General features: G+C 42.8%; 6 protein-coding genes and 2 non-coding genes across 14 annotated transcripts; 5 read left to right on the top strand and 3 right to left on the bottom strand.

Annotated features, from left to right (window-relative positions):
• The first annotated feature begins 3,421 nt into the window (after window positions 1–3,421).
• trnag-ucc (transfer RNA glycine (anticodon UCC)) lies at window positions 3,422–3,493 on the top strand. Its single transcript has one exon. It is a non-coding gene; the product is annotated as a tRNA-Gly (tRNA).
• A 385-nt stretch (window positions 3,494–3,878) lies between these two features.
• On the top strand, window positions 3,879–5,846 carry polr2d (RNA polymerase II subunit D). The gene is made up of 4 exons (XM_026332339.2): window positions 3,879–4,198; window positions 4,712–4,892; window positions 4,997–5,092; window positions 5,376–5,846. The coding sequence occupies exons 1-4, from the start codon at window positions 4,120–4,122 to the stop codon at window positions 5,452–5,454; spliced, it is 435 nt and encodes a 144-aa protein (XP_026188124.1). The 5' UTR covers window positions 3,879–4,119; the 3' UTR covers window positions 5,455–5,846.
• Window positions 5,847–6,448: 602 nt separating this feature from the next.
• On the bottom strand, window positions 6,449–9,197 carry LOC113143024 (dual specificity protein phosphatase 14). 3 transcript variants are annotated; one of them, XM_026328451.1, is made up of 4 exons: window positions 9,142–9,195; window positions 7,865–7,925; window positions 7,134–7,447; window positions 6,450–6,879 (listed from the first exon to the last, which is right to left on the bottom strand). In XM_026328451.1, exons 3-4 carry the CDS (start codon window positions 7,439–7,441, stop codon window positions 6,672–6,674), a joined length of 516 nt encoding a protein of 171 aa, XP_026184236.1. In that variant the 5' UTR covers window positions 7,442–7,447; window positions 7,865–7,925; window positions 9,142–9,195; the 3' UTR covers window positions 6,450–6,671. The 3 variants fall into 3 exon arrangements, with proteins under 3 accessions (XP_026184253.1, XP_026184236.1, XP_026184246.1); XM_026328468.2 differs by lacking the exons at window positions 7,865–7,925; window positions 9,142–9,195 and adding an exon at window positions 7,693–7,827 and having other exon boundaries at window positions 6,449–6,879; XM_026328461.1 differs by lacking the exon at window positions 7,865–7,925 and having other exon boundaries at window positions 6,451–6,879; window positions 9,142–9,197.
• Window positions 8,216–8,298, bottom strand: trnal-cag (transfer RNA leucine (anticodon CAG)). The gene has a single exon. It is a non-coding gene; the product is annotated as a tRNA-Leu (tRNA).
• Window positions 8,475–12,357, top strand: LOC113143015 (uncharacterized). Its single transcript, XM_026328437.1, has 5 exons — window positions 8,475–8,590; window positions 9,388–10,032; window positions 10,140–10,216; window positions 10,441–10,695; window positions 10,896–12,357. Exons 2-5 carry the CDS (start codon window positions 9,420–9,422, stop codon window positions 11,151–11,153), a joined length of 1,203 nt encoding a protein of 400 aa, XP_026184222.1. The 5' UTR covers window positions 8,475–8,590; window positions 9,388–9,419; the 3' UTR covers window positions 11,154–12,357.
• A 1,036-nt stretch (window positions 12,358–13,393) lies between these two features.
• Window positions 13,394–24,440, bottom strand: abcf3 (ATP-binding cassette, sub-family F (GCN20), member 3). Its single transcript, XM_026328424.1, has 21 exons — window positions 24,352–24,440; window positions 20,962–21,109; window positions 20,297–20,373; window positions 20,143–20,198; window positions 19,783–19,880; window positions 19,448–19,570; window positions 18,384–18,650; window positions 17,954–18,034; window positions 17,300–17,359; window positions 17,079–17,135; window positions 16,966–16,988; window positions 16,219–16,274; window positions 15,932–16,132; window positions 15,751–15,827; window positions 15,628–15,672; window positions 15,200–15,332; window positions 14,946–15,034; window positions 14,572–14,663; window positions 14,345–14,477; window positions 14,168–14,255; window positions 13,394–13,940 (listed from the first exon to the last, which is right to left on the bottom strand). Exons 1-21 carry the CDS (start codon window positions 24,422–24,424, stop codon window positions 13,782–13,784), a joined length of 2,136 nt encoding a protein of 711 aa, XP_026184209.1. The 5' UTR covers window positions 24,425–24,440; the 3' UTR covers window positions 13,394–13,781.
• A 3,079-nt stretch (window positions 24,441–27,519) lies between these two features.
• On the top strand, window positions 27,520–59,192 carry lrch3 (leucine-rich repeats and calponin homology (CH) domain containing 3). Of its 4 annotated transcripts, none has more exons than XM_026316400.2 (20): window positions 27,520–27,812; window positions 31,414–31,558; window positions 32,008–32,134; window positions 39,535–39,640; window positions 39,751–39,887; window positions 40,016–40,125; window positions 40,692–40,785; window positions 41,123–41,225; window positions 41,878–42,017; window positions 42,097–42,152; window positions 42,405–42,450; window positions 42,619–42,750; window positions 43,270–43,314; window positions 44,319–44,372; window positions 47,238–47,268; window positions 47,341–47,442; window positions 47,529–47,617; window positions 47,817–47,954; window positions 48,039–48,116; window positions 57,212–59,192. In XM_026316400.2, the coding sequence occupies exons 1-20, from the start codon at window positions 27,557–27,559 to the stop codon at window positions 57,356–57,358; spliced, it is 2,136 nt and encodes a 711-aa protein (XP_026172185.1). In that variant the 5' UTR covers window positions 27,520–27,556; the 3' UTR covers window positions 57,359–59,192. The 4 variants fall into 4 exon arrangements, with proteins under 4 accessions (XP_026172185.1, XP_026172176.1, XP_026172202.1 ...); XM_026316391.2 differs by having other exon boundaries at window positions 47,235–47,268; XM_026316417.2 differs by lacking the exon at window positions 44,319–44,372.
• Window positions 59,193–63,335: 4,143 nt separating this feature from the next.
• Window positions 63,336–67,399, top strand: rpl35a (ribosomal protein L35a). 2 transcript variants are annotated; one of them, XM_026316438.1, is made up of 5 exons: window positions 63,336–63,411; window positions 64,474–64,510; window positions 64,626–64,778; window positions 65,789–65,933; window positions 67,311–67,399. In XM_026316438.1, exons 2-5 carry the CDS (start codon window positions 64,500–64,502, stop codon window positions 67,332–67,334), a joined length of 333 nt encoding a protein of 110 aa, XP_026172223.1. In that variant the 5' UTR covers window positions 63,336–63,411; window positions 64,474–64,499; the 3' UTR covers window positions 67,335–67,399. The 2 variants fall into 2 exon arrangements, with proteins under 2 accessions (XP_026172223.1, XP_026172214.1); XM_026316429.1 differs by lacking the exon at window positions 63,336–63,411 and adding an exon at window positions 64,355–64,379.
• Window positions 67,400–69,655: the final 2,256 nt, after the last annotated feature.

Raw genomic sequence — 69,655 nt, 5'->3', positions numbered from 1 at the left:
GGTTTGAGAGGCCACGCAGTCATAGGTAAAGAGGGTGTACAGCCGTGGGTTTAGGACACATCCTTGTGGGGTCCCTGTGCTCACAGTTCTGATGCCTGATGTCCGGTTTCCTACTCTGACTGACTGAGGTCTGTCTGTCAGGAAGTTCAGCACCCAGTTACAAAGTTCTTTGTTTGATACCCCAGTCATTGGACTTATTACTAGTGGAGAGGAAACATCTTACAGAACAGAAGTAGCAGGTCCAATAGCCTGGTGTCGGGAAAATAATCTCTCCTTAAACACAGATAAGATTGATCCTACGAGAAAGAGGATGAGCAGCACACTCAAATTTACATCGATGAGACAGAGATACAGAGGGCGAAAACCTTCAAATTTCTCGGAACCTACATCAGTGAGGACTTCACTTGGTCTCACAACACTCAGCAGCTCCTGAAAAGATCCCAGCAGTGACTGTACTTCTTAAGAAGGCTGAGGAAATTTGGTATGTCAATCGAGAATCTCAGCAACTTCTACAGATGTACAGTTGAAAGTGTTATCACCAGCTCAATTACAGTGTGGCAAGAAGCTGCACTGTTCAGGACAGGAAAACTCTCTAGCGTGTCATTAAAAACTGCAGTTCATCTGCAGAGCGGGCTTCCCATCACTCCAAGACATTTACAATACTAGGATCATCAGGGGGGCCTATAACATCATCAGGGACAATACACACCCACAACACAACTTCTTCACACTTCCGCCAAAGACACTACAGGAGTGTGATATCAAGAACAAGAAGACTTACAAACCGCTTCTATTCACAAGCCATTAGACTCCTGAACACCACTCAACATCATTACCTCACACCCCATTATGCCCCACTGACAGCTGCCACACAACACACTGAGCACCTTATTTAAGTTTTAATCTGCATATACTGTGTTTTATCATTATCTTTATTTATTTTTATTCTTTTTGTAAGGGAGACGTGCAAAGTAAGAATTTCATTGTATGGTCTAAATCGAGTTTTCACTGTGCATGACAATAACCCTCTTGAATATGTGATACATGGAAAGTCAGGAAGAGCAATTCTCTGAAGTTCGTCTGTTAACCCAGGTGAACCACATGCGGGTCTAGCGTTACCACCGCTAGGCATAAGTTTAAGATATCTGGCTAAGGCACTAGTCTCACTTGGTTGTACAAATATATAGTTTTTATAGGTTTTTTTATACAAGTATATAGTTTTTTCATATTTATCTTTTCTGTTTTGGTTGGTCTTCTGACACTCAATGGTCCAAGAATATAGCTACTGTATACATATATATATATATATATATATATATATATATATATATATATATATATATATATATATATATATATATATATATATATACACACACACACACACACATACAGCGTTATATAGATACTGTATTTGTACCGCACAGTGTACATATATGACGCAGCACAACGTAGTTAGCTAGCGGCTACTACTTTAGCTAACACAACCTACCTTCTTCACAGTTGAGGTGAGTACAGGAAAACCGCTGTCCACGCACTAATTTCACCCAGACTCCTCTGCAGTACACTCACGGAAAAGTCAAGGTTTTTAAGAATTTCTGTTCATATTTTATGTTTTTATTGTTCACAATATTTGTTTTATTGTTTATTATATTTACCCATCACGCAAACTTAAGCTGATTTAAAAACCTAGTTAACCAAGTTCTCTAGATGTCCAAAGAGCGGGAGTTACTATGGAGATATCACGTGGCCAATGAGAAGCCAGACAGCCAATCACAGGTATTTGCTGTCCAATGGCGTGAGTTGGCGTTATGTATATACGTCATAGGTGTTGCTAGGCAGATTCTGTGTAGAGGACAAGAAAGAGAAAACTTTGAATTACGTTACTTGTTTTAATAGTTTATTTCTTATGAACTCCTTAATAAACACGTCAGCTAACTATTAAGAGAATATATTACAATTTAATGAGTAAGTTAAGGGATAAGTCAAGTTAAAGTCAAGTTAAAGATGATGTGAGGGTGGGTAAGAAGGTAGCATCTGGTCTAAACTAAAAAGGTTTCAGCTGTAGAACATGTGATATGACATTTGATATACATTAAACAAAGATGGTGCTGAATATAATTTCACAGAAATTAATTTGACGCGATGTTGTGCTTCAGTATTCAGTTCTCCTTCATATATTGATAAGAGGAAAGGATTTGTGTTTAAAGCTTATTAGACTACAAAGCACAGCACAGTGGTCCATAATCCAGAAAGGATTGTGCAGCTCATCAGTCTAACTGTTTTGTCTTTTTACAATAAGTTTTTTATCAACAGACATGAAAAAGCTGATCTTTATGAATGCTGGATTAAGTGTGAATAGTTATTTATGTTTGAACACTGGAATATTTTGGAAGAACTTCCACAAGTAGCTCACATTTTCATCCATCCATCCATCCATCCATCATCTATACCCCCTTATTCCTAACCAGGGTCACAGGGCTCTGCTGGAGCCTATCCCGTCCCTCTTTGGGTGAAAGGCAGTGGTACACCCTGGAGAGGCCACCAGTCCAACACAGTATCTCACAATTTGTTCTTATTAATAGGACTGATATGATTAATATTGTAAACATAATATCCACAACATAAATATCAAACACTACACCTGTGGTCAGTGTCCCTTAAATGATAAATACAAAACATATCAATCATTATAGGCAAGGCCAAGGATTGGAGTTAATACAAGGGCTGTCAAAATTAACACGTTAATAATGCGTTAACGTAAATTCATTTTATTAATTTTATTATTTCCTGTTTGACCGTGGCCTAGCCTGTAGTAGATCGTAAATGCAGCCATAGGCAGTAAAGAGTGCAGCAGCAAACAGACATGGAGAAAGAGAAAGGAAAAACATATCTACCGTCTTTAAAACATGTCTATGTTCTTTATGCTGTATGTTTAGAGTAGTTTCACTAATAATAAACATACATTTGCATAAAGCATCCATGTTTGTCCATGCCCATGTTAATTGGAGTATTAAAAACCTTGAAAGTATTAATTTGAGGTACATTTAGAACAGATAAAAATGTGTGATTAAGTTGGGATTAATCACGAGTTAACTCATGACAATCATGATTAATCTCAATTAAATATTTCAATCGATTGACATCCCTACTTAATACATGAGAAAACAGACTTATCATAAAAAAGGCCTTGTGTAAATGGACTGTAACTCGACTGTAATGTTAATCAAACCCACAGTGAAAACTTGTTGGATTGAGCTGGTATACATGTTGAGAAACTGATACCCGATGCCTACATTTACTTCACTTTACCTCCGTCCGTACGTGCCATAATATGAACATAAATAAGATTTATCCATTATCAAACCGAATGTCTCTGATTTTGCCTCCTGATGTTGCTGTGGCCTTTCTCTGAATAGGCGCGTTGGTGGTATAGTGGTTAGCATAGCTGCCTTCCAAGCAGTTGACCCGGGTTCGATTCCCGGCCAACGCAGACAATTTTTTTCTATAGTAATTCGAAAATATTATGCTTTGTTAATGCAACATCACTTTTTACTTTACTTTCATATTACCTCTATTATGTTTGTGTAATTTGTGTATAGTGAACCTATGCATGGTTTTGCTGGTTACACGTGTGGAAAGATTTCAGAGGCAGGTCTGAGGACTCCGGTTTCAGGTACCTGGTCGTAATATTATGACTGATTTCCAGAGGCGGTGATACTGAAGGACTGTTGTAAACTGAAGGCAGAGCTGAAACATTTTTAATATGGCAGAGCTGAAACATTTTAATATGGCATGACATTTTAATCATCCACCGTGTGTTTCTTCAGCTCCAACATGCCAAATCACTAACTGTCCACCAGGGGGCGCTGCGGGTCGCGGCTGTTAATTTGAAAACCAACCACAGAATGGAAGTGTTTCTATGTAAACCCGGAAGTAGCCGTTGTCTTGTTGTTTGCCAGAGAGTCACCGAACTGAAATCTGTGTTAGTGTGACAGTCTCTGACCTGCACGGTCCATCTTCAGGGTGCCGGGACCCACTGGGTCTGAGTTTAACCCGCGGACCGGCGGCTGGAACTCGCGGTTAGCTGTTAGCCATTAGCTGGTGTTGTTTTCCGTCATGGCGGCTGTAGGCGGTGCGGCCGCTCCGCATGTCGGTGATGTGGAAGAGGACGCTTCCCAGCTGATGTTCCCTAAAGGTCGGTTCTGTTTCCTCTGCCGCTTGTTGAAACAGGTGGATGTGAAAGTTCAGGAACAGTAAAACTATAGATATTGTCCTTCTTTAAAACCTTTTCTGCTCAGACATGGGCCAGCTCTAAGACTACTACACCTAGACTTTACATCTGGACTGGATTATTAAAAAGAGGATGGAAAGTGTTTAAATCTCAGTTTCAGATTTTTAAAAGACTAAAGGGTAAATGCAACTTTTTTTCTTTCTAGCCTGCAACACACCAGGGTTTGTTTTTATTAAACACAAATGTTTCACCAAGTTTTTAAGACTCTTAAAACGGGACTTGGAGTCTGATTAATCAAATCCTGGTTTGATTTTTCTAAATGTGGATTTTAATGTGAACCAGGTCTGATGTGGCCTGGATGAGGAAAAGTAATCACCTTTTCTTTTTTTCAGGCTCAGGCGTGATGTATGAAACTCAACTGACAGATTCTGTCTTTGATTTGAGATTTGCTAAAACATTTTTGTCCTGTTGTGTCAGAGTTTGAGAACGCGGAGACTCTGCTGAACTCAGAGGTCCACATGCTTCTGGAACACAGGAAGCAGCAGAACGAGAGTGCAGAGGACGAGCAGGAACTGTCCGAAGTCTTCATGAAGACCCTGAACTATACGGCTCGATTCAGCCGCTTCAAGAACAGGGAGACCATCACCGCTGTCCGCAGGTAACGCTTTACTGCTCACCTGTCTGCAGGTCTTCTGTGCTCCTCCATCATATCAGTCTTTGGTCTGATCTGGATCGGATGCCCTCCACGTGTCTCTGTTTCAGTCTCCTCCTGCAGAAGAAGCTCCATAAGTTTGAGTTGGCCAGTTTAGCAAATCTGTGTCCTGAAGCTGCTGAAGAGGCCAAAGCCCTGATCCCTAGGTGAGTCTAATCTAGATCACGCCCAGACCACTTCACACCCACAGAGAAACCATATCTGAGCTGGACTAAGCACAACATTTCTCAGTGAAGAACAAACTGAAAGGCAGCTGCTGCTGATTCTGTGTGAATCCAGAGCCTGGACATTTTTCTGACACTTCAGAGTATAAATTGTTGATAGACAAATTAATCATAAATGCTGGTTTTTGATCATGAAGGTAGTGACACCAGAGACTGAGTGTTTCATGGAATAATGTAACGTAGCTTTTGTTGTATGTGTTTTCAGTTTGGAGGGTCGGTTTGAAGACGAGGAGCTGCAGCAGATCTTGGATGATATCCAGACCAAGAGAAGTTTCCAATACTGAGACCAGGACCTCTATGTGGGCTTCTATTTATCCAGCTGGACTTGAGTCTCAGTCCCACACAGACTCTGTTCAGATCCCATGTCCCCTTCTGGATTGTGTTTGTCTTTATGAGCTGATGTGATTCCTGTTGGTCTCGTTTTCATTTAAAACTGATCAGGGTCCAGACTGTCATTCCTCCTGCCACAGTGAAGTTTTATACAACCCCTGCTGTTTCTGTCAGGTCACACCTGACATGTATTAATAAAAGTCTCATTAATCAAACTGTGTTGGAAGTAAATGCATGCAATTAAAACTTTTGACAACAACCAAGGTTCCCTACACAGTTTTGAGTGAACATCAGGAATAGTACAACTTTTACAGTGTTTAATTATAATCAATACTTTATATTTGTGAATGTTCATTTCTAACCACTGAGTTTGTTTTACATTAAGGTCTCTGCAAACTTTCAAAACCTAAATTAAACATTGAATATTTATGACTGTATAAGCCGAGAACTTTGCGTAGTTAGGCGTTAAATCTTTATTAAAAGTTCAGTTAGAAACTGTTGTTGAAACGCTTTCTGCTTTAAACTGAATGGCAGACAGACATGCACGCTCAGACTGTTGTGTTGTTCCTGACAGTAGGGAGGGGAGGGTAAAAAAAAAAAAAAAAAAGACTGAAAATGCTCAGACCAGCTGCTGTACTGACTCCTAGGCAGGTGGTCTTGATGTTATGGATGATCAGTGTTCAGAGATGGAGACGAGTTCACTTAGAGGAAAACTTTGGTTTAACATAAAATACTTTACTGCGTTTACTTCTACGTTGCTGCATTGACTCACCCTGGACCCCACATACAAGTTTGAGCCTCACACAGGCTGATCGCTGACTAGATTAGGGGTGTCAAACTCCAGTCCTCGAGGGCCACTGTCCTGCTTGTTTTCTAACTGTCCCTGTCCTTCCACTGCTGATTACCTGGATCAGGGGTGTTCAGCCAATCAGTAGCTAGTAGAGCAAGGACAGAAAAGAAGAAGGACAGTGGCCCTCAAGGACTGGATTTAGAGGCACCTGCTATAGATAAAGACTGTCACTCTTATCAGCCTGCCAGTCATCTAAAAAGCGACGTGTTTCAACATAAGCAACAACCTGACAAATATGAAATGTCAGTAATCGTTGTTTCCAGGAGAATCTAAACCTGATCATCTTTGATGTCCAAGACTGGAAACTGATTCACTGTTGGGTCAGATGTTGATGCAGTACGAGTCCTCAGAGTCCTGCAGAACTTCAGGGAGGACTCTGCTCGATGTCCTCGCCATCCTCACAGTGTCCCTGCTGAACAGAGCCCTCTCATAGTCCATCAGCTGCCTCCAGAAACCAGCATTGGGCCGAACAAACGGACGCTGCTCCAGAACAACTTCATGAGCCCGACGAAGGCTGAGACCTTTAAACCTGCAGGAATCATAGAGACCAGAACCACCTCAGAGTCCTAAATCACAGACACCCACCACCTTAAGAATTCAGAAGCTACATCCACTTCAGAGCATAGAATGACAAAGACCAGAACACAAATGCAAAACAGCCACAGAGACTCAAAACCACTGCAGAGATGCAAACAAACACACAACCCAAAATGACCAGAATTTGACTGGAACAGTCAAACATGGATCAGAAGGTGAATGTGAAACTTTGGGGACATGGTTTACCTCATCAAGTATGCCATGACCAGAGTGGGGGATCGACTCCTGCCAGCAGTACAGTGGACCAGAGTTCCTGTTTGGTTCTGGTTGATCCTCTCAGCCACTGGATCAAAGTACTCTCTTAGGGGAGCGTGAGGCTGATCCTGTATGGGGACGTGGAGGATCTGCAGGCCTTCTAGCTGAGGGTAGGACACATCCTCCAGTCCACTGGCGTTAATGATGAGGGTGATGTTCCTGCTGGTCAGCACACTGAGGTTGAGAGCTGAGTCCAGACCGCTGAGGAACAGACCAGGAGAGACCTGAGACACTGACATGACCACCTGAAAGACAGGGACCGTTAGCTCTAAGACAAGAGTCAGGGCAGATCCAGGTACCTGATCTCAACCATAGAAAATATTTTCTGCAGAAAGAAAAACAACACTAAACATCAGAATAAACATCAGAATTCATGGACTGATTATGACACAATAGACCTCAGGGCAGGCACAATACAAGTGATTTGTAGTTAGTTTGTGTTTATTTTTCTTTCTGTTTTGAATGACAGTGGACTTGAGGAGCAACCCACCTCCCTACGCCCTCATAATATTCAGCAGCATTGTATCAGGCCTTATGGATTTTCTGGGATCTACAACTTCTCAGGACCTAAAGTGGATGTCCAACATAAGCGCCATCACCACGAAGACATAGGAGAGGATGTTCATCTCTTCAGTTTTTATGTTTGCACCACACAAGTTTACCTGGTTAAAACCGTGACAGTTCAATGTGCTTTATACAGCATCAATAAATGTATCAGCCCATCTAAAAACCAAAGTAAAAAGAAAATAAAATCAGACAATAAGTTTCAAAGGGTAGAAACAGAGTGCAGTAGTAAAATGCAGTACAGTCAGTGAATTTAATTTAATGCAGGTCAACACTGTGGAGAAGGACTAGGCTGCAGACAGAGACAGCAGACTGACCCAGGGAGAATCATGTCGTTATTAACTTGAGCAGGTTATGGATTACGTGTCCAGATAAACTGATTGCTTTTGGAAGAGCCCAGATCTGTCAACAAATGTAGTCACTTACAGCTGGAGAAGAGAAAAAGTCTTTGTCAGAAGTGGGATTCGAACCCACGCCTCCAGGGGAGACTGCGACCTGAACGCAGCGCCTTAGACCGCTCGGCCATCCTGACATACATGCCAAACCCCCTCTTCTACGTCTTTATATAAATACACCATATCAAACAGGACTCGAACCGAGTTAAGAAAATTTTTTAATCGACCTCTAGTGTTTTGTAACTTATATAAACACTAGAATCAATGAAGGGATCAATACAGTAATAATATTTACAGAACAATTGGTAAACGGGGCAGGGCCACTGAGACATGTCCGGACTCGCCTGCAGTGTGAGTCACGGTGACTCGGTCGGTTTAACCTGATTTAGTTTCACTTCTGCTTCAGTCCGGCCCTGACTGTGCACGCAGGTAAGATCTGCCCTGTTTTTATTTTTTGTCTAACGGGTGTTACAGGCAGCGACTTAAAAAGTGTCTGTCGGCAGATATTAGTTTCATTAAACTGGAAACTTTACCGTAAACACATGCTGCTGTCGCGATTCACGCCAAACTTCATTCACAATTATTACAGTTTAACGCTTCCTTCCGTTAGTTTATATCGTACAATATTTAGGACATTTTCTTAATAAATGTACAACATCAAGAATTAATACTTCCGGGACTGTTCGACACTTTTGGTCTGGCTGCACATTTAATTCAATAACCCTCGTTATTATCAGGAACAACACAACGACCAGCTATAAAAACATAAATATATTTTATGAAAGTGTTCATTGTTTAATGTGTTTAATGCCGAATACAAGAGTAGGTCCTAACAGGTCGTTAGGTGTCCGAAAATCCTGCCTGCCATCTCTTCTTCTACCCGGATTCACAGAAATACCTTTCCTGGCATTTTTTAACGGAATTTAGTTAAAGGTTTACAGCTATTAGGGGATTCAATGGACAGGTCAGGTCTCTCTCACCTGTTCAATCCTGGTTTTCAGGGACCACTACGGGTTTTGGACTGTGTATTATATAATCGGGTCAGCCAAAATATCCGGTCATGCATTTCAAAATAAAAGCCCTATTTGTCCGAGAAGCCGGAACTTTGATATAATGTAATATCATGTTAGGTGTAATAATTTGTTTGATTACGTCATATGACATCACACATGAAATTATCACGTGGACTGTGCTCATGTCTCTTTTCTGTTTCTTTGTTTCAACAGTTTGTGAGTCTGTGAGGTGGTTTCTGGTTTAAATGAACATGCAGAACAAGAAAACCAACCAGGCCTCCACCAGAGGTGAAGTTACAGCGACTGCTCAGACCCAGACAACCCTCATCCCAAAGGTCATATATCACCCGACCATCAAGATCCAGACGCCTGGAGATGGAGCACAAGCCAAAACTACTAAAACTAGAATCAATCACAATCAGAAGATCAGACCTGCATCTGCATGTCCCCCTCGGACTGCAGGGGACCACAGTGGTTCAGTTAATCCAGTCCCTGCTATGAAACCACAGCCTGATGAAGAACAGAAACAAAAACTGAGCACTCAGAAACCCACTAACAAGCCAAATCAGAAACTGGATCAGAGAGCTGCCACTGATCCAGATCATCAAAAAGCAGTCCAGCTGCCTGGCAAAGGTCCTCCCCAACCAGACCAGATCCCACTGGGTCTGGGAGTACAGCTTGATAGGAGTGTGGTGGAGAGGGTTGAGGTTCTCACCCGTGGACAGAGAACCAATCAGGAATGGTTCTCCTGGAGGAAAAACCGGATCACGGCCTCTGTGGCTCATCGTATTGCTCACAGTCGCTTTGCTAACGGAAAGAGCAAAATCCTGCCCAAGTCCTACCTGGATGCCATCACAGGTATACTTTCTCCTTGTCTCTAACAGCCGCTCCTTGTTGCTAAGATCATGTCTAAATGAATGTTAAAAACTGATGCTTATTTGATTAAACCCACTCGGACTAATCAGGAGAGGGCCGGAGCATACAGACCAGAGCTATGAGCTGGGGGGTCCAGATGGAGGCCGAGGTGGTCCGCAGGTATCAGGTATGTTTCAGCAGATACACATCTGATGTACAAAGTCCACACAGGACTCTGTTGTTTGCAGATCCTCCTCATTCCATTTGTTATAAAAAGAGATACAGCAGCAAAGTTTTGTCCACTTGGGGCAGTAATGAGCTCATTAGGTGATTATGTAAAACATTAACAGACAGAAACACTAAATCCAATCTGCTTCTACTAATGATGATGATGATGCTGGTATCGTACAGGGACTGAAGAGTTCTGCATTGGGTCGGCCAGTCTCGGTCCAGGATTGTGGACTGTTCATTGACACCCACCGGCCCTGGTTGGCTGCGAGTCCTGACGGCATCGTGACAGACAGCCGGACTGGCCAATGGCTGCTCTGCCTGGAGGTGAAGTGTCCCTACAAACACAGACAGAGACGAGTGGAAGACGCCTGCAGGGAAGACCCCGCCTTCTGTCTGGAGATACAGGAGGACAAGAACAAACGGGAGCCTGGAGGGGTAGAAAAGTTTTTATCGTCCTATTGCTCTTGGTCCTGGTTGTTAACCTCCTGACCTGTTCCTGTTATTAATTTCCTAAAACTTTTCCTGTCTTCACTTTGTCCTCTGTCTTTTCGTTAACATATTCTTCTCGTCTCTGTCATCCTGTCCCAGTTTTCCTCAAATTTCCTCTAACATCTTGTCCTCGCCCTGTCTTCCAGGCCCTGGTCTACCATCTGAAAACGTCTCACAGTTACTTTACTCAGATCCAGTGTCAGCTGGCAGTGACGGGCCTGCAGCAGGCCGACCTCGTTGTATTCACCCTGAAGGAGACGGCCATCGTGCCTGTGACCTTTGACCCTGACCTGTGGGAGGAGACAGTGTCCAAGCTGGAGGTGTTTTATCAGGATGCCGTTCTACCTCACCTCAGAACGAAGACACATCCAGACACAGCAGCAGCCTGGACACCAGAGCAGTAAAGCAGTGAAGAGACTGAGGTTCAACCCCGTCAGTCCGAGGTGACCTCTGACCTGTGGCCTGTCCCACCCTGCCCATGAGATCCAGCTATAGAACACAAAGTCTCACAAACCATCAGCACATGATTCTTTTAAGCCTGATACATACTCCACGAGAAATTCAACTGCCAAACTTCTGGGAGGTCTGTCCCACTGCAGCTTACATCACGCGCGCTAAGCATTGTGGGAATCTGACAGAAACTACAATACAGCAGATAAGATATCGGATATCACCATGTTTTACGACAAACGCTCTCCTCCGTACACAACGTATCTTCTATCCACAAATTATTAGCCATTTTTGTGTCTTCATATGCCTTACAAGATGTGTTATAAATATTTCCATACTTCCTCACTGCCTCTGGCAGCTGTTCCTCAAAACTATCCGTTGTTGTGACAACCACCAGTGGAAAAAGTACGAAGACATTTCAGCTTCAAATTTCTGACCAAGCACACAATAGCTGTCGGACGCCACGTGAGATGAAGGCTCTGACCAGATGATGTGTCGAGAACAAGCTGCAAGAAAAAAATGGCATCACTCTTTTTTCACAGCCCTGGGAGAGAAAACAAATTTCTTGCTTCTCGTGGAGTATGTATAGGCCTTTAGTGATGTTTGTTTAGTGATGTTCTCTGGTTTGTCCTGTAACATCAGACTTACTGCAGACTCTTTACAGGATTCATAGTCAAGAAAAACCTGATTTTGGAAACAATGTAAATTATTTTCAGAACAATCTTAAATATGTTTTTTAAATCAGGCTGTGTTGAAGCACAGGTGTGACGGTCACATGACACAGCAGAAAACATGGATGCTGAATGAAAATGGATTATATTTGTTATTTTCAATGAGCTGAGTGAATGTTGGATTGGATTTAAAAATCCTGAGAAAAATAAAGTCTCTCTAAAGTCTGTTACACTGACTGCACCAATAGTGCAAAGCTCAAACTGACACACTACCATCATTAAAAATATGGGACATAAAATATTTTAAATGAACAATGTCAGAACTATGTGTCCGCCTTTGGTAGTTTTTAACATTTTTATAAACTTTATATGTTTGTAAAATCTTGTTTACATATTTTCACAGTCAAAAAATGTGTTTTTGGTTAGAGCTGGATTTATTCTGTAGACTGGATTGAATAAACAGACTGTTCAGACTTTTCATCCTGGATCTGGTTTCACTCCAACTTATTTTTATAAACAGATTTCATTGAACACTTAATGTCTTATTTTCTTGGCATTATGTCTTTGTAATTCATTTTTAAAAAGGTTTTCTGATTCAGTTCTGCTTAATAAACACAAGTGGATTCATTAGTTTACATTTGCAGTGAAGGACCCATAAACGCCACATTCATGCTGAGTACCTGCATCAGTTCCTACATTTTTCGTTCTTCAGACGATAGACTGACTGTTGGTGTTTAGTTCGTGTCAGTCATGTTTTTGTCAGTTGTCATTCACCTTCCACACATAAAATCAAGACTTGAGTTTTCTAATGTCATTTGTGCAGTTTCTTCCAAAGCTGCTGGGTTCCCATATGTTCCTAACAGTTTGGCTCCATCAGAAGCTTCTCCATAATTGTCCAACCAATTTGAAGCATCCTGGTCTCTCCACTGCCCCCCTCCTCCATGTTGATGTTTCCCACACTGAATGCTGACAACAGGCGATATGTGCAGAGGAGGCAGACATTAAAACAACCACATGGATTCTGATCCGACCGTTCTGACAGCGCTAGCACACTCGCACATCGGATAGGAATCGGATCTAGTACCACATATGCAGGTGGACCAGATCTGATCTGAGAACATCTGGCTTGGTCTGTTCACACTGTGGGAACATCAGGACTGAGTCAGTGGAGGGAAAACAACAGCTGGGATATGGGCACAGACTAAGAAAGGTCTGGACTTCCCACACCTGCAGACTTTTTTTAGTTTACCTGTCAACTAGATTCACGTTTCATCTTAAACTTGAATGTATGAGATTTATGATCAGAGACAAAAACTTTAAAACTTTGAAAGTCCTATTTTTCACTGAGATAAAACATGTTTAAAACCCTGTATGTGCAGGTATTGCAGGTCCATGTGTAGTTTCTTCTTCATAACTTGAGAAGGTTCTGCATTTCAGAGGGCCGACACACTGTCAGCCATAAATTTAAAAGTATCAATGAAACTGTTTTTCTCAGAAAAGAAGTTAAGAGCCAGTAGAACGCATGCTGTGATGGGTTTTATTGAGTTTGTGTTTCTGAGTGGAAGAATAATTTCTTACAGTCATCTCCTTTAAAATGAATAAACCTCCGGAGGTCGAAGATACAAAACAAACTCAGCTTTAATGTGACGATGAACCAACGACAGACAGAAGTTAACTCCGAATCCTCCGAGGCGACTCCTGTGCCACCAGAGTTCAGTGTGACCTCAAGTGGTGAACAAAAACAACCAATCAGCTCTCAGCAGATGACCTGCAGCAGGAGGTGAGAGTTCAGAGGAAAAAATGTCCTCAGCTCTGATGGCTGATTGGCTGCTGTGACATTTGTTGTTATGGAGGGGCGGAGTTTATGTTAGGGCAGGTGTGGTCTATCAGAAGGGTGAGGGGGGGGGCGCCTTACAGGTAACCCTCCTTCCTGAACTGCTCTTGCAGAATGTCACGGTACTCGTCAAAGCCGCCGTCAACACGTTGAACTTGCCCACCTTCACATACCCACAGCTCTTTACACACCATCCGGATCAGACGCTCGTCATGTGACACCAGGGTGACCCCGCCCTGAAAGGCATGACATCACAAACCACAGCTGAAAGAATGAAAACAACCTGCTCTGGAGAGAAAATGTCGACCGATTGTGTTTAATACATCTGGCATTGAAATGAGCAGCATCTGAATCTGACTGAAATTGGACAAATGCTGTGTGGACTGTTTTTCCAAAACACTGGAGGGTTTGGGAATCGTCACAGCTCTGCCTCACTTATTGAATTGAGAGAAAACAAACTCACTCGAAACTTGTTGAGGGCTTTGGCCAGAGCCTCAATGGTCTCCATGTCCAGGTGGTTGGTCGGCTCATCCAGGATGTAGAAGTTCGGACTGGGGGACGACAGGTAGACAGATCATCACCCTTATCATCATCAGTCATCACACACACACAAACAGCTGATCCCTGAGCTTTCTGTTACCATGGCATGGTCATCTGCGCAAAGGCAACCCGGCTCTTCTGCCCCCCCGACAGACTGGCCACAGGCCTCATGGCCAGCTCTCCAGTGATGCCATAACCGCCCAGCTGGTGCCGGTACTCCTCCTCCGTCCGACCTGCCACACACAAACAGCAGCCAGTCAATGCTTAGCGTGTGCGTGTGTGTGTCGGTACTGCTACTGTGGTGAAGTTTGAGAGTCCTGCAGTTACCGGGGAACTTGTTGAGCAGCAGCTCCACAGAGCAGACGTTCAAGTCCAGCTGGTCCACATGATGCTGACTGAAGTAACCGATCTTCAAGTTCCTGATGAGGAAGAAATCATCAGCACCAACACCAGATAATGGTTCCACATTAACTTATATTAACAGCTCCACATGCTACATGTAAATCTGCTATCTTCAACCTGGGTTGTTGTAAGGTGCTATACAAATAAACCTGATTAACTGTTTCTACGCAACATACAAACTGTACCTTTTTCACTGAATGTTTTTAAGGGTTCCCCACAAAAACACATTTCTTGTGAACAGCTGCAGTTTGACGTTCAGGTCGAACGCTCTGCTCTGATTGGCCGGCTGCTCGTCTTACCTGTGAGCTTGTCTGACTCCACTGATTGGCGTCAACTCCCCCATCAGCAGTTTAAGGACAGTGGTTTTACCAGCACCGTTTTCACCAACCTGCCAGTAAACACATCACACGTCAGTGCTGTATTGATTGAACTCATCGGTATGATCAGTTCTTACAGTCCACATGTTGTAGTTTAATCCAATGCTTCACTGATGTCCAGGATATTATGTATATTTGTATAAAGGTGCAATTTTTCTGTTCACGATGACACATACGATGCAGATGCGAGACTCGAGGTCGGCGGACAGGTTGAGTCCAGAGAAGAGCCGCTGGTCGGGAGTGTAGTAAAACTCCACCTCATCCAACTGCAGGATGGGAGGAGACAACTTCTCAAAGTTATCTGGGAACCTGCAGGAAGGTACAACAGATCGATCAAATCAATCAACATGTAACAAACAAGGCAACACACCTTTTCACCAGTCAAAGCAGATTCTGATTTTGTTTTCAGTCTTTTTCCTGTGTTTTTAATAGTTTTTGGACAAATATGGAGGTCTATGGTACAGACCAATAAGCTGAACCGGGTTCTGGATTCACGCACATTACGCTGAGGACACCACATTCATTGGTGCTGTCAGTCTGTGGATTGGGTTTGTGAACAGTAGGAGAATCAGATTCTGGGCAGACAGAGGGTTTGTCTTCTTACCTTAAAGTGACCTCTGTTTCTTTTTCTATGGGCTTCAGCTCAGGCCTGCAGGAGGAAACAACACAGTCACTCGGCATCACTCAGAATCTACACAGTATTTGTCTCTGTCAAACACACACTTACAGCTTCTCCAGCAGCTTCAGTTTGCTCTGGACCTGAGCAGCTCTATTGGCGTTGTACCGAAATCTGTCGATGAAAACCTGAAACACAAGAGACATGGATGCTGGGAAAACAGCCTAATCATGTGCTGTCTGTACTGCAGTGGTAGTACTTGTATGTGCTGTCTGTACTGTGGTGGTAGTACCTGTATGTGCTGTCTGTACTGCAGCTGAGCCTCGTACTCTCTCTGCTGGTTCTTCAGTCTGTCTTCTTTGGTTTTAATAAAGTTTTCGTAATCGCCACGGTAACTGTCTAGCCTCTGGGAGTGCAAGTGGATGATGTCGGTCACCACAGCGTTCAGGAAGTTTCTGTCATGGGAGACGACCAAGATGGTGGACTGCCACGTCTGAAGGAGGAGGAAATATTTATCACCTATTAGCTTGATGCTATTCAGTGATGAATGCTAACATTAGTATGAGTCAGTGTTCAGACCTGCAGGTAGTTCTCTAACCACAGGATGGCTCTGACATCCAACATGTTGGTCGGCTCTGAAATACAGACAGTACTGCTGAGACTACAGCTACTACAGACCACAATACTACGAACCACGGTACTGATGACACTACACAATAATACTTGTTCTCCTTATACTAATACTCCTCATACTAATACTTTGACAAGTGCTACTCATATACATATCTGTGAATACTACTGCTACTAATAATCACACTCATACACTCCTACTGATTATACTCCTGATACAACCACTCCTCCTCACTCACCTATTTAAAATCTCAATAATAAATCCTACTATTATATGAATTTGTACTCCTGCTACTTTACAAAATTACTATTACTACAACTGGTGTCATGGATGCTACTACTATTACTACTGGTGTCACTGATACTACTACTACTACAAATGGTGCCATTGATACTACTACTACTACTACTGGTGTCATTGCTGCTACTACTACTACTACTACTGGTGTCATTGATGCTACTACTACTACTACTACTACTGGTGTCATTGATACTACTATTACTACTACCACTACACTCCATTCATCTCCTATTTCTACTTCTATGCTGACCAATTCTAGTATGCATATTGCGGCTACACTTATACACCTACGTCTCATGCTTGTACTATTCCTCTAACTACTACTCCTTCCCCAAATGCTGTACTGGTACAGGTCCCTGTCCTACTCTGAGTACTCGTTCAGTGCTGGCACTCACCGTCCAGCAGCAGCAGGTCCGGCCTGGTGGAATGAAAACAAACGTGTCAGACAGATGTGCTTCACACAGCAGTGTCACTCTGAAAACTGTTTACACCTGAGATTCAAACTCACCGAGCAAACAGAGCTCTGGCCAAGGCTAACCTCATCCTCCACCCTCCTGAAAACTCCCTATGGGTGGGCACACACACGCACACGCACGCGCGCGCACACACACACACACACACACACACTTACATTAAGAGCGGCGGTGGGTAGGGTTGCAACAAAGGTGGGTGTGGCTCTGCAGGTAATGAATGGAAATCAATACAGTGACTTCAATGTTTCTGACTCACTTTGTGGCCTGCTGTTGCATCTTGGGAGAGAAGCCGAGACCAGCCAGGATAACGGAGGCTCTGATTGGATGACACAGATGTGTCATCAGTACATCAGTACAGTGAGTTACAGTGTGAATCAACTGGATCGTATCATCAACTTCTGTACACCTGCTGTAAATACTACAGGTGTACTGGGGATAGTGGGGATAGTACTGTAACAACAGGTGACCCAACTGTGCTGGATGAGGAGTGTGTGAGAATAAATATGAAATAATAAATAAAGATTCAATGTGGTAACAGGTAAATAAAGAGCAGAGCTTCAAAGTTAATCCAGTGGAGACAGAACTCTGAATGTGTGACTTTACATATTTCATCAACTGAGCAGCAGTAAAGAAAAACATTGTTCAGACTTTGGAGTCATCACAGACTGGGCCAGAAACTGTGATCATGCTGTTGCTTTGTTGCATGAAATGTTTTCAGCTTGAACCTGATGGAGGACCTGATATAAGAACTTGACAGCTGCAGCTCTGTTCTGAACAGCTTTATTCATACCATCAGTTTGATCCTGTATGAGTCAGCTCAGAAATGCTAAACAGTGCAGTAAACAGTAGTAGTTGCGATATATATATTATATGAGATATATATTGTGCTGCTAAAAGTTGCCATAGTTACCGGGCCGGGGCTTTGTCAGCCTCAATCTCCTCCAGCTTGCCGTAGATCTCTGAAAGTCGAACACTCTCCATCCCATCAGCACTGAAGCAAACACAACAACAAACACTGATCAAAAACACGTCACAGTCCGCTATCTGCCAGCTGATTGGACAAACACAGCAGCTGCTGTGCTGTAATTGGTCATCACTTCTAAATCTGAGTTTTTGTGACCCAAATTTTGATTCCAGTGTGGTGGTCTGACTGCTACTGTTTTTCTCTCCAGGGAAATATTTCCGCCCCGTGATCACGGAATGAATAAAAACTCATTTTTAATCAGTTTTAACTGAAAGGTGGTGAGAGGCTTAAAATAGGTTCTGTTTTTGTCAGAACATAAAAATAACAAACACATGTTCTTCAGTCTGTTTTAAATTTGGAAGTTGGATGCTCTTACGTTCCGTTGGCGATGCGAGCATTGAGCCTCTTTTCCTCGTTCAGCAGATCCTCTCTCAGCGTGTCGCTCTGCAGGACGCTCTGCAGCGCCGATGTCTCGTCGCCCGCGACTTCCTGTTCCACATGAAGGATGGAAATGTGAGCTGGGACACGGAGGTTACGACTCGCCAGCATCTTTAACAACGTCGTCTTCCCCAAACCATTACGACCAATCAGACCGTACCGACGACCTGAAGCCAGAGTAAGCTCCGCCCCCTGCAGCAAACACCTGGAGAAACAAACATAAACAGAAGAATTATACAAACTGGAACCCTGCCACTCCAGTACCAGAGTCCAGCTCGACCCTCACACTGAAGTAGATCAGTGGGCTGAAGCAGAGGAATTCATCCAGCTGACTCACTGCTTTCATCCCAAACTCTCCCCCTCTTCCGTCTCACCCACCTTTACTGAAGATACCAATAAGAACATTTTAGTTAACAGCAGCTTGCTCCCATTCAAGAGATGTTATGGTTGCTGGAAATAAATTCAGCTGTAAGTAGAATTTTGCTGATAGGGAAATGTTAATCTACAGAAATGTACAATTTATGTCAACTGCTCAAATAAAATGAACACATAATCATCACAGTATAACACTAAGCCAGGGGACTGGCCGTTACACCAGTGGAACTGGACAGGGCAACAACCTAGCAGAAAGTGAAGATGCTGATGGTGGAGGATCATGTTCTACACTTTGTCTGACCCAACTTTAATCCAGCTGGTCTGATAAACCAACAATACTCACTTCTCCATCCTTCAGACACCACTGCCCCATAAACACCATGAACCTGATGGAGCTCTGTCTGTGTGAGGCTGGAGTGGGAACTGACTGGTGCATCACACCACCTGCACACTTCCTGATCAGGAAATGAAGCCGTCACACCTGGTTACTGCACCTACTTGTGTCCAACCAAACACAGCGAAGACTGTTCATTTTCACGCTACCTCCTCTGCTGTTTCGTCTTTATGTGTGAGTTTAGTTCCTCACGGTGATGCTGGATAAACAGTGACCTGTCGGTTTCAGCTCACCTCTCTCCGAACGAAACATCAAAGTTCTCGATGCGGATGTCATAGCTGCGGTTCTTCCCTGACTGGTCAACTCGGTTGTCCTTCTTACTGCTGGCCTGACTGGCTGACGCCTCCTCCAGGACTCTGTGAGCAGCAGACAGGGTAACAGGTGAGGACAGATGAGAGTTGCACAGGTGTGTACAGGTGAGAGATACAAAGGTGTAGGCAAGAAAGTACAGGTGAAAGATGTACAAGTGTGGACAGCTGAGAGACATACAGATGTGTACAGAGAGAGGGGTAAAGGTGTGGACAGATGTGGATAGCTGAGAGATGCACAGGTGAAGGCAGGTACTGACAGTGGAGCGGAGGCTTTCTGAGAATCCTTCTCGTTCCTCCGTTCATGTTTAGCTTTCAGCTTCGCTTCGGCCTTCTCCAGCTTCTTTGCATCCACCGTCTAAAGACACACAGAGACAGGAGGTGATGTGTTTAATGACATCACAACACCTACACATTTATGGTGTGTAATATTTAAAATACATTAATTTGATTACTTTAAGGGACTCCTTTGTGTCATCACTTTCTATCAACAGAAGATTTTACACTAAAGCAGAAGTTGTTTCACTGTAAATGAGATGAAAGTCTGACTGCTCACAAAACTCAAACCGAGTGAAAAGAGAACTGCGGAATCCGTCAGCTGAGTTTTATTGAAGACCTACTGTGTTCTGAGGACGCTTCATCATCCAGATCCCCTGAACATCTTTGACTGCCGAGTCTGAAGAGGAGGAGCGACAGGGTTTAAGAACATGTTAGAGTAAAGGTACAGTAGTACAAATATACATAAAAATATGTGTGTACATGTGTGTAAATTACCAGAGTCTGCAGAAATCTGAGAGAGCTGCACCGGAGCCTCCAACAAAACCTGCTTCTGAGACCCGTTATGGTTATTCCTGGTAAACACAGTAAAAACAGAAAGAAAACTATTTTCTCAGTAAAGACACAGAAACACTACCAAAAAGTACCAAGACTACCTACAGGGAGTGAACACCCTGAAGAAATATATTCAAATACAAAGGTTTGTCACAACAAACAAAAAAGATCAATATTATTCCCAGTAAACACAAAGGAAATTAATATTTCACACCAGCAAAGAACTACAACATGAGGACGTTCATTCCCTATAAACTGTGTATTTATCCACATTTTATGATTATACTGACCAGAAGTAGCAACAGTTTCTGCTGCTGTAACTGATGATTATTTTCATACTGAAACATCTACACATATCTAATTACTTTATCCTTTAGTCTTTAGTGAAAAATGTTTGGATCCTTCTCCTACTTTTCCAGTTTAAAGGTCTTGTTCAACAACATATTCAAGGTACCGTCACAGAAACGTTTCAGAAGCTGCAAATATCAACACAGATCCATCCCTGTAGGTCGGTAAAGACAAACTGCTTCTTTAAATCTCTAGGATGTGACAGTTTGATGAGGACGGATTTTGGGTGTAATATAACTTTAAAGACACGACTGTCTTACAGTTTTAGTGTGTTGAACATCTGCAGACAGATGTCTCTGATGTCATCCTCGTTCTTACTGTCGGCAGACACTTCCTGCAGGACTCCTCCAATGGCGTCATAAACCTCCTCTCCATCCTCGAAATCTGCACCGCCACTGTCCAACACACCTGAAACACATAGATTAGTTTTCACACAAACCTGTTCTTTGATGACTTTTTGTTTGTTTTTTGTAGGTAGGTTTTAGTTTCATCTGTTGTTGGCTCTACAACAGGTTCCATCCACAAACTCCTCCTGGTTCTGTCTGAAAAAAGGACCAATCAGTGTTCAGACTGTTCATAGTAGCACCAATTACACTGCAAACCTTTTTTACTGTCACCTCTGCACACACACCTGTAACGGTCCCTACAACACGTCATAGTCCCTACAACACATCTGTAACAGTCCCTACAACACGTCATAGTCCCTACAACACATCTGTAACAGTCCCTACAACACATCTGTAACAGTCCCTACAACACGTCATAGTCCCTACAACACATCTGTAACAGTCCCTACAACACGTCATAGTCCCTACAACACATCTGTAACAGTCCATACAACACGTCATAGTCCCTACAACACATCTGTAACAGTCCATACAACACGTCATAGTCCCTACAACACATCTGTAACAGGCCCTACAACACGTCATAGTCCCTACAACACATCTGTAACAGTCCATACAACACGTCATAGTCCCTACAACACATCTGTAACAGGCCCTACAACACATCATTGTCCCTACAACACATCTGTAACAGTCCCTACAACACATCGTCCCTACAACACATCTGTAACAGTCCGTACAACACGTCATAGTCCCTACAACACGTCATAGTCCCTACAACACATCTGTAACAGTCCCTACAACACGTCATAGTCCCTACAACACATCTGTAACAGTCCCTACAACACGTCATAGTCCCTACAACACATCTGTAACAGTCCCTACAACACGTCATAGTCCCTACAACACATCTGTAACAGTCCCTACAACACGTCATAGGCCCTACAACACATCTGTAACAGTCCCTACAACACGTCATAGGCCCTACAACACATCTGTAACAGTCCCTACAACACGTCATAGGCCCTACAACACATCTGTAACAGTCCCTACAACACGTCATAGGCCCTACAACACATCTGTAACAGTCCCTACAACATGTCATAGTCCCTACAACACATCTGTAACAGTCCCTACAACACGTCATAGGCCCTACAACACATCTGTCATGGTCCCTACAACACATCTGAAACAGTCCCTACAACACATCTGATCTGAAACAGTCCCTACAACACATCTGATCTGAAACAGTTCCTACAACACATCTGAAACAGTCCCTACAACACATCTGAAACAGTCCCTACAACACAACTGAAAAAGCCCCTACAACACATCTGAAAAAGCCCCTACAACACATCTGAAACAGTCCCTACAACACATCTGATCTGAAACAGTCCCTGCAACACATCTGATCTGAAACAGCCCCTACAACACATCTGTAACAGTCCCTACAACACGTCATAGTCCCTACAACACATCTGTAACAGTCCCTACAACACGTCATAGTCCCTACAACACATCTGTAACAGGCCCTACAACACGTCATAGTCCCTACAACACATCTGTAACAGTCCATACAACACGTCATAGTCCCTACAACACATCTGTAACAGGCCCTACAACACGTCATAGTCCCTACAACACATCTGTAACAGTCCATACAACACGTCATAGTCCCTACAACACATCTGTAACAGTCCATACAACACGTCATAGTCCCTACAACACATCTGTAACAGGCCCTACAACACGTCATAGTCCCTACAACACATCTGTAACAGTCCATACAACACGTCATAGTCCCTACAACACATCTGTAACAGTCCCTACAACACATCATTGTCCCTACAACACATCTGTAACAGTCCCTACAACACATCATTGTCCCTACAACACATCTGTAACAGTCCGTACAACACGTCATAGTCCCTACAACACGTCATAGTCCCTACAACACATCTGTAACAGTCCCTACAACACGTCATAGTCCCTACAACACATCTGTAACAGTCCATACAACACGTCATAGTCCCTACAACACATCTGTAACAGTCCCTACAACACGTCATAGGCCCTACAACACATCTGTAACAGTCCCTACAACACGTCATAGGCCCTACAACACATCTGTAACAGTCCCTACAACACGTCATAGGCCCTACAACACATCTGTAACAGGCCCTACAACACGTCATAGGCCCTACAACACATCTGTAACAGTCCATACAACACGTCATAGTCCCTACAACAAATCTGTAACAGTCCCTACAACACATCATTGTCCCTACAACACATCTGTAACAGTCCGTACAACACGTCATAGTCCCTACAACACGTCATAGTCCCTACAACACATCTGTAACAGTCCCTACAACACGTCATAGTCCCTACAACACATCTGTAACAGTCCATACAACACGTCATAGTCCCTACAACACATCCGTAACAGTCCCTACAACACGTCATAGGCCCTACAACACATCCGTAACAGGCCCTACAACACGTCATAGGCCCTACAACACATCTGTAACAGTCCCTACAACACGTCATAGGCCCTACAACACATCTGTAACAGGCCCTACAACACGTCATAGGCCCTACAACACATCTGTAACAGGCCCTACAACACGTCATAGGCCCTACAACACATCTGTAACAGTCCATACAACACGTCATAGTCCCTACAACACATCTGTAACAGTCCCTACAACACGTCATAGGCCCTACAACACATCTGTAACAGTCCCTACAACACGTCATAGGCCCTACAACACATCTGTAACAGTCCCTACAACACGTCATAGTCCCTACAACACGTCATAGGCCCTACAACACATCTGTAACAGTCCCTACAACACGTCATAGGCCCTACAACACATCTGTAACAGTCCCTACAACACGTCATAGGCCCTACAACACATCTGTCATGGTCCCTACAACACATCTGAAACAGTCCCTACAACACATCTGATCTGAAACAGTCCCTGCAACACATCTGATCTGAAACAGCCCCTACAACACATCTGTAACAGTCCCTACAACACATCTGCCACGGTCCCTACAACTCACCTGTAACAGTTCATGTCTAACTCGGTCTTAGATCTACCTCACCGGGCCATGCCGTCCTAGCCGGTGTCCTGCCTGAGCACAGTCAGCCTGGTTAGCCTAGCGCCAGTTAGCTCATTGACTCTGTAGTCAAAAACCATCGGCAGCCCGGCTGACGGTCTGGTTCAGACCGGTCCGTATCGCTCCACTGGGCCGACTGATAGCAGGAGGACGGCGGCTGCGTACCCGGTCTCTCACCTGTGATGTAGTCAAAAAGCTCTGAGTCGATCTCAGGAAACTCGTTCCTCAGGATGTCCACATAAGTCGCCATGATACCCGGCCCTGGAGAGTGCAGCAATGCGCATGCGGCAACATGCGACATCGCTTTGAATTCTGGGGTTGTAGTTTTTGTGTGCCGATGTCCGATTGTACAGCTACGGTTGAAAATGGGCCACACAAACGGGGTTTTAAGTTTTCTGAAAAACTAAACCAGTTGTGTTTACAAAGAAAAGAAAAACAGAAGTGAGTTTGTAAATGTATGGAAGCGTTCCGTTAATTAGGACTAATGTTTGAGGAAACATTAACGAGGACTGTACATATTAATAAATAAATAGGAAAGAGCCAGAAAGTGATTCATGTTATGATACGTCTAAGTGCGGATCAGGCTTTTCTTCACTAAAAGGGATGTATAAAGCACTTCTACGGTCAGTAATTGATTACGGAAGCGTTGTGAACTGCTATGTGCCTATTTGTAGTAGTTGTTTTTTTACTTTATCTTAACTAAGTTTATTTTGCATGGCCTTATTTGTAATGTTTACATTGCACTACTTAGTGTTTAGTGTTTAGAGTTTATCTCTATGCACCAAGGATCTGAGTACAACGAGTACATTTTGATTCTCTGTATGTGCTCTATATGTGGCAGAATTGACAATAAAACAGACTGACTTGACTTTGACTTTGTGGTTCAGCATTTAAAGCTCGGCCAAAAAAACTTAACAGAATTCAGGTCCAGCTTTGAGGCAACGCTGTGGTGCAGTCAGATCTACATGAACATCAGTCTTGCAGGTTCTGGTGGCTACCTGCTGGGTCAGTTAAAGGGACATGCTGAGGACCATCCAGTGAAGAGAGTACTAGAAGAATTTTGGGAACAACCATTGGCACAAAAAGAAAGTTTTGGTTGGATAGGAAACAGAAATCCTAAAAAAATGGGCATTGGAAATATACAAGTATGTCCAACAGTGATAGAGGTTGAGCCATGGAAACTAAAGCCCCCCACATTTTGATGGGTTTTTACTGGAACTAAGGAGGACAGAGAAAGGGAAGAGAGACTTATTAACAGCATTTTCAAATCATGTAAAGGAAAAATATGATAACTATACACAGATGGATCAAACATCCACAACAACATAGAATAGAGTTTATGGCATATAGTCTACAGTAGAAATGGTGTTGGTACTTCTGGCTCAACAGAAAGGAAGGGCAAAAGCCTTAATATGTTCTGACGTTCTGTTTCAGATTGTGTCTGTTCTTAACACTCTGTCATCTTTGAATTCTAGCTGCCAAGATCTGCTGTGTGCAGCACTAAAAATATACACGAGGCTTTATCACTGAGGTATGTCAGTTCAGTTCATGTGGGTACCTGCATGTGGGGCTGAAGGGGAATGAGGAAGCAGACAGGCTAGCAATGCAAGGATTACAAAAGGAAGAAATAGATTTAAATATTATTGTAAGTAAATCAGAAGTATAGAGGATAGGTTGGTCTAAAGCACAGGGAGACAGTGGAATATGGAGATAAATGTAGATTTCTGTACAATCTCAACAACAAGGTCAATACCACAGTCAGAATCTTGGGTATGTCAAGGAAAGAGGAAGTCGTTTTAAATAGAATGAAACTAGGACATACAAACTTAAACAGCACATTGAAACACAGCAGGGTTATGTGAGCAGTGTCAGGTTCAAGCAACAATAATACATGTCATTGTATAAGCAGGTCGGACAGCAGATGGAGGAGGAAATGAAAAGGGCTAAAGTTAATGAGTTCAGTTTTAAATCCATGGAAATACCAGATGGAATAAATAGGATTTGGTTTTAGTACCTAGACAGAACAGGTTTGAGGTGCTGATCCATACACAGAAGCAGAAGGTGTCAGTAGTGTTCCTATAGTGCTAGTTGCCAACTGCTGTTAAATCACAAGAAGAAGAAGTCAGCTTGTGAAGTATAGATATATTCTAGTACTGCTGATCAATTAAAATCTTTAATCACAATTAATTGTATGTCCATAGTTAACTTGCGATTAATTGCAAATTAATTGGTTCTAATCTAATCTGTTCTAAATGTACCGCAAGTAGATGTTTTTTGAGGTTTTTAACACTCAACACAGAAGTGGACAAACAGGATATGATTGCTTTAATCAAATGTCAAGTCAAGCTGCTTTAATTTTTTTGTTTCTACTGTGTACAGTGAATACAGTGCATAGTGAAATATATATTTATAATAGTTAGATTGTAGAGCTGACATACCATCATACAGATCAATAATTTACTAATTATACAGTATATTGTTTCTATAGTCCTTATGTAGAAGGTGGGGGATGTGAGCTGCTAAGCTTTCTTGGACCAGCTGAGATCCTCTGCCAGTTAAACAACAAACAACTTATTGCTTTTGGTGATCTCCACAGAGGAGCTGGTGATGTTCAGTGGACCTTCTGTCTTCTCCTGAAGTCAGCAATCATATTGTTAGTCTTCACGTTCAGTTTTGTGTCCAGGAGCCTTAAAGTGTCTAAGACAGTTTCATGGCATGAATAATTCATATATTCCATGTAGCATCAGCATCTAAATGCTTCCTCCAGATGTTCACTAAAGAACTACACCTCTAAAAGAAAGAAACATTTGATTTAGTGTTGCAGACAAATCTTTAATCTTTAAGAAGAAATAAAGAAGAACATGAGAAATTATAGAACAGAAATATTAAACAAAACAGACTTCTCCTCACCTGTTTGTTGGAAATGACTACTGACTCTTATTTAGAAAAAAGCCACATACACAAATCAAACTAACACAACAGAGCAGTTCTTCTGATTACATTGGATTAAAGTAGGAAAGTGTATACACTGTAGTGTTGTAAGTAGTACTGGATGTTACTGTTCGGTTCTGTGTAAAGTGCCTCGAAATGATTGTATTGTGATTTGGTACTATACAAATAAACTGAACTGAAATTACTGTAATAAAGTGAAACATTACATTTTTAGTCTGGACGCCTGCGACTGTTACAGCCAGGCCCCTAATGCTGGTCCAGTCTCTGGTCCATTCCAGGTCCCTAATGCTGGTCCAGTCTGTGGTCCATTCGAGGTCCCTAATGCTAGTCCAGTCCTGTCCCACTGAGCGCCGTTCTGCGCATGCTCCGTGCGGACTTCAGGGTGGGAGAGCTAGCCGTTAGCACGCTGAGCTAGCAGGCGGAGTGTGTAATGGCGGCCTCGGTGTTGCTGGGGTCTGTGGACAGCGCTGGACTTAACTTCACGGTCGGGGGCGGTAGCGGTGGGAATATTTTAGTCGGGAATAATAACGGACTGGGACCGGCGGGTCCGGCACCCTGGAACCGCTCTTTGGACCGGGCGCTGGACGAAGCCTCGGCCACCGGGTGCCTGAACCTCAGCGGCAGGAAGCTGAAGGAGTTTCCCCGGAGCGCCGCCAACCACGACCTGACGGACACCACCAGGGCCGGTGAGTGATCTGCAGAGTCCAGGGACCGCACGCAGAAATCCATGTGGGTCTCGGTCTGGTCGTTAAAGACATTTAGAGAAGTTTTTCTGGGCTTATGACGAGGGGAGGTGGAAATCCAACTTAAACGGATCTGGAAGGATCGGGATGGGGAAACTCGTCAGGACTGGTGTTTTGGCAAATACTGTGCCCCATGAAAACGAGCCCCCTGTCGTGAGCTTGTGTTCATGCTGTAACACGAAGGAAGCGTGTATAAACGTGTCAGTGTATCATAGTGTACTCTAAAGTGTGTTTTGTGGACTTTGAGAAGTTTGTAATCTCGATGTTTTACACCACGGTCCGCTCTTTCGCAGGAACTAACCCAACGTCAGGGTGGTTAGCTGGTCTGACGCTCCGAGCTCGGTTTAATTAAGACTCTCGCCTTTTTTCAACTTATTAAAATGATCGAACTGTTGGTAAACGATCAACAAACTGTAGTTTATTTCGTTTGTTGGCGTGTAATAGAGGTAAGGACCCGCCTGGGAGAGGCGGTGGTTCAGTGTTTTCGGGTTACAGCCTGTGTCGTTACACCTGTGAGTTTTGTTAATGGGCGGTAGTTGGAGTTAGCCAGCTAGCATGCTAACACCCCTGTATATTCTGTGGAAGGTAAACATGACGGGGTGGATATGCTACTGTTTGCACACCGCTAGTTGCTTTAGTGTAAGTAACTTTTAGCTATCTACCCGTGCAGGCTAAAAGAAGTCCGAGGGCCCGGTTCGGTTTCGGGTGGGACAGGGCTGTTACAAACCTGGCCGTCAGGTTGAAAGGTGAACACACACCTGGCTTTGTTTTGTGTAAGGTGTGCGGCTATATAATGATGCAGAAGTGAATGAAACGCTGCTCCGCCCACCCGAGATTCACGGGCTGGCGTGGAGGAGAGAAAACAAACGGGGCAGAGGAGGTTATCTGCGGACACTGTAGTTTTATGCATTTCAGACGGAAAGGCTAAACTTTGACTGCACTACATTTCTATCTGACAGCTTTGATTACTAAAACAGTGCTGTTCGGTTGTAGCTGGGCTAATTTCTAAATACTGATGATCACCACTACCCCATAACTCTGCTGATAACTTTTGTACTTAATGCAGGACTTCTGCTTGTAGAGTATTGTCACAGTTTATTATGAGTACTTTTACTGAAGTAAAGGATTCCTGCTGTAACAGATCTCTGCAGAGGTGGAACAGACCTGTTCCACCTGCTCACTCTCACAACCAGGGGACTTCCTCATGGAACAGTGTGCAAAGCTGTCACCACAGAAAGGACAGAGGCTGCAGCAGCATCAGATGCATTTTATATATATATAAAATCGCATATGTCATTAGAAATGTTTAATTCCCTAGTTATATAGTGTGTAGAAATAATCCAAAGAGATACCAGTCAGATACTCTGTCCAGACCTGTTTACCTTCAGCAGATCAGTAAAAAGTCACAGCGAACTGGGACCAACACAACAGACTCATGTCAGAAATGACATGTGAGGGAAGTCAGCAGCTTATTTCCTACGACAACCAGGATTTTACCTTTGTCGGAAATATGTCGTACATGTTCTTATTGAAGAAATGCAGTTTGACTGGAGGCTGGAGAGGAGACGAAGAGCAGAGATGATGCAGAAGCTCCTGTTGCTCTCTGGCTCTCTGTCGCCTGTTACGTTTAACATCATCTTTCAGTAAATTTAAAGAAAGATTTGTTGAGTAATCCATAAATAATTCATTGGAATGTATTTTGTTTCAAAATACAACAGGTGATTTAATATAAAAACACAGTGAAAGTGACAGATTATTTACTTGTTACATGTTTACAATACATGTATTTTCATTTAAAAACACAGTACAAGCAGTATAATGTCTATGACTACCACTGTACAAGTACCATATAAAAAATATGCATCCCTGTGTGTGGAATCATCCCTTTAGTCACATACTGAAGCAGAACATTTGCTTCCAGCTTTCAAAACAGGAGGATTTTCTGTTTCCTGTCAGACTGTGTGAAATTATAACAGGCTCAGTTCTTCTCTGTTTTGTGACAGTTATAGACAAATCATTAATCATGAAAGCAAAAGGGAGATTAAGAGGTTATGAAGTAATAGAGAACTTGCAGCTCCATTAACCTGGTTTTACCTGAAGCTACATCATGAACTAAAGATACCCGTTTGGGACAAACTGTCCAAAAGGCAGCCCCAGTCCAAATCTAGTATTAGCTAACGAGTAGATGTGTCAGTCCAGTAGAATGCTCTGAGGACACAGGTTTGATTAATGACAACAGACTGACAACTCTTTATTTCTAAAGTGACGTCTTCAAATGTCTATTTTGTCTCATCGTCAAAGGTTTCAAGTAAAAGCAGAGGTTTTTATTAGAAATTATAATATTATTAACATTAGATTCAATTATTAAATTAGTTGCTGATCAGTTTTCTGACAGAATTTCTTAAATTCTTAATGTAATTTATCGTGTGAACAGCACAGGCACCATATCACATCTCTGACACCAGGGTGAATTTATTCTGAAGAAGTCTGACGTTACTTCTCTTCAGGACACTGTGTGTGTGTACATGTGTACTTGTATTGCTGTCTTTTTTCTGGTCCTCACTTTTTTCAGACTCCTGTTAAGACAGCTTTAGGGATTGGGTCTAGGGAATGCATTATGTCTATGAGGGTCCTCACAACAATAGAAATACATGTATGTGTGTGTTTGTGTGTGTGTGTGATGCTAGATGAATGAGGCTGCTGTATAACAGGAAGTGGATTGTTACCGTGGTGATGTGTACTTCCTACAGGCCAGGTGGCGTTGCCCTCACAGCTGCATTGATAAATATAGAAACTCAAAGTGTGAAGATGTCAACTCTTCAGAAACCTTCACATTATTTTGCTGTTTTCATTTGAATCGTTTTCCACCGGTCGTCACACTCAAAGTGAAAACATATTTTTAGACATCTTTTTAAAATTTAAACTGAACTAGTTCATTTACAAAAGTATTTCGAGCATTAATTCAGGACTGTAGAAGCTCCTTCCGCAGCAGTTCCAGCTTCAGTCTCTGCAGCCTAAATCTAAGCAGTTTCTCTGGACTTTGGCTGACCCACTCAGAGACAGTTTGACTGGTCTAGTTGTGGCTGTTAGCTTCTGGTCACTCTCGTACTGAAAGGTAAACCGTGGTCCAAGTCTCAGGTCTCTGCATCCCCTCAGTTCTGGAACGCCCCCCTGCTGCTGAGAAAATAGCAGCACACACACACACAAAACATAGATCCTGATTTATGTGTAGCAGAGAAAATCCAGATGTGTGACTGAGTTTACACAAAAAGGCTTTACAGCTGCATTTTACCAGAAAACAAATGTGCCCAGATTCCTACTGGCAGCTGTGAATAATGTCAGTGTGAGATATAACTGCACCTGAGCCCACGTACACAACCTTTAATCTTCACTCACACCTGGCTGGCTGGCTGGCTGGCTGGCTGGCTGGCTGGCTGGCTGGCTGGCTGGCTGGCTGGCTGGCTGGCTGGCTGGCTGGCTGGCTGGCTGGCATTCATTGAGATATTTTAGATGTGAGCTGAGCTAACAAAGTGTCTCTGTTCAGATCTGTCTCGTAACCGTCTGTCGGAGCTTCCTCTGGAGGTCTGTGGTTTTGTGTCCCTGGAGAGTCTGAACCTTTACCAGAACTGTCTGAGGTCTCTACCAGACAGTTTGTTCAACCTGCAGGCCCTCACCTACCTGAACCTCAGGTAACACACACATGCACACACGGTGAAATCTATGCTAGCAGTCTGGTCATTGTTTCTTCATCAGTATAAACACAAACAAACTGTAGTTTAGTCCCACACACACCCTCCTGCTGCCACTAATACTCATGAGAGAGAGACCAAATCTGGATTCATCCACTGCTGAAAATAGTCCCCAGCAAATGACTCTTTCCTCCTGTTTTTTGATTAAAACTACAGTGAGCAGCTGGTTTTTAAATGAATCGTTATATTTGTGAGGCATTTTTAAAGATTTCAGCAGGAGCCAATGAGCTTAGAGCTGAAACCCACAGACAGGAAGTGTTGAGAGGTGGACTCACGATTAATTCAGTCTAAACATCAGAATTTTGGACAATAAGCAGCAGGTGAATGAAGTGATTTGACATTTTATTTTGATGTGTGTGTGCTTGTGCGTGTGCGTGCGTGTCTGTTAGTCGGAACCAGCTGTCTGTCCTCCCTGTGGTCGTCTGCAGTCTTCCTCTGAAGGTTTTGATCATCTGCAACAACAAACTGGTTTCCCTGCCAGAAGAAGTGGGACAGCTGAGACAGCTCACTGAACTGGTCTGTGTCAGTCATCATCAGCTATTGATCAGTGATTGGAATGTGGATAAGATCTCCCATCAGTGTTTATAGAACTTTATGCAAAGATGTTATTATACATGTTACATTTGTTGGTCACTGTTAACGGCTGATGGGCCAGATGAAAATATTTTCAATTAAACATCTTCTTTTCCTTTCGGCTGCTCCCTTCAGGGGCCGCCACAGCGAATCATCTGCCTCCATTTAACCCTATCCTCTGTATCCTCCTCACCCACACCAACTATCCTCATGTCCTCCTTTACGACATCCAAGAACCTCCTCTTTGGTCTTCCTCTAGGCCTCCTTCCTGGCAGCTCTAACCTCAGCATCCTTTCACCAATGTATTCACTGTCAATCCTCTGAACATGTCCAAACCATCTCAATCTGACTTCCCTGGCTTTTTCTCCAAAACATCTAACATGAGCTGTCCCTCTGATGTACTCATTCCTGATCCTATCCATCCTCGTCACTCCCAGAGAGAACCTCAACATCTTCAGCTCTGCTACCTCCAGCTCTGCCTCCTGTCTTTTTCTCAGTGCCACTGTCTCTAGACCAGACAACATTGCTGGTCTCACCACTGTCTTGCCCAGCTTTCCTTTCATTCTTGCTGACACTCTTTTATCACACATCACACCTGACACTTTCCTCCACCCGTTCCAACCTGTTGGCACACGTCTCTTCACTTCTTTTCCACACTCTCCGTTGCTCTGGACTGTTGACCCTAGGTACTTAAAATCCTCCACCTTCTTCACCTCTACTCCCTGTAACCTCACCGTTCTACTTGAGTCCCTCTCATTTACGCACATGTACTGTTTTACCGCGGCTGACCTTCATTCCTCTCCTTTCCAGAGCAAACCTCCACCTCTCTAGATTTTCCTCCACCTGCTCCCTGCTCTCACTACAGATGACAATGTCATCTGCAAACATCATGGTCCACGGAGATTCCTGTCTAACCTCATCTGTCAGCCCGTCCATCACCACAGCAAACAGGAAGGGCCTCAAAGCCGATCCTTGGTGCAGTCCCACCTCCACCTTGAACTCCTCTGTCATCCCTACAGCACACCTCACCACTGTCTTACAGCTCTCATACATGTCCTGCACCACTCGAACATACTTCTCTGCCACTCCAGACTTCCTCATACAAAACCACAGCTCCTCTCTCGATTCGATTCAATTCAGTTCAATTCAGTTCAGTTCAGTTCAGTTTAGTTTTATTTGTATAGAGCCAAATCACAATACAAATCATCTCAAGGCACTTTACAAAAACTAAAACTAAAAACCCAATGAGCAAGCACTTGGCAACAGTGGAGAGGAAAAACTCCCTTTAACGGAAGAAAAAAACCTCCAGCAGAACTGGGCTCAGTTTGGGCAGCCATCTGCCTTGACCGGTTGGGGTGAGTGGATAGAGGAGAGAGAAAAGAACAGTAACAATAAACATCAAATAGACAATGCAGGTTGGTGGGGCCAGTAACTGCACATCAGCCATATACAGCTCCAGGACCAGGGACACCTGCAGAAGGTACAGAGAGAGAACAGAGAGAGAGGGAGAGCACAAGGTTAGTGACCTTCAATGGTGGAATATACATATGAGGTGGGAGGAGAGGAAGGGAAGGTGGGGGAGGGGGTTAGGGTAGGGGAGCTCAGTGCACCGATGGTCCTCGGGCAGTCTAGGTCTATAGCAGCATAACTAAGGAATGGTTCAGGGTTACCTGAAGCCAGACCTAACTATACGCTTTGTCAAAGAGGAAGGTTTTAAGTCTAGCCTTAAAAGTACAGAGAGTGTCTGCCTCCTGAACCCCGGCTGGGAGCTGGTTCCACAGGAGAGGAGCTTGATAGCTAAACGCTCTGCCTCCCATTCTGCTTTTGGAAACTCTGGGAACCACAAGTAGACCTGCACTCTGACAGCGAAGTGGTCTATTGGGATAATATGGTACTATGAGGTCTTTAAGGTATGAAGGAGCTTGATTATGAAGGGATTTGTATGTGAGGAGAAGGATTTTAAATTCTATTCTGTATTTTACAGCGAGCCAATGAAGAGAAGCTAATATAGGAGAAATATGATCTCTCTTGCTAGTTCCTTTCAGGACTCTGGCTGCGGCATTCTGGATTAATTGGAGGCTTTTTATGGAGATATTGGGACATCCAGATAGTAATGAGTTACAGTAATCTAGCCTTGAGGTAACAAATGCATGGACTAGTTTTTCTGCATCATTTTGAGACAGGATGTTCCTAATTTTGGCAATGTTGCGCAGGTGAAAGAAGGCAGTTCTAGAAATTTGTTTTATGTGAGTTAAAGGACATGTCCTGGTCAAAAATAACTCCAAGGTTTTTCACAGTAGTGCTAGAGGCCAGGGTTATGCCATCTAAAGTAGCTATAATTTTAGAAAAGTTATTTCTGAGGATTTTAGGCCCAAATACAGTAACTTCTGTTTTCTCTGAATTTAAAAGTAGAAAGTTACTGGTCATCCAGGCCTTTATATCAGTTAGACATGCTTGAAGTGTGTTTAACTGGTTTGTGTTAACAGGTTTAATAGATAGATACAACTGAGTGTCATCTGCATAGCAGTGGTAATTAATAGAGTGCTTCCTAATGACATAGCCTAAAGGAAGCATGTACAGGGTGAACAGAATCGGTCCTAGCACAGAGCCTTGTGGAACTCCATAACTAACTTTTGTGCATGTGGAAGGTTCATCATGGACATGAACAAACTGGAATCTGTCCGATAAATAGGATTGGAACCATTTTAACACTGTTCCTCTGATAGCAGGCACATGCTCCAATCTCTGTAATAAGATGTGTTGTTCATATTTTCCTCTATTAGTGATGAATAGTATGCAGTTCTGGCTTTATGGAGCTTTTTATATGTTAAACTGTTTTTCCAGACTAGAAAAATTTCCTCTAAATTTGTGGAACGCCACTTCCTTTCCAGTCTTCGTGACACCTGCTTTAAGGTACGAATATGTAAATTATACCATGGGGCTAGTCTTCTCTGATTCACTAACTTCTTTTTCAGAGGGGCTACAGAATCAAGCGTTTCACGCAGTGAGGTTACAGCGCTGTCAACAATATGATCAATTTGGTAGGGAGTGGGATTGAGGCAGCTGCCCTCCACTGTGTTGGCACATGGCATAGATGTAAATAAAGATGGAATCATTTCCTTCCAAACGCTGCATGATCCATCATCTTAAATTCAAAAGTTTTTAAAGAATGATCTGACAAAACAGGATTTTGGGGGAAAACTATTAAATGTTCAATTTTGATGCCATAGGTCAGAACAAGATCAAGGCTGTGATTGAAACAGTGGGTGGGTTTATTGACATTTTGAGTGAAACCAATTGAATCTAATATAGAATTAAATGCAGTGCTGAGGCTGTTATTTTCAACATCTACATGAATGTTAAAATCTCCCACTATAATGACTTTATCTGATCTAAGCACTAAATCAGACAGGAAGTCTGGAAATTCAGTTAAAAACTCTGAGTAAGGGACAGGTGGACGGTACACAATAAGTAGAACTGGTTTTTGTGTTTTCCAGTTTGGATGTGAGAGACTCAGAGTGAGGCTCTCAAATGAGCTATAATTGTTCTGAGGATGAAAGTTTAATAATAAGTTTGAGTGGAAGATTGCAGCTACTCCTCCACCTCGACCTGTGCTTCAAGGAACATGATAATTTTTATGACTGTGGGGGGTTGATTCATTCAGACTGACATATTCATGTAAGGCAGAGTAAGTCAATTTGGTGGCCATTATCAAGTCACTTACTAACAGAGATTTAGATGAAAGAGACCTAATATTTAATAATCCACATTTGACAGTTCTGTTTTTCTGTTCAATAAGAGGAGTGGTCTTAATTTTTATTAGGTTTTTATGAATAACTCCTCTTCTGTTAACTTCTGATTTATTGGATTTATATGATCGAGGGGCAGACACAGTCTCTATGTGGTTTGAGGGGGGCGGCGGCTCTAAGGAAACTGCAGAGAGGCGTTTTAGACTGAGTCTCTGCGTCCCGGTCCCCACCCTGGATTGTCAGGCTTTAGGTCGGCTAAGAAACTCTTGTGCCAAATTTCTAGAGATGAGAGCTGCACCATTCAAAGTGGGATGGATGCCGTCTCTCGCTACCAGACCGGGTTTTCCCCAGAAAGTGGCCCAATTGTCTATGAACATCGTTTGCTGGACACCACCTAGACAGCCAGCGACGGAACAACGACATGCGGCTAAACATGTCATCGCTGGTCAGATTGGGGAGGGGTCCAGAGAAAACTACGGAGTCCGACATTAATTTAGCAAAGTTACACACCGACTCAACATTAATTTTAGTCACCTCCGATTGGCGTAATCGGGTGTCATTGCTGCCGGCGTGAATAACAATTTTCCCATATTTACGATTAGCCTTAGCCAGCAGCTTCAGATTTGACTCGATGTCGCCCGCTCTGGCCCCAGGAAACATTTGACTATGGTCGCTGGTGTCTCTAGCTTCACGTTTCTGACTATGGAATCGCCAATTATCAGAGTCGGTTTCTCAGCGGGTGTGTCGTTGAGCGGGGAAAATCTATTAGAAACGTGAACAGGCAGGTGATGAGCCGTGAGCTTCTGCTTAGGAGTACGTTTCCGTCGGACCGTCACCCAGGCTAATTCTCCGGGCTGCTCCGGAGCTGCCCTTGGACCGCTAACAGACCCTGAGCCTGAGCTTGGTGGCTCCACACCAGCTAACGGGGCTAGGCTAGCTGGCGTTTGTTCGAAGGTGCGGAGCCGCGCTTCCAAATCAGTGATCCTCGCCTCCAAGGCTAACAGAACCTTTCACTTATTACAGGTATCATTAACGTTATCGCTAAAGGAGGCAGAGGAATAACTAAACATGTGGCACACCGAGCAGGAAAGAGAGAGAGAGGGAGAGGCCATGTTACTAGCTAGCTAAGCTAACTGGTAGGATAACGAGCTCTAAGTCAGGAAATATCAATAAATACCGGTCAAAATAGAAAGGTACTTGACTAGTACTGGAATGTAGCAGTTAATGAATTGTTTAGAGAGTTTAGTTGTTTTTTTTAGGTGTGTTAGAATTAAGCTAGTCTGTTGCTAATCTGTAGACGAACTATACAACACAACAAGCTTGCAATAGGAAGTGATTCACTTACCCGGAAACAGTTGCCGTGTCAAAGCGTCACCAGCAGGCAGTGGCTATTCCAGAGAGAGCTATTCAATGACCGGCACCCTGTCATACGCTTTTTTCAAATCTACAAAGACACAATGCAGCTCCTTCTGGCCTTCTCTGTACTTCTCCATCAGCATTCTCAAAGCAAATATTGCATCTGTGGTTCTCTTTCTTGGCATGAAACCATACTGCTGGTCACAAATGCTCACTTCTGACCTCAGCCTAGCCTCCACAACTCTTTCCCATAACTTCATTGACTTCATTCATTAACTCATCAGCTTTATTCCTCTGTAGTTTCAACTCTGCACGTCTCCCTTGTTCTTAAAGATGGGCACCAGTACACTTCTCCTCCATTCCTCAGGCATCCTCTCACTCTCCAAGATCTTGTTAAGTAGCCCAGTCAAAAACTCTACTGCCACCTCTAAACACTTCCATACCTCCACAGGTATGTCATCAGGACCAACTGCCTTTCCACTCTTCATCCTCTTCAACAGCTTTCTCACTTCATCCTTACTGATCTTTGCTACTTCCTGCTCCACAACAGTCACCTCTTCTACTCTGTGCTCTAACATTTTCCTCATTCATCAACTCTTCAAAGTATTCCTTCCATCTTTCCATCACACTTGGCACCTGTCAACACATTTCCATCCCTGTCCTTGATCACCCTAACCTGCTGCACATCCTTCCCATCTCTGTCTCTCTGCCAACCTGTACAAATCCACCTCTCCCTCCTTAGTGTCCAACCTATTATACAAATCCTCATACACCCTTTGTTTGGCCTTTGCCACCTCTGCCTTCACTTTACACTGCATCGCCCTGTACTCCTGTCTGTTCTCTTCTGTCCTCTCAGTGTCCCACTTCTTCTTAGCTAACCTTTTCCTGAAGTTTGAACTTCCTCATTCCACCACCAAGTCTCCTTATCTGCTTTCCTCTTTCCAGATGACACACCAAGTATCCTCGTACCTGTCTCCCTGATCACTTTAGCCGTAGCTGTCCAGTCAACTGGAAGAACCTCCTGACCTCCCAGAGCCTGTTTCAGCTCCTCCCTGAAAGCCACACAACGCTCTTCCTTTTTCAACTTCCACCACTTGGTCCTCTCCTCTGCCCTTGTCCTCTTCATCTTCCTCACCACCAGAGTCATCCTACACACCACCATCCTATGCTGTCTGGCTACACTCACCGCAGCCACTACTTTGCAGTCACTGATCTCTTTCAGGTTGGAACGTCTGCACAAGATGTAGTCAACTTGTGTGCTCCTGCCTCTACTCTTATATGTCACCCCATGCTCCTCCCTTTTCTGAAAAAATGTGTTCACTGCAGCCATTTCCATCCTTTCTGAGAAGTCTACCACCATCTGTCCTTTTGCATTCCTGTCCCTGAAGTCTACCCCAATCACCACTCTCTCACCACTAGGGATACCCTGGATCACCTCCTCCGTCTCCCTCCAGAATTTCTCCTTCTCTTCTAACTCACATCCTACCTGTGGGGCATAACCACTGACAACATTCAACATCACACCTTCACCTTCCAGCTTCAGACTCATCACCCTATCTGACACTCTCTTCACCTCCAGAACATTCCTAGTAAAATCCTCCTTCAGGATAACTCTTACTCCATTCCTCTTTCCATCCACACCATGGTAAAGCAGCTCGAACCCTGCTCCAAATCTATAGGCCTTGCTACCTTTCTACCTGGTCTCCTGAACAAACACGATATCCATCTTTCTTCTCTCCATCATATCAGCCAAATCTCTAGTTTTCCCTGTCAAAGTCCCTACATTCAAAGTCCCTACTCTCCTGCCCTTCCTCTTCTCTCTTTGCCTACGAACACACCTTCCTCCTCTCCTTTTTTGACCAACAGTAGTCCAATTTCCACTGGCACCCTGTAGGTCAACAGCACCAGTGGCGGTCGTTGTTAACTTGGGCCGCGACCGATCTGGTATGGAAGTCATATTTGTGATTCGCATGTTTGATTTGGCGTAAATTTTACGTCGGATGCCCTTCCTGACACAATCCTCTGCATTTACCCGGACTTGGGACCAGCACATGAAGACACTGGATTGCGCCCCCCTGTGGTTGCATTATTTTTAGTTAAACATCAGACAGTAAAATCAAATTTTACCATAAATGAGTGTTGAGTGTTGTGCACAGTAGCAAACACTCTGTGTATATTATTACATGCATCTGTTGATGATGATGATCATTTCATGGTTATGTGCACTGCCCCCTGCAGGATGTAAGCTGTAATGAGATCCAGACTTTACCATCTCAGGTGGGTCAGCTGGAGGCTCTCCGAGACCTGAATGTCAGGAGGAACCACCTGGTCAGACTGCCGCCAGGTATGCACCGCTGCACACACACTGTGACACAGTGGATTCAGTGGAACAGTGGGTTTCCTGTGAAGGTCCTGCTTCTGTGCAAACCTGCATCCATGTGTTTGTCCAATCAGAACTGGCTGAACTCCCTTTGGTGCGTCTGGATTTCTCCTGTAACAAAGTGACCTCCATCCCCGTCTGTTACCGTCAGCTCACACAGCTGCAGACCATTGTGCTTGACAACAACCCTCTGCAGACTCCACCTGCACAGGTACGCACGGGAAGTGACATGATCCGAATCTAGCAGGAGATTCCAGTTTATTTGGACTTAGCTGTATGTGACTGCAGTGGGTTTAGATTTACACGCTGTGCTGTCTGTTTCCTGTTCCCTCTTTGCAGATTTGCATTAAAGGGAAAGTCCACATATTTAAGTACCTGAACCTAGAGGCCAGTAAGGTGACCCCTGACCTCCCAGAATACGACCGACGACCTCTGAACTTCAGCTCCTGGTGTGAACTCTCTGTGAAACATGTTCATATAATCATTTAGCAGCAGTTACAACTGACAGAAAATGAATCAGTAACAGTTTTCATGGTCAATTAATAGCTTCACACTTTATTTGCTGTTTTTCTGCTTTGCGTCAAACTGAGTGTTTGAGGTCTAATCATGAACTAAAATTTCTTTTGTTCAATTTACACCTGAAGATCCAAGAAACATTGGTAAAATGATTCTGATAAATGTGTTCTCATGAAGTTTCACAGTAAACCTTCATCCCCCATCCTGCTTTGTATAATGATGTTTTGAGAAACAAAATTCAGAACCAGGTTCTTTGAAAGTAAAGTTCCTAAAAGTATAAAAAGCCTCCTGTAAAAGTAGCTGCAGTGGTAACAGAAGCCGGTAGCTCATCAGTGCTTCATGGTAAAAATGTTGGCGAAAAACAGACCTCAGCAGAGCTCTCAGTGACTACAAACCTCTACATATGTTTCACAATAAAAGCCTGCGTCATGCTCTCTGTTTGAGGGCTTTTATTCTGAGTCTTATCACTCAAATATCGATCTCTGTTTGTCTCTGTCAGCGTCGATGAGCCGTACACCAGTCGCCCGTATGGAGCCTTGGATTCAGGCTTCAACAGTGTCGACAGTGGAGACAAGAGGTGGTCGGGCAACGAGGTTGGTCTCACTCACACAGTCGTACTTTCACACACACCTGTCCAAAACTGTCCACTGATCAGAAACCTCAAACAGCTGTGTAGTGACAGTTCATTGGTGTTAGAAAATAACTATGCACTGGGTTCTGTGTTTTGTTGGCATATGACGTTGCTACGGGTCCAACAGAGTTGATGTTGTCTAAAAAGTATAAAAATGAGCCCATAGCCTCAGTCTGTGCTGCTCACAGAGCTGCTTCTGAGGTTAGCATTAGCTATCAGGGGCACGTTAAACCCAGGCGTCCACTCTGTGTGCTTCATGTCTGCATGTGACCTCACTTCCTGTCCTTGGCTGTCTGCAGCCCACAGAGGAGCTGTCAGAGCTGACGCAGAGAGTGACAGAGATCAGCCGTGACCAGAGACAGAAACGAGATGGAGGAGTGCCAGCACTGGCTAATGGGACATGTGAGTTCATCAGAGGACATCTGTCCTGATCGATCAGAACAATGTGAAATCATATGATCAGCTGTGTTAACAGGTCAGATATCTCTGCATCATTAGGACAGAGACATCCAGAGACGACACATGGTCATCTGTGAAAATTAGACACAGATGGGAAAACTGACGGACACTGTGCCTGATACACACACATCACATCCCCCCACATACACAAGAGGTGTTCTGAGCTGAGTTTGTGAAATACCATCAGTGCAAATGTTGTGTCTGTGTGTGTGTAGCTAGTTGTCTCTGGTGGTCTCTTCACCCCAGTGTGACCTTATAGTCAAGCTGCAGTCAGATTATCTGTGAGTTTATTCACATGCATTTATTTAAAATGGCTTATGGCTGTAGCATAACAGGCCACTGTATATGTCCTCACACTGGGTGACTACACAGAAACAAGTGATTTCCCCAGCAAGTGCAGCTGGTGTAGCTCAGACACAGCATAACCTGTGGCACTAAAACAGGACATAAAACTATGTGACAGGGTCAGAGCAGATACATTTGCTGATCAATAAGAATAATAATAAAAACTGTTTATAATTACATTTTTGTACATTGATAGTTCACTCATCTGTCACTGATTTATTACATTTTTTTTTCTCTCTCTATTCACCAGATGTGGAGCTGGAGCAGATCGACTTCATCGACAGCTGTGTGGGGGACGAGGAGGAGGATGAGGGCAGGAGTCGAGGGGGGAACAGCACCAGCCTGAGTTCTCAGTTCATGGCCTACATTGAGAGACGCATCACCAGAGAGGTGCGAGGGTTCTGTCTGACCGCAGTCAGTAGCATTTTATTTTGGAGAACTCTGAGTGACTTCCTATTTCTGTGTGCAGGGCTCACCGGTCAAATCCAGTTTGTCCAGGACAGAAGACACAAGGAGGCTCAACAGGTGCACTTTCTGTTTGTCTTTGTGAAGCATCCTCTATTCCTGTACCCTATCCCTGACCTGAACCTGGTTCTAACCTGAACCTCACAACCAGGTCAGGACTCTCCAACTGCCCCCAACTCAGACTGGTCGTCACAGCTGAGTCCATACAGTACACACCCATAGAAACGAGTTTCATTCATACTCATCTGAATGCATGTATGAGCTGTACACAGGCGGTAAACGGTAAACAGAGACCACCTGTCTTTCTTTCAGGAGCATGGTAGATGGTGTCACAGCACCCCCTACCTCCCAAAATCAGGTAAAGCCTCTTCCTGTTGTGTAAATTATCACCTTAGCTGCTGAATGCAGGATTATTCAACACATATGGATTTGGCTGGTAGCTGTCGGTGGCCTAGCCCTTAGGATCATTTTGTGTGAACGCAACTTTATACCATCAGAGACAAATCAGCTCATGTCTCCCCCTCAGAGAGGAAGCGTTGGAGGCTCAGGGGGGTTAGAGAAGATGAGGAGGGAGGCTCAACTCGCTGCCCTGCGGTACGATGAGGAGCGACAGAAGAACCGCTCTCTGCAGAGAGACAACATTTCCAGCTACAATAAGGTAAACCAGGTTCCCCAGTCACACACTAGTACACAGTGGGCCAGGGCTGGGACTGTCAAAATAAAAGTACCTAAATAATTTTGTGATAATGAGTGTTTGACTGTCTTGCCCTCGTCCATAAAACTGTTCTGCATGAAAATCACATGTGGATCAGTTGTGGAAAGTAACTCAGTACACCACCTTTACCAGGTCCAACATAAAAGTGATCAACACAATAACCCATCAATAATTAGAATCCAATAATGTCAGATACATTCATGTGAAATGGGCCATTCTGAAGCACAATGACTACTTTTACTTTGGATACTTCAAGTACATTTGGATGATGGTACTTTTGGACTTTTACTGTAGACAGAGGATTTTTTACTAATTTTCTTGGTATTTTTACTGTTACTGCAGTAAAGGATCAGAGTACTTCTTTTATCCCTGTGGGATCTGAAATAAGCAGGAAAGCTTGGTGTTATCAGACAATAGTGATAGAAGAAATGTGGCTCTAACTTTAACTGTTGTTACTTTCAGCACAAAGCAGCTCAGAGTCCAACAAAGTCCAGTCCAGACAGTGAGGTGAGTCTGTTCATTGTGAGTGTGTCTGTTTAACTGAACATAGAGCAGAGGTTTTAGATACATGCGTCCTCATCAGTAACATGAAGGCCTGACTGTCAGACACCATCACACAGTTTTTCTCTGACCTCTGACCTGCTGTGTCATACACTGGTGTTAAAGGACTTTTGTCCAGCTTGTTGGACTTGGGCTGTCCATCATGCAGACACTCCATCTCTGACAGAAGATCCTTGACTGTTCTGTTTCTTGTGCTTTTAACCAGTGCACAGTGTGAGCTCAGTTGTCATGGAAATACCTCTGTTAAAATAATAAATGGGCTTCTGTTTTGGACTTTTGCAGAAGGTCACAAATACATGATGCTCAGCAGCTCATGTTCACGGTGCTGTTGGAATTGATTTAAAGTGGCAAACTTTAACATAACCCTTTATTTTCACTGTTGTTAGGTGTGTCATGTGTCTACCACTAATTTAAAAAAAAAAACTAAAGGCCTGTAATAAGGTCTGTAAGTTAGTTTTTTAGCCACACCCACTGTTGATGCAGACCACACCCTTCAGACCTGTTCACCTTCACCTGTGTGTTTGTGATAAGGGACTGTGAGCGATGCTGGACATTGTGACGCATGGAGACAGATCAGCTGTCCAGCCAGACCAGAGGATGTACATTAGTTAATTAGATTATGCACGCCCTAAAGCTGGACAGACACTGATTTCAGCCATGACTCGCTTGCTTGTGACTAATTTTAGAACCGCTGTGCAGTTCAGTTGTGGGTCCTGCCTATGTGGGTTCAGTATAATTTATGAAACATGAAATATCCCGGTAATTTTTATGGCCAGAATCCAGAAGCATGGAGAATTATTTTGGAGCATGTGACACTGATCAGCTTTCAGGGGACCGAACTTGGTGCCATCTTGAAATCCAGTGATCCAGATCTGGGGACGACCTTGTATCTTTGTGTGTGAACACAGCGTTAACGTGTGTGTCTGTCTTTGCTGTGTGTGCGTGTTCAGACCGTCTACCCTTCCAGACGCTCCACCCATACAGATGACTCCGCCCTTTTCATGGTAAGGTCTGGCCCCTCCCCCAAGTTCTACTAACCGGCCTACAAAAGAAAAAATCTTTTCTTGAGTCCAGAACAGAGACAGGAACCACTCAGATTTGTTTCATCACCACGGGCATCATAACGTCACAATAAGCCCCAGAAAACACAGTGCAAATTGCATTTCCTATGGCTCTTTCACAGTAAGAGCCCATCTTAACATGCAGGTTTCTTCCTCCCACATCTCAGAGATTTGTCTTTGTATTATACTGTCAATCCATCAACAGTCACCTGAGATGAGTCACATTGTGAGAACAGAGTATGTTTGTTTGTTGTGTGGTTTTTCTGCTCATGTTATCAAAGCTTTTCCTGAAAACACTCTATGTTTGGATCCTACTTGTCTCAGCATCAACTCTAGATTCGTTACAGCCTCATGGAAATACACCTGACCACGAAAAGGTTTAAATGTTTAGTTTTAACCTCAGGTGACATATTAATATTATGTCTAGCATCAAAACAGCATCATTTCTGGTGATTTAACACAAATCTCAGTGATTCTGGTGACTTGTTCTCTTCTAACTGGACTTTTTAACCAGCATGTGACATTATAGTTTCCTCTATAAACCAAGCTCCCCATCTACAGACACTGACTCCTGGTTACTGAAGGCTGGAAACATGGACACACCTGCCTGTCTGTCATTTATTGTTAACTTACCCTCCTGCACCCTCTTACTGCTGTTAACCTGTCACATGGTTTCTTGACTCACTGAATCCAACCACAGAGCACCCGTTTACATTGTACTGATGTGATGCTTTTCTGGTCCGACCTGGTTTTTAGCTCCAGTCCTGGGGATTCCCAGTGGATGTTCTGTATTAGGTTGCAGGTCAATAAAAGGAATGAACTGAAGGAAGTTGTTCTGAGGAGCACACACACCTGATGTTAAAGTTTAAATTAATTAACGTGCAGAAAGATAACAGTAGACAAGGTCATACACAAGGTAACATGATGTTGGAATTTATTGTCTCATGCACATTAGACCAAAACGTTTAAATCTTGTTTGTACAACAGGTGGATCTGAACTCTAGTTATTAAGACAATGGTCATTAACAAAATATCTCCCTGTAGATCCCGTATGTACCAGATATCATGACAAACCTCCAGCATGTTACAGATAATGAAAAGGATGATATCGTTTTCGCATGTTATATCTGCTTCTATTTGCATTTATTATGAACATGAGAGTGACAGGAGTGTAGATTACTAGATGAAATATTATGTAAAACACTAGATAAAGAACAGTATCTTGTGGGAACATAACGTGTGTGTGTATACACACGATCCATACAAAGATAAACTGTGTGTGTTAGTTATTGTTAGCACAACATCGTCCTGGTCTCTCATCTCGTTCCCTCATGTTGCTGTAGAATTCTTCTTTTCCTTTTGGCTGTTCCCTTCAGGGGTCGCCACAGTGAATCATCCGCCTTCATTCAACCCTATCCACTGTATCCCCTCACCCACACCAACTATCCTTGATCCTCTTTGGTCTTCCTCTAGGCCTCCTTCCTGGCAGCTCTAATCTCAGCATCCTTTTACCAATGTATTCACTGTCTCTCCTTTGAACATGTCCAAACCATCTCAATCTGGCTTCCCTGGCTTTTTCTCCAAAACATCTAACATGAGCTGTCCCTCTGATGTCCTCATTCCTGATCCTATCCATCCTCGTCACTCCCAAAGAGAACCTCAACATCTTCAGCTCTGCTACCTCCAGCTCTGCCTTTTCTTTTTCTCAGTGCCACTGTCTCTATACCAGACAACATTGCTGGTCTCACCACTGTCTTGTACATCATGTTGCTGTAGAATTACACACTGGATATTACAACAGGCGTAAGATAACCAACAAGTCACGTTCAGATATTATTCTGGGTCTAATCAAACGTTACATGACGAACACAAAGAAACTGTATCTGGTTACTGCATTAAGTATTTCGTGTCTGTCGTTTCTTCTTCTGTTGACCTGTTACTTCTGTTCTTCTCTTTGCCTGTAGTTTGTTCTTTCTTCTTCACCTGTGCTCCATCTGTCTGGTGTTTGAAGCTTGACTTCTACACATTTATTGGCTCCTGAGAGAGAATACAGTCCAATCAAATGCAAAAAATAAAAGTAAACTGAAAAAGCGTTTGTTGGCCTGTTTCAGCAGTGGGTGCACATAGATGTGTGTTTCGTGGTTTGATCAGAAACAGATGGTGACAGATCAGATCTGCGCCGAGTCCAGTTTTCTGTTCCACTTTAAATCTTCATGCTTCTTATTTTTGTTTCCGTTTCTTCTGCTGCCTGTCAGTCTGTGGCCGGAGTGTCTGCAGACAACTGTCGCGTTCATGCTTCTGATAGCGCCACCTCCTGTGTGCTGCAGGTACCACAGCCTGCATGCTGCTGTTGCATGTGTATATGTTTAGGCTAATTAAACTGGTCCCATGGTCAGACTCAAAGCAACAACAATTTTTGACTTCTCAAAATTCAAAACTCTGTCAACCTTTTGAGTCCTTGAACCTCCTCAAACCCACAGTAATCATAAACATCTCCTCTTAAACTTTTTTAAAACCACCGTAAAGTAGACGTCTGGGTTATAATGAAGGCTCAAACCAACCATCTGCTGGTCCTTCCTGTCTCTCAGCTCATGACCTGTTGACTCCAACTCCAGACAAACTTATCCTTTTATTAAGAAAAGTGTCAGTATGTTCCTAAACCAGAATCTGAACATGGGATTTATTGTCAGCGAGGAGAGTGCAGCCCCCCCATGGCTTTATTCATCATCTTAAAGATAGAACTGAGCGAAAGACTGAGGGGCGTCCTGTCTGTCAGGTGTGTAACTGTCCTGTGTTGTGTCTCAGCAGGGAGAGGACAGGGCAGCTTTCTCTCCTACAGGTAAGAAAAAAATATGCACCTCATGTTTGGATTCTCACATTTCATCGAGCTAATTTTGGCTTTTATTTCCAGCCAATCAGTCACCTTCGTACCCGAGCCCAGGGGGGTGGACGTCCAATCCGAGACCTGACAGCTTCCTGTTTCGCCTTGGCCAGAGAGAAGAGAAGAGGAAAGGTGAGCCGGTGTCACCAGGTCTCAGGTTTTGACTGTTTACCTGTAAGCTGAATGCTCAGTAGTGTCTGACTCCTGCTGCCCTGCAGGTCATACTGCTCCTCAGAACCAAGACAAGGCTCCTGCTGCTCCTCCTCTGGTTGGAGAAGATGCTGAGCTGGTAGAGCAGCTCAGAAAGGTTTGTACCTGCCTCTACTATGCATGAACTCATCTGTTCCACCTGCAGTCTGGAAGTAATGTCATATGACCTAATGTTTCCAGGGTGGAGCTTCTTGTACTGTGGTGATGTTTAGTTTTCTTTTACTTCATTCGTTTACTTCATTTTAACCTGTGATACAAAACAAATGTGAAATCGTGTTACCGTGTTGTTTGTCCAGAACATCGAGGCTCGCCTCAAAGTGTCACTGCCGAGCGACTTGGGAGCAGCTCTGACAGACGGGGTGGTCCTCTGCCACCTGGCCAATCACGTAAGACCACGATCTGTCCCCAGCATCCATGTCCCGTCTCCTGCCGTGGTGAGTCCAGGTGCTGTCATGTAGTGTAACAATACTGCTGATAATAGCAGCAACATGCTGACCGACCCTGTCTGTGTCCTGCAGCCGAAACTCACCATGGCCAAATGTCGACGAAACGTTGAAAACTTCCTGGAGGCATGTCGTAAAATTGGAGTCCCACAGGTAACACACAGAACAGGTGCAGACTGTAGGAAAAGGCTGATGTTTCCGTTCTGTCAAATGTGTCGACCCACATCGACTCTGACACAGCCCTGGACCTCCCACTTTTTTACACTATTCTACTATTTCTATTCAATTCAGTTTTATTTGTATAGCGCCAAATCACAATACAAATCATCTCAAGGCACTTTACAAAAACAAAAAACCCAACAAATCCCTTATGAGCAAGCACTTGGGGAGACTGGAGAGGAAAAACTCCCTTTAATGGAAGAAAAAACCTCCAGCAGAACCGGGCTCAGTTTGGGCGGCCATCTGCCTCGACCGGTTGGGGTGAGTGGATAGAGGAGAGAATAAAGAACAAATAGACACTGAAGGTTGGTGGGGCCAGTAACTGCACATCAGCGATATACAGCTCCAGGACCGGGGACACCTGCAGAAGGTACAGAGAGAGAGAACAGAGAGAGAGCACAAGGTTAGTGATATTCAGTGGTGGAATATACTTGTGAGGGGAGTGGAGAGGGAAAGGGAAGGGGGAGGGGAGGGTTAGGGTAGGGGAGCTCAGTACACCGATGGTCCTCGGGCAGTCTAGGCCTATAGCAGCACAACTAAGGGATGGTTCAGGGTTACCTGAAGCCAGACCTAACTATATGCTTTGTCGAAGAGGAAGGTTTTAAGTCTAGCCTTAAAAGTACAGAGAGTGTCTGCCTCCTGAACCCCGGCTGGGAGCTGGTTCCACGGGAGAGGAGCTTGATAGCTAAACGCTCTGCCTCCCATTCTGCTTTTGGAAACTCTGGGAACCACAAGTAGACCTGCACTCTGAGAGCGAAGTGGTCTTTCGGGATAATATGGTACTACGAGGTCTTTAAGGTATGAAGGAGCTTGATGATGAAGGGATTTGTATGTGAGGAGAAGGATTTTAAATTCTATTCTGTATTTTACAGGGAGCCAATGAAGAGAAGCTAATTTAGGAGAAATATGATCTCTCTTGCCTAGTTCCTTTCAGGACACTAGCTGCGGCATTCTGGATTAACTGGAGGCTTTTTATGGAGATACTGGGACATCCAGATAGTAATGAGTTACAGTAATCTAGCCTTGAGGTAACAAATGCATGGACTAGTTTTTCTGCATCATTTTGAGACAGGATGTTCCTAATTTTGGCAATGTTGTGCAGGTGAAAGAAGGCAGTTCTAGAGATTTGTTTTATGTGTGAGTTAAAGGGCATGTCCTGGTCAAAAGTAACTTTTTCACAGTAGTGCTGGAGGCCAGCGCTATGCCATCTAAAGTAGCTATAATTTTAGAAAAGTTATTTCTGAGGATTTTAGGCCCAAATACAGTAACTTCTGTTTTCTCTGAATTTAAAAGTAGAAAGTTACTGGTCATCCAGGCCTTTATATCAGTTAGACACGCTTGAAGTGTGTTTAACTGGTTTGTGTTAACAGGTTTAATAGATAGATACAACTGAGTGTCATCTGCATAGCAGTGGTAATTAATAGAGTGCTTCCTAATGACATAGCCTAAAGGAAGCATGTACAGGGTGAACAGAATCGGTCCTAGCACAGAGCCTTGTGGAACTCCATAACTAACTTTTGTGCATGTGGAAGGTTCATCATGGACATGAACAAACTGGAATCTGTCCGATAAATAGGATTGGAACCATTTTAACACTGTTCCTCTGATACCAATCACATGCTCCAGTCTCTGTAATAAGATGTTGTGGTCAATAGTGTCAAATGCAGCACTAAGGTCTAGGAGGACAAGTATAGAAACAAGTCCATTATCTTAGGCTAAGACAAGATCGTTGGTGACTTTTAACAGTGCTGTTTCTGTACTATGATGTGCTTTAATCTTCAAAATAGTTCAATTAGTTCATTCCTGTGTAAGTGGTCTGATAGCTGCTTAGCAACAGCTTTTTCAAGAATTTTAGAAATAAATGATAGGTTGGACATTAGTCTATAATTAGCCAAGACTCCTGGATCAAGACTAGACTGGCAGCTGCCCTCCACTATGTTTATACTTGGCATAGATGTAAATAAAGATGGAATAATTTCCTTAAATTTATTAACAGCGTAGTCAGATAAACATCTGCTGCAGTGGAATTTTCTTCCAAACGCTGCATGATCCATCATCTTAAATTCAAAAGTTTTTAAAGAATGATGTGACAAAACAGGATTTTGGGGAAAAACTATTAAATGTTCAATTTTGATGCCATAGGTCAGAACAAGATCAAGGGTGTGATTAAAACAGTGGGTGGGTTTATTAACATTTTGAATGAAACCAATTGAATCTAATATAGAATTAAATGCAATGCTGAGGCTGTTATTTTCAACATCTACATGAATGTTAAAATCTCCCACTATAATGACTTTATCTGAACTAAGCACTAAATCAGACAGGAAGTCTGGAAATTCAGTTAAAAACTCTGAGTAAGGGACAGGTGGACGGTACACAGTGACAAGTAGAACTGGTTTTTGTGTTTTCCAGTTTGGATGTGAGAGACTCAGAGTGAGGCTCTCAAATGAGTTATAACTGTTCTAAGGATGAAAGTTTAATAATAAGTTTGAGTGGAAGATTGCAGCTACTCCTCCACCTCGACCTGTGCTTCGAGGAACATGATAATTTTTATGACTGAGGGGGGTTGATTCATTCAGACTGACATATTCATCCTGCTGTAACCAGGTTTCAGTAAGATAAAGTAGGTCAATTTGGTGATCAGTTATCAAATCATTTACTAACAGAGATTTAGATGAAAGAGACCTAATATTTAATAATCCACATCTGACTCTTCTGTTTTTCTCTTCAATAAGAGGAGTGATCTTAATTTTTATTAGATTTTTATGAATAATCTTCTGTTAACTTCTGATTTATTTGATTTATATGTTCGAGGGGCAGACACAATCTCTACAGAGCTGGGTTTTCCCCAGAAAGTGGCCCAATTGTCTATTAAACCCACATCATTTGCTGGACACCACCTAGACAGCCAGCGACGGAACGACGACATGCGGCTAAACATGTCATCGCTGGTCAGATTGGGGAGGGGTCCAGAGAAAACTACGGAGTCCGACATTAATTTAGCAAAGTTACACACCGACTCAACATTAATTTTAGTGACCTCCGATTGGCGTAATCGGGTGTCATTGCTGCCGACGTGAATAACAATTTTTCCATATTTACGATTAGCCTTAGCCAGCAGCTTCAGATTTGACTCGATGTCGCCCGCTCTGGCTCCAGGAAACATTTGACTATGGTCGCTGGTGTCTCTATTTTCACGTTCCTGACTATGGAATCGCCAATTATCAGAGTTGGTTTCTCAGCGGGTGTGTCGCTGAGCGGGGAAAATCTATTAGAAACGTGAACAGGCAGGTGATGAGCCGTGGGCTTCTGCTTAGGAGTACGTTTCCGTCGGACCGTCGCCCAGGCTAATTCTCCGGGCTGCTCCGGAGCTGCCCTTGGACCGCTAACAGACCCTGAGCCTGAGCTTGGTGGCTCCACACCAGCTAACGGGGCTAGGCTAGCTGGCGTTTGTTCGAAGGTGCGGAGCCGCGCTTCCAAATCAGTGATCCTCGCCTCCAAGGCTAACAGAACCTTACACTTAATACAGGTATCATTATCGCTAAAGGAGGCAGAGGAATAACTAAACATGTGGCACACCGAGCAGGAAAGAGAGAGAGAGGGAGAGGCCATGTTACTAGGTAGCTAAGTTAACTGGTAGGCTAACGAGCTCTAAATCTGGAATATCAATAAATACCGGTCAAAATAGAAAGGTACTTGACTAGTACTGGAATGTAGCAGTTAATGAATTGTTTAGAGAGTTTAGTTAGTTTTTAGGTGTGTTAGAATTAAGCTAGTCTGTTGCTAATCTGTAGACGAACTATACAACACGCTTGCAATAGGAAGTGATTCACTTACCCGGAAACAGTCTGAGAATGTGAAATTCTCTTTCACATTCAACTTAGCTGCAAGGTGGCTAAACACAATTGGTGTGTTTAGTGAAGCGTTGTATTCAACCAGCTGTTCAATCACACAAGTCATGTTTATGTGTTGAACTGATTCCTGGTATTTGCTGTGACCAATCAGGCAACGGATGCCATTTTAATCGTCCACCATATCTTACTGAGTCAGTGTTTATCAGATGGGGTCCCACTTTTCATGCCGCACTTTCAGTGTGAATTCCCAGTAATGTGGATTTTTACCACTGAAGGACAAGGATTAATGGAATTGCAGGAAACCTTCTCAGCAGGATGAGTGCCAAAGTCAGAGGCTATTATTTTGGACAATAACTTTTACTTTAACTGGTGTGAGTCTGCAAAATGTGATGAAGCTTCGACATTTGGATTCAGTCAGAATGAATGAATGGCAATGTGCAGACTCAACAGTGATAGTGAAGGAAAGAAATATAAGGAACGGATTCTGATGTCACAGTTTGACCAAAGTCACAACAAAGCAGATTGAAGCTTTTCAAATATGAAACTGTCTTTTGTTTCATATTTGATTGATAGTGGAGAGAAATTATGAGAAATCAATGCGAGATGGAACAAACGTCTTTGACCAGATTTGCCTTGGGGATGGTGCAGGGCATGGTCAGTCACTGCAGTGCACCACTCAGTCTTGCGTTGTTTTCCAGGTTTGAGGAGCTTCCCCAAAAATGATCCTTGACATTTTTCTCATGTTTATTTATGTGGCAGGGCTACACCAGAGGGGTCTCAGTTGCTTTAGGATGTGTAAATCTCGGCTTTATAAAACTGACATGTCGGTTGTGACATTAGTGTCCACTCCTTGTCTTTTCACCTTCTGTGCTAAAACTGAAATGTTTTCTCAAACTAACAACTTTCTTTCTTCTCTTTCATCTTCCCACCTATTAATTTTTTTTATATTCTGTCCATCCCACTCCTTTGTCCTCTCGCTTCTTATCCGTTACCATATCCATCCTCACAAACACCCTCAGGACAGTCTTTGTTCAGTGGGGGAGGTGCTGGAGGGCACAGGGGGGGTTTATGGGACGGTGGGTGTCTTGCTCTCCATGGCCCCGCCCCTGATCAACCACTCACCTCGAGTCCAATTGGCTGGCTTCGCGCTCTTCTACTTGTCCGTCATGTCGGTGCTGTGTGCCATCTACGTACACTTGGCACCGCATGTGTGAACCCAACCTGAGGACAAAACATCGGACCAGAAACCACGGACAGAGCACACAACCACCCACGTCTGCTGCGATGCTCCCAGAAAATATCCAACAATATCTCAGTGTACCACAATGACTCAGTAATGAAATACCCTTCATAACACAAAATTTTAAGCAGTAGTTAGTATAGCACAAAGGAACCACTAGCCTCGGTCTTCATGTCATCCGTCTGCTTTATGCCACTTAGTCCAGAGTGGGATTGCAGTCCCACCAGCCCAGGATTAATGTCCCAGACTTCCTTTGCTGTAGTCACGTCCTCCAGGTCCTCATGAAGGATTCAGAAGTGTTCCTGTGCTTGATGGAGTATATAATCCATCCTGAAAGTTCTAGACCAGGATCCATATCAGATGCCCAAACCACTTCAGCTGACTACAATTGCAGCAATTTCCTGTGGATGTGATGCTGCTCAGTTTGTCTCTGAGGCCGAGTTGAGACACCCTGCAAAAGAAACTTATTCTGGTTTCTTTTAGTCACTACCCAAAGCTTGTGATCATCTGTAATGAACTAACTCTGGGCTCTGCGGTCTCTTCCCAATTGGATGTGCCTGAAAAGAATGAGATCAGTTTTAGTTTTTGGGTCAATACATGAACCTTAGTTAGTGAAGTTAGTCAGTCAGTGAGGTACAGCTCAACAGTTTCTTGGCTCAGTCTAGAGCTGAAAAATACACCTGAAACACTTTAAAGCTCAACATGGTGTGTGTTACTTGGCTTCACTCATGCTCTGCATTGTGTCCCACATTTCCAGTTAGTTCTGTGACTACAACAGGTCTGGAGTTGTGCTCGTTAATTGCTGTTTCCCAGCCTGGACAAACATCAGAGCCATTCAGGCTTTGAAGGTGCGACGATGAACCAGAAAAACCAGAAAAAGTGCCTGTGGATGAGATAGACACAGTTATCTCGGTTGTTGTGTTGACTGCAAAGCTGCTAGTGTCAGACTACAGTGTTGTTTTATATTTCAGGATTGTCACTCTGTCAGATTTGGTGATCATAGTCAAGTTCTCGCTGTAACTTGTTTGAGGGAAATGGATCTGACTAATGACAGAGACCCTCATTGCCAAGTTTAGTACCATCTTTCCTGTACAGAGACTAAAGCACTTAGCTCTGATTTTTACAATAAAAAAGTACTCCAAGGAACACTCAGCTTTTTAGCATGTGTTGTTCAGAGCACATCAGCATAATAGGCCCTTAGGGTTGAGGGTTAAGACTCTTATGAAGTCCAATGGTGTTTTAAGCTTTTAATGTTTGTAAGTGTTTTGTACTGGTCGTTTATAAATCTAGTTAGTTGAGCCTTTAGGTTCTAAGACCCCTGCTGTCTCACCTGCAAAGTTCTGACTTGAATCACATGACTTGGACTCAGTAAGTCTGACTTGAGCCTTCACCCTATTTGGACCTAAGCATTTTGACCTGGATTGACTTGTAATTGTCCCCAAACCTTCTCAGTTTTCCTAATTTTCTAAATATGTGTGTTTTGAATCAGTCTGACAGCAGCCTGTTAGTTCGCAGAGTGGGACAGAAAGGTGCAGACAGACAAATTACATTTTTTTTAAAGTCAAAGTACGATTGTAAGACTTGGACTTGCCCTTGGACCTAATATCCTTGATGTAGCACATGGTCTTGACTTGGGACATCCTGGTCTTGACTCAAGACTTGGTAATCAAATAGCCAAAACAGTGACCTTGTCCTGACACCATGTGTCTGCTACTTTCCTGAGGGTCTTAGCTTCATTCAAGCCATAGAGGATGATGTGATTCCTCAGGTGAAATTAAAACTTGACAATCCCCAAAAGTTGGTTTACCCTGAAGCTTGTTTCCTGCCTGTTGAAGCTCTGCCCCCTGTGCCTTATGTTTGACAGCATGTTTCAGTGCTTTTGTACAATTTTTTTTTTTTTTTTAACTGTTTTTAAAGTGGTTCAGAGCCTGCCCTTGCACCTGAAATCAGTGTTTTCCTCTGTGTGATATCAGTGTCTGAGCAACTTCACTGATGTGTCGGAACAAAAATGACTTCAACAAGGGGCAGAGGTTTCTGCTGAAATTTAAGTGTAGGAACCTTTTCAGTATTGACAGGTCAGGAACTATCACAGTTCTTCATTCCATTGCAGGAACTTTGTGAGTTTTAACTCAGCCTGTTCCTATTTGAGCTGGTTCTGCTTTTGTATCCAGTGTTCTACACTCAACTAAATTTGGACACCCACAACCACCACAGCTGCTTAAACATTTCACAGCTGCATCTGAAGTAAAATAACCAGTCCTTCAAAACAGTAGAGACTTGGCAACATGTCCTGGTTTCTGTGTGTGGAGACAAGGACATTCAGAGAGAACTGGACTCAGACGTTGTAAACCCAAAGGTGGATGTTGGGTTGGACATACATCTGAAAATATCCCAGTTTATTAAACAGTGAAGACCCAAGAACTTTGCTCCTAAGACTCAGAAGGTTCTAAAAAGTTCAGTTTAAACAGGTTCTGAGAAGAACCAGGTTACAGGTGAAGTTCCTGCAGTAGAAATTGACTAATTTTCCTCTTGGACAAAAGTTCTGGTGTTGTCTGTCACACCAGTTCAGGTGATCACCTCGGATATAGAAACACCATGTCTGTAATTGGAGCAAACACAGTTTGGTTCATACATTTTGGGAATATAATGAGCTTTTACCATTTGGCCTTTGAACGCTGACTTTTGTCAAACCCCTTAATATTAAGCTGAGAGTCTTCACTTTGCTCAAATATTGTTTTATTTGAGAATCAACATAGCGGTGTAGAATGGCCAAATAGCAAAAAACTTGTCATTGTCCCAGTGTACCAGAACTGTATGGACAGTTGTTTATATAAGAAATGAAGAGTGAGGATGTTTTTAAAGGAGTGTATGACTTTGTCCTGATACTTTCCCCTTTGACCTCCATTAATAAATTGAAGTGAAGCATCAGTGGTGTCTCTTTAACACTTGAAGGACATTTTTGTAGCTTTCATCAATAAAAACATCAATAAAAAAAAAACATCATGGTCAGATGATCAGATTTGGATAGTCCAATTATTTTCGGGGGTTTATACCTTTATTTGATTGATGGAAGAAAACCAAACTAACAAACTGTTTTCATCTAAATAACATGGTAATATAAATACATAAAGGTATTAGAGAACTTTATGAAAACTTCCTTTGACAAGATATGTAACTCAAGATCTCACAGTTTTCATCAGCAAATGGAGTTAGAATAATTTCAATATGGACCTTTGTCACATGGTAAACAATAATTCAGAGCTGTATGGCTCAGAGCTGTTTCAATTACTTAATAAATTATATATATTATATATAATATATAAATTATATATTATAAATCAATTATTGGTTCTCAAATGTAAAGATGTGATGGTTTTTCTGTTGTGATATTAAACTAGGTTTTTTTTTTAACATTTGTTTAGACCATTTAAAGACATAAACTTTGGGCTGTGACTAATTCAGTTATTTTATAGACATTGGCTCAGGCATTTTATAGAAAAAAAAAGAGTAATAAAGGAAATGCTGATTAATTGATACTGAAAATAATTGGATCTCTAAAAGCTACTAAACTGATTCTCCTCATTTACTTCAACAGACCTTGATAACAAAATGCACATATATTTTGACCACTGTCCCTTATTTGCTGAGGAAGGCCATAAAGATGCTGCTGAAAGTGGTGGATAAAGATAAAAAATATTGACCTTTACTCACACTCCTGTCTGTTTCTCACCTTTTTCTTTCCTCCATCGCTTCTGGTTATTTTATGATTTTGCACCTTGTTTATCCTTTCTGTTGCCATGGTTACAGTTATTTTATCCATTAATTTGATTTATCATCTGTTGACCCACCCTCCATTGTTTTCTTACCCCCCCCCCCCCCCCCCCCCCCCCCCTTGTGTGCGTGTGTGTCTTCTTCTGTGGTGTCTATCCCTGTAGAGTCAGTTGTGTCTTCCTCTTCACATCCTGGAGGAGCGAGGGCTCCCCCAGGTGGCCGAGACCGTCAACACACTGCTCGACCTGGCCCCACCCCGACACCCGGTCACCCCATCATCGACCACACCTGGACCCTCCATCACCATGTAGACACCATCATTATCATCGCTGCACATGCTCAGTCAGCCTCATTTTGAGTTACAGGGTGGAGACAGAGCAGGAGAGGAGACCAAGACCAGTTCAGACCAGAACCAGAACAGCAGGTCTGCATTTGATGGAGGCATGAACAGAGCTGAACACACAGCTACGACAGCACAGATTACTGACACCATCTCATTGTGTGTCTCACACTAATCAAACGAGTCAAAGCACGTCCTGTTTAAACGATGGCACGGGTTAGACCAGTTCCTGCACAGCAATGAGGGGAAAAAATTAGTAGTTGCACGAGAACAAAAGAGGGGAGGCTGTAAAGGAGATGTTTAAATATGTGCGTAATGCACAATAAACACTGTAACAATAAATCTGTATTTACATATTTATTAAATATCCTTAAACGCCTCTCCTCTTTTGCTACGTTTATGCAAAAAGTTCAGGATGATATTTTAAATTAAGAAAATAGACTTGATGCTGTTTTTCTACAAACAGCAAGAGATTGCAAACGATAAATTCAGGGACAATGATTACACTTTTCAAAATGTAGTTGTTTTTTTTTTTTTTTTGTTTGTTTTTTTTCTGTCTGTCTGTAAAAAAATGAAGACCTGATGGCAGGTTTTAATTACAGGTTTTAGTTTGGAGGATGGCGCATTTCCCTCCTGTGGATCAGGGAAGCTTTAATATTATCTATTAGATGGACACAGAGATTAGGTCTGTTTGATTATCAGGTCACTGCGGACACCAGCTAATGTTTACTTCAGGATATTATGTTTACTTTAAAAACTGATTGACAGTCTGTCTCAGTTTTTTTTTTTTTATTAGTTTTACATCTTGGATTTGGAGAATTGATGAGTGAATTTAAAGTAGGTTCTGGTGACATGGTGGATCGAGGTAGTTTTGATATTGAACTGTGTAAGCTAACTGTTGACTGTTCGGGGTGTAATAGGTTTGAAACTGAATCTCACCTGGAGATGTTAGAGGTAATTTACCTTATTTTCCTCCAGGTTGATTGGTTGAACTGCCGGTCAGTTTTAACACTTATAGAACAACGTGGATTTTTCTGCAGTCTTTACCTGATGTCACTGACCTTTAATTTTATTTAACTTATATATTTATACTTCTCCAAATACCAGTGACTCCAGGGATAACGTATTAAAGTGAAAAGATACTTTAAGACACAAAACCTAAAACCCAAATGATGTAATTAAAGTTAGATGTCATCCACATATATCCAAATCACCAAAACATGACCTCACCTAGTGGGTTTGCATGTTGAGCTCAATGCAAATTGCTAAGAATAGCTAACATAGATGTTGATTTACACTAATGTAGCTTGCTGCTAACAGTAGCCAACACTTATTTAGTTAGACTGAAACTGACGCTAACAAAGGTAGTTGTTTACATTTGCATTAGCACACATCAGTATACTTGTAGTTCACTGCTAATGTTGGCTATCATTGACGGTTTAGAGGCATGCCAAGACTGCTAATTGCTAACAGAAGTCAGTGTAAGACAGTAGTTGTTATGAAAGTGCTAACTGCTAATGTTAGCTACTATAATGAGGATATTTTGTTTAGAGGGAAAGCTAAAACAGCTTGTCATAATTGATTAATGCTAACAATAATTTACTTTCAAGAATAATTGAAATGGCTAATGGCTGCGTTTAGCTGCCAGTGAAAGATAACAGTAGCCAGCATAGGTGCACAGAGGTAGGTTAGCTAATCTTATGAAGATTAAACTACTTCAGACTAGGCTTTTAGTTGAAGCTAATATAGCTCAATGCTAACATTATGAACCACATTGTTCCCCCAGGTTAATTGGTTCAGGTGGGTGTTAGTTTGAAAAACATTGATTTTGCCTCATTTTAACCAGGGGAGTCGTTTGTCCATTTTCTTTTTGTTTATTTATTTATTTATTTTTTTGCACATAACTGCAGAGAATAGCAGTCAGGACAGTGAAATGCATTTAAGGCTGGCTACACACTAGACGATTTCACTGCAGCCATGATGGTAAGCAACTGTTTTAGACTCAGTTTTTGGTTAAAGCTGCTGCAGCTTAGTGCTAACACTAGCTACATGTCGGTGTCATCAAAAGAATCCTCAGCTCTGTTTTTATTCTCCATCAGATCCAAACTTTGACAGAATTTATTTTAAATATTTAAATAGTCACAATTTGATTTTTTATTTGTTGTTCTGGGTCGAGGTTTAGTTTGATTCTGGTGAAGACCAAGATCTTTCAACTGTCGAACTCTAACTTGGAGGATTTTTAGTGTCTGACAAACTGTTTCTATTTTTCACTCTGTAATTATTTTATTGTTTTTATCCTTTACCTGATTTTACCTTTATAGTTTTAGGTTGAACAGATGTTAGCAGCTGTTTCAGACCCTTTCACCACCTGATTGATCCTCGGCAGCTGATCAGGACCTTCACTCATCAGAATAATTGAATATTCACACATTCATTCAGAAACGTAAACATTTTTCAGACATTAGTTGTTGGTCTTTTATTTAGCTGAGTTTACACTTAAATCCTTCATTATGTTATTTAAAATTATTCATATTTTTCAGAAGAGTTATTTTCTTGCTGTTATTTTCAGGGACAGATGCAAAGTTCCTCCAAGCAGGGGTTTGATTTCTGACTGTTACATTGAAGGTCCTGATGTGATTGGACGAGGATGATCAGGTGGTGCTGACGCCTCCTTCTCCTCGTATTTGTGTTGCATGCTGGGACATTTTTCAGGTTAAACAGGTGACCTGAATCCTCCTGATCTGACACTAAAACACTGTGAGGACTGTCATCTAACAGTCCACGGCTACACTTCGACTTTTTATCTCCAAGTGTACAAATCTATCTTGTAAATATATATATATATATATATATATATATATGTGAGTGTGTGAGGCTGAAACGTGTGCCACGGTGACATATGGAGCACCATGGGTGCCCCAATCCGTGGTCAAAGGGGTCAAGGTGTCCCAGCATGCACTGTGGCATCACTGCAGCCAGGTGACAAGTCAGTCTCCTCGTTATTAGAATACAGAAAGCTGTGGGCGGAGCTTACTGCTGACAGGTCAACACCATGTTTAAAAAAAAAAAAAAATTTTTTTTTAAAAACTTGTGTAACTGCAGTGGAGTTCATCAGCAGACAGCTGCAGCTAAAATGGATGGATGTAAAATTTAAACCTTACAAACACTATCATGTTAGGAAAGCATTCTGCTGTCAACCTTTGTGGATCATGTTGTTTAGGCTATTTACTCAGACATTATTTTTGTGTATTTGTTTACTTGTTCCAGGCAAATTCTGTGTGTTCTTTACACTGATCACTTATATCTGAGCTGTTTGTTTGACTTTTATTTTATTTTCAATTTCAAAGGAAGTCTCACTGAAAACAAGATCTCTTTTTAAAGGGAGACCTGATCATTTTGATCAGTGTCTGAGCTGCAGGTGAACTCCACTGAGGATACAGCATCACAGCATCACAGATTTCAATTTTAAATTTTAAATTTTCATGTTTTTGTGCTCATGATGCATTCAGGTGATGTTGGACATGAGGATGTTGTTTATCACATCAGTATTCAAAGGAATATAAAAATCTAATTTCCTCAGCCTGGCTGCAGGAAAAGTTCTCAGATGTAAAACTGCAGATCAGACTTTTAGTTAGGTTGTATTTCACCTGAATGCAGCATCAGATCGTAGGTTTCAGCGTGAAAAGGTGAGACCAAGTCTCAACATTTCTGCCCTAAATTCAGACTCTTGGGATTGGCCTGGTCCCCTCAAAAGTTCCACCAATCAGATCCCTGACTTCATAAACTGTTAATAACTTCAGGTCCTCAGAGACTCACTTCAGACTGACTGTGAGTCTGAAATCATTGCCCACAGCCATACCAGATGCTGTCATTGACAGGTGTGCTGTCCAATCATGTCTGTGTCTTGCTAGAAAAGCTGAACTGGTTCATAAGTTTCACGCAGTGGACTGACCGATGACTTACGTCATGTTTGTATAGTTTTATGTTTTTCTGTTTCTCCTGCAGTGGTGACGGGTCATGTGATGAATCATGTGACAGTGGTGATAGGTCGTGGTTTTAATGGACATTCCACTGTTTTCTTAGAGGACAAAGACTGTCACAGTTTAAGTTTTACGTTTTTTCACGTGTTTTTTTCTTTGTTTTTTTTTGCTGAAAAACTGTATAAAAGATTTGGACACAGTTGTATGAAGAGTTGAGTTTAAGTGCATTAAATAAATATTTTAATTTGACAGTTTTCTTTAAAGTTTATTCTCATATTGTCCAAAAAGGACAACTAGTAAAATCAAGATCCAGTCCTGGACTTTAATAATTATTGAGGATATTTTAAAAAATATAATAAAAGAACAAAATGTTAATCATAGCAAAACGTTTTCAACTGAGAATAATCATATTTTAGAATATTTATATATATCATTAGAGTTACGTAACTTTATATAAAGATATACAAATGTACCACTAAGAATTTTTTTGTAAAAATGTAAACAATAATAATCATTATACTTAGTTTATAATGCATCTGATTCAAAATTAAATGATGTTCTGAGATACTCATGATTATAAAAATACATATAGCCGCAAGCGGCGATGAACGGCCCTTGCCGTCCGTGACCCGCCGTGACCAGCTGTAACCCGCTGAGACCCCATGTAACCATCCATTACTGCGGGTGACCTGCAGTGAAATTCTCTTTGACAACGTATGGCTGATTTCAGTCATCGCCAAGGCAACACCGTTGAAAATAGGGCATGGGTCTGATTGGCTTTTCAGATTGGGATGGCCTAATGGAATTTTGCGCCAAATTTGGTACATTTTGAAAAAACAAAATTTTTGGCTCTCCATAAAATTTTTTGATTCAATCTGTAGGGGGCGCTATTGCACCAATTGTGATTTTGTTCAATCACAGGGGTTCAGGCCTATGGAGACTACAATTCATCAACTGGTCCCATTCAAATCCGACGATGCGTGTGCAAGTTATAACAATTTCGAGGTTTGTGGGCGTGGTCAAAATCGTACGTCACATGGTCGGCGGCGTCAAGGAAAATCCGTGAAAGTTATCAAAAAAAATTGAATAACTTTTGACCCCACTAATCTTTAGATGATTTTTTACCAAATCTGACCTTATTCGGTCAAAACCCCTAGGACAAGTTCGTTAACCTGTGTAGTCTGTTTAGATTCTCAGTCGTCCAGGGAAGGTTATCTAGAGGTTGAGTCATGGCAACTGGACTTACTGTTCTTTAAAGCTGGAACGTTTCGCCACCCATCCAAAGTGGCTTCATCAAGAACAGAAAGTCCAGTTGCCATGACTCAACCTCTAGTTAAAAGTACGAAGTGTTCGCAAACCATGAGTCAGCGCTTTTAATAGTTTTTTTTTTTGCTTGCCCCGACACGAAGAACATGCATACCGAATTAGATGTCTGCCTGATGAAAAAAATGTCGGTCGGGCCCGCATTGGCGTAATGTGTTTTCAGTTTTGTAGGGGGCGCTGTAGAGCCATTGTTTTGAGGATGTTTACGAACGTATTAAAAAACTAATTTTTCAGGCGATTCTGAATTTCGTGAGTTTTTGAATATGTTCAGTGGGTCAAATTTGAGGTAGTTTCGGAACGTGAAGAATAATAAATAATCATAACAATAACAATATAGCGTTTTTCCGGCACCCTCAGCATATATATTTCCTGAAAAGTCTTGCGCATCCCTACGTCATGGTGGGGTCTGGGGTCAGTGTTTAGTGGTTCGTTAGTGAGTCTGACCCGGTTAGTCGGTCTCTGCTTATTGAGTGGTTATAATAGTCCCTTGCCTTCACCTTCGGTGGGGGCTCGGGCCTAATAAATGTTTTTAATAAAAGCGTTTTAATACAGTATAGTTGTGTCTTAATATAGTACAGTTTTAAAGTTATTTACAGTTAAAACTCATCTATGAATAAAAACCCCCCATTTTGATCAGGCAGCTCTGCGGACACTCGTATTTACACTAATTTCCCAGCATTCCTTTCGGCCTTCCTTTTCCTCCATTTTTCTCTCGAAGAAGGTAAGAGCTCCAACATGCCGGGCGGAAAGTTTAAATTAAATCTGAAGTAATCGCGTTTTCTGAGCGATGGTGAGCGACGAGTAACGGGCCGGTTTTAGCTCAGGTCACCGGTCAGTTTGTGTCTGTGTGGAGTTTGTGATGGCGCAGATTGAGTTTGGATCGAGCTAGGAGCGGTTAAACACGGCAGCTAGCAGCCCGGGTTGAGCAGCTGTAGTCCGGCTCACATAGATACTAATGTTCTGGCGTGTGCGCTGCAGAGCCCTGGGACTCCCCGGATAATTTTGGTGTTTGAATCCGCTCTCTTGGAGCTTGTACCTTACTATGGTTTTAACGTTTAGAGCGCCGGTAGCATTAAGCCGAGCTAGCGTTAGCATGTTAGCATCAGTTGGAGTGACAGGAGGTGGTCTAACCCCGGTACAACACCTTCTGAGTCCAGGTACAACACTTGGACTCAGTTTCCTGTGCGTGTGTGCTGCTCACTTTAATGTTTGCGTGAAATTCGGATCAGTGTGTGTCCTCAGATATGAGTCTGTTCACATTTGCTGAGTTGATCCTGGAAGTGAAGCTGTGGAAACATCATCCTAAGCTGAAATACATCAGAGTCATTTGAGAGCATATTAAACTAATATAACTAACATCTGGTTTATCTGATTGTTGCCTTGTAAAAATACCACAATAGCAGGTCAAGGGAGGACGTCCTGATCATGTTGGTGATTTATCCATTGATTTATTTATGGAGCTGTTCATGCTCATACGTCTGCAGGTTACTCAGTGTTTGTGTTTATGCTGGTGCCCAGGACAGGTCTCTGATCACCTGTGTCCAGGTGTGTTTAGGGAAGCGGACAATAACTCTGTTTTAGTTTTCATTGGTCTGCATTCAGGTTTCTTTGTCCCTGCAGACAGACCAGCCTATTCTGCTAGTTTCAGATGCTCCCATTGTCAGTGTGTATTGTTGACCATGGCCTCAGGTAACCTAAGCAGATTATGTAGGTTAATGAAACCAGGATGTGAAACAAACTAATGGGCAGTTTAATGTTTCTTCATGTATTATTGTTTTTACAGGTGAACCCACCTGGAGAAGACAGAAGATGCCTGGAAGGTGAGATGGCCTGTGTGTTTGTTTTTATAGACCTGACTGATGATGCTGTTTTTTGTTAATAAATAGTTTTTTCTGTGGCCAGTGTGTAACAGCTGCTCTGACTCTCTCTGCTCAGACTGTGGAGTAAGGCCATCTTTACCGGCTACAAGCGCGGTCTGAGGAACCAGCGTGAACACACAGCTCTCCTGAAGCTGGAGGGGTGTTACACCAGAGACGAGGTCGACTTCTATCTGGGGAAACGCTGTGCATATGTCTACAAGGCCAAGAAGTAAGAGCTCTGTTCTTTGAGAGATGGACATCAGCACACACCTGATTCCTCTGCTCTCAGAACAGTAGCACCCCAATGTCTGGTGTTACACACATGAAGTGTTCATCATGTCATGTTGTCACAGTCTGTTGGTATTTAAGGCAAGTGTTTCTGTGTGTATCACTGTGTCCAAATCCATCTAGAGACTGACAGCAACAATGAATATGGTGTACTCAGTGTGAATCCAGAACCTGGTTCAGCTTATTGGTCTGTGCCGTAGACCTCCATTGTTGTCCAAAAACTATTAAAAACACAGCAGGGAGCCACACCGCTGACCTGGCTCACATGGTTCTTCCTCACCAAAAATGGGAGGCCCGTCCAAAAACCAGCTCCATACGCTGCTGTGAGCAGAGAGAAGCTGCAGTGGAACCAGAGCAGAGACCAGTCGGCTCTTTTTTCCTTCAGAGACTGTAAAAAGTGCTGGCCATAGATGTATTTTAGATGACTGGCAGCTTCGACTGTCAGCCTGATAATGCAGCTCTTGGCTTTATGAAGGGGACTGACTCTAACAGGTCATGTGACCATTACAATTCTCCAGATCTGCTCTCCCTTTGGATCATTCAGTCTTCCTGTTTTTTATAGTTTATCCAGTGTTCCCTAAGGGGAGAGGACACTCTTGACTCTTCAGTTTTTTGTTTTTGTTTTTTTTAACTCTGAACTCAAATGCCGGAAACTGCCACAGATGCGTTCATGTTGCACAGCTGCCAGGATCTTGGCACGAGAGGTGAGAGTCTTACCATGAATGCAGACCCCTTGTTCCACCTCGTTCAGTTCACACAGGAAGTAGGGAGAATTTGATGTAGCAACGATGCACTGATGACTTTTTGGAGGTTATGGTGATCCTGTAAAATTCATACAAAATGACAAGTAGGAAGACTGTCACAGGCTCTGTGAAAGTGGTTGTCCAGCAGCCTAAATGAAACACTTCTGTGTGTTGAGGGTATGGAGGTAACATTGCTCTCTCTTTGTAGGAACACAGTGACGCCGGGCGGCAAACCCAACAAGACCAGAGTGATCTGGGGCAAAGTGACTCGAGCTCATGGTAACAGCGGGATGGTCCGAGCTAAGTTCAGCAGCAACCTGCCAGCTAAAGCCATCGGACACCGAATCAGAGTGGTGAGTGTGACACATTAGGTCAGAGACTTTTAGATGACTGGCAGGCTGATAAGAGTGACAGTCTTTATCTATAGCAGGTGCCTCTAAATCCAGTCCTTGAGGGCCACTGTCCTTCTTCTTTTCTGTCCTTGCTCTACTAGCTTCTGATTGGCTGAACACCCCTGATCCAGGTAATCAGCAGTGGAAGGACAGGGACAGTTAGAAAACAAGCAGGACAGTGGCCCTCGAGGACTGGAGTTTAACACCCCTAATCTAGTCAGCGATCAGCCTGTGTGAGGCTCAAACTTGTATGTGGGGTCCAGGGTGAGTCAATGCAGGAACGTAGAAGTAAACGCAGTAAAGTATTTTATGTTAAACCAAAGTTTTCCTCTAAGTGAACTCGTCTCCATCTCTGAACACTGATCATCCATAACATCAAGACCACCTGCCTAGGAGTCAGTACAGCAGCTGGTCTGAGCATTTTCAGTCTTTTTTTTTTTTTTTGTTTTACCCTCCCCTCCCTACTGTCAGGAACAACACAACAGTCTGAGCGTGCATGTCTGTCTGCCATTCAGTGGAAAGCAGAAAAGGAATGAAAACTGGTTATGAGTAGTTTTTAGACAAATTCAGCACTAAAGCTGCTGAATGTTGCTCTGAGACTGTATAGTTTTTATTTCCAACATTCAGACAAAATGAATCTTTTAAAGGATGAAATGGAAAGGGTGAAATCTACAGCTGACATCAACAGTGAGCAGTGTGGTTTTTGTGATGTGAAAGCTCACAACCTCAGTCTGACCCAACAACGGGACATACAAGACCTGTTTGAGCTTCTGTAGTCCGCAGGGTAGTGTATTGTGGGTCATGAAGGAGCACATGACCAAAACAAAATGGCGAAAAGAAAAAAGGCATGCTTCATTTTTAAACTGTAGTTGGCACGAGTGGTACACGCACATAATATAGAAAGAAATGGCCAGCTCCAGGTTCAACACGTGTAGATGTTGTGCATCCATACTGTACCTGCATCTCACTTCCAGTCGGTTGTCATGGAAACAAGACTTTTCCACTAAAACTGCAGACTGTTGCCACATGACTTTTGGTGTGGCATTTTTGTTGCAGTGAAAACAACCTTTGAACACTAACCGAACTAACTGAAAAATCACACTAATTTAGACCACACCAGGGTGCGCACCAACATGTGTGAAAACAGCCACAGTCCTAGTCCCAGTCACTCAGACCCTGACACTGCCTGTTTCTCCTGTTTTTGACATATGAACGTTCACTTGCTACCTAATCGGGCATGATCAGTGTCATTCATTTACCTGTGGCTGTGGCTGCTCAGTGTATGGTAATCTATGTATGACAGTAAATGCTTTTTTTTTCCTCTTTTCTCGTTTGTAGATGCTGTATCCTTCTCGAGTGTGAAGAGGAACCATCAACGCTGCAGTTGCTGTTTGTACAGAAACAATAAAGTGATCAGGTCCAACCCTGCTGCACCGTCTCTTATTTTTAAACTTTACCACATTTTATGTGAGAGTTTATCTCAGCAGTTGGTCAGTGTGTAGTTGGTGTGTTCTGCTGCAGTAGACTGTCTAATGTTGAGACACCAGAGGTTTCATTTTTTTATAAAGCATGAACATGAGCTGAGTCACTGAAAACAGGTGAACTGTCCCTTTAAATCACTTCAGGTTTTAAATAAGCCCTGTTAATTTGTCGATGCATTGTCTGCTTCAGTAGCTTCTTCACCACAGCAAGCAGCAGTGCATTCTGGGAGTGTGTAGTGTGCGCTGAGTTCGGTCTCAGAGGCAGAACAGACTGAGCTCAGTTTTGTTGCAGGAGACACTTTGAGATCGAGTCAAACTCATCTTTACTTGGCTTTCACCTGAGCTGTAACTCATCACAGGAGCTGGCTGTTGTGGAATGATCACATCTGTCTGGATGAGTACAGAGGGGTTTTTTGTCATATAGGTGCATGCTATCTGTAGTTTCCTTGTTCCACAAACAAAACAAATTTCCTGTGCTTTTGCACAAAGTAAAAACATGAACTTCAGCTCGCACAATCCATTTTTTGAGGTGAGTTCATTATAAGAACCTTTTTCCACATTGGGGAAATGCACATAATCACAGCAGCAGTGAAGCTATGTCAAAAATACAAGCAGAATAGAAATGTAAAATGTATTTACAATAAAAATATATATATTATAAATGCAAAAAAAGTAAAATCTGTTAATGTTGCACTATACTGGATATATTGCACATTTACAAATTTTTAGGCCAGTCAGGATGGAAGGACCTGAGGCTCTGTCTCACTGACAGTCTCACGCATCAGGTGAGAATCATTCTCCAGCTTGGCCAACATCCTCCTGTCTCTTACACTGGGACTAGGGATTTCCAAGTACAGAGTAGCCCCTCTTGATCAATTTGTCCAGTCTCTTCCTGTCCGCAGTTGAGATGCTGCTGCCCCAACTAACTACTCCATAAAAAATGGCTGATGCTACCACTGTGTCAAAAAAAAGTCTTCAGGAGTGTGCCCTCTACTTCTCTGCCTTCTCAGCAGGTAGAACCTGCTCTGGCGTTCTTATAAAGGGCATCTGTCTTACCTGACCAGTCTAATTTGTTGTTGAGGTGAACACCCAGGTACTCATACTCATTTTCACACCCAGAAGTCCCTCAAAGCGGCATGCCCCACCGATTCCTCAGCAAGCTCTGCTGCAATCATCACAATTGCAGCATCCACCAACCCCTCCTCCACGCCGTCACCAAAATCATTCTTTGTCTCCACAGCCTGATAACAGCACAGTAAGCTCTAACTGATATGTGCTGGGTCCAGGCTGCAATACTGTTAGTCATGGCTCTCTCCAGGAAAAGCCGGGGCCCAATATGCAAATAGCTGTTTCAATCCCAGTTTTGATAGGTAACAGAAAACGTTTGGTAAATCTACAGAGAAATAAGACTTACCCAACGCATCCTGCAAATTTATGTATCCCTTGCCAACCACAGTATGTCCCAGAACATGGGGAAAACAATGTTTTTAACACACTAAATTTAACTCTTTTAAATGTCAGGTCTTTGGTAGGCAAATCATTTTTAATCAATGATTTTATTATTAAGCACAAGCTTGATTTTATGTTTTTAACCGAAACATGATTAGGACAAGATAATAATGCTGCAGTTCTTATTGAATCAACCCCTCCAAATTTCAGTTTTATGAGTGAAACAAGAATACATAAGAAAGGAGGTGGAGTTGCTATTTTATTTAGTGATAGCCTCAAATGCAAAAACATATCATATGGAAAGTTTTACTCCTTTGAATATGTTGCTATTCATACCAAATCCTCCTGTCGAGCAATATCTGTGACTATTTATAGACCCCCAAAGTACAATGCACATTTTTTTGACGAGTTTGCTAAATTACTATCTATTGTATGCATTGATTTTGATTGTATTGTTTTAGTGGGTGACTTTAACATTCATGTTGATAATCTCAATGATGCAAGTGCAAATGAACTCTTGAACATCCTGGACAACTTTGGGCTTTCTCAGCATGTAACAGATCCAACACACACCAAGGGACACACACTGGATCTAATAATCTCTAAAGGTCTTAATATTTCTGAGGTGGTGGTGACCAGTGTTGCTCTTTCTGATCATTACTGTTTTTTTTTTAAAAACAACCACCCCTGCTGTTTTGAACACAGGTGAAACAGGTAATCAAAAAGCGGAATATTAATGAGAAGAGCTGTGCA

The sequence above is a fragment of the Mastacembelus armatus genome, chromosome 13 (assembly GCF_900324485.2).
Source record: "Mastacembelus armatus chromosome 13, fMasArm1.2, whole genome shotgun sequence".
Lineage (NCBI taxonomy): Eukaryota > Metazoa > Chordata > Actinopteri > Synbranchiformes > Mastacembelidae > Mastacembelus > Mastacembelus armatus.
Note: the sequence above shows the minus strand (reverse complement) of the source record. Positions and strands in the feature narration are given on the sequence as shown.

Coding starts and splice junctions, on each gene's coding strand:
- abcf3 (XM_026328424.1), bottom strand. CDS start 24,424: ATGGCGACTTATGTGGACATCCTGAGGAACGAGTTTCCTGAGATCGAC. Junction 14,664..14,945: donor GGAGTCAGACAAGCTCACAG/GTAAGACGAGCA, acceptor CTTCCTCATCAG/GAACTTGAAGATCGGTTACT. Junction 13,941..14,167: donor AAGCCCTCAACAAGTTTCGA/GTGAGTTTGTTT, acceptor CATGCCTTTCAG/GGCGGGGTCACCCTGGTGTC.
- polr2d (XM_026332339.2), top strand. CDS start 4,120: ATGGCGGCTGTAGGCGGTGCGGCCGCTCCGCATGTCGGTGATGTGGAA. Junction 4,199..4,711: donor CCAGCTGATGTTCCCTAAAG/GTCGGTTCTGTT, acceptor CTGTTGTGTCAG/AGTTTGAGAACGCGGAGACT. Junction 5,093..5,375: donor GCCAAAGCCCTGATCCCTAG/GTGAGTCTAATC, acceptor ATGTGTTTTCAG/TTTGGAGGGTCGGTTTGAAG.
- rpl35a (XM_026316429.1), top strand. Junction 64,779..65,788: donor TATGTCTACAAGGCCAAGAA/GTAAGAGCTCTG, acceptor CTCTCTTTGTAG/GAACACAGTGACGCCGGGCG. Junction 65,934..67,310: donor TCGGACACCGAATCAGAGTG/GTGAGTGTGACA, acceptor TCTCGTTTGTAG/ATGCTGTATCCTTCTCGAGT.
- lrch3 (XM_026316391.2), top strand. CDS start 27,557: ATGGCGGCCTCGGTGTTGCTGGGGTCTGTGGACAGCGCTGGACTTAAC. Junction 42,751..43,269: donor ACATTTCCAGCTACAATAAG/GTAAACCAGGTT, acceptor TGTTACTTTCAG/CACAAAGCAGCTCAGAGTCC. Junction 47,443..47,528: donor GAGAGAAGAGAAGAGGAAAG/GTGAGCCGGTGT, acceptor GCTGCCCTGCAG/GTCATACTGCTCCTCAGAAC.
- LOC113143015 (XM_026328437.1), top strand. CDS start 9,420: ATGAACATGCAGAACAAGAAAACCAACCAGGCCTCCACCAGAGGTGAA. Junction 10,217..10,440: donor AGGTGGTCCGCAGGTATCAG/GTATGTTTCAGC, acceptor GGTATCGTACAG/GGACTGAAGAGTTCTGCATT. Junction 10,696..10,895: donor ACAAACGGGAGCCTGGAGGG/GTAGAAAAGTTT, acceptor CCTGTCTTCCAG/GCCCTGGTCTACCATCTGAA.
- LOC113143024 (XM_026328461.1), bottom strand. CDS start 7,441: ATGTCAGTGTCTCAGGTCTCTCCTGGTCTGTTCCTCAGCGGTCTGGAC. Junction 6,880..7,133: donor GTCATGGCATACTTGATGAG/GTAAACCATGTC, acceptor TGATTCCTGCAG/GTTTAAAGGTCTCAGCCTTC.